Genomic DNA, 72,089 nt, shown 5'->3' on the forward strand with positions numbered 1-72,089 from the left:
TGAAGAGCCAGGTCAGGAGAAAATCCAGAACAGTCCTGAAATTATCTAGATATTTTCAGGAGTGCATTTGTGAAAACGGCTTATGTTAGCAAGGTGTAAAGCTCAAAGTGGAACTCTTCTCATAAAAAATGAAATAAACAAGTAAAGACTGCCCTTTTTGTGAATGATTATGTATGCTCTACAACTCTTGCATTTCATTCTTATGAATGGAGGTTCCATTTTAAGATTAGTCGGGTTATTCATCACAGAACAAGGCCTTCCTCTGTAAAGTTGGTCAAGGAATGGGATAAGTCAAACCCCAGATAATCCATGAAATCCGGCGGTCCCCTGGCGTTTTTACAAGTCGTGCAGGTAGAGCAGTCACTTCATGTGTAGTATGTTAGTGTGTTTGAATAAGTGTTTGCCAGCATTAATGCAGAATATCGGCTGCTTTTCATGACTTCAATGAGCCCTTGTCTGTCTCGGTGTGAGTGTGTGTGTGTTTGTCTGCGTGGGGTTAGCCTCAGCACAAGTGCTCCGCTGCCTGTAATGGGAGCAGCGCAGGACTTGAAGGGCTGTGTTGTTTTCAGGTCGACCAGCCGCAGTGCACCCAGAGGAAATCTCGTGTTCCTGCCAGCATACAAAAGTAAACAGATCTGCAACTACCGAGTGCTGGCACCTTGCCCGGGCCACCGGCGCTTAAACCAAAGGAATGAATCAAATCACACACACTACGCTCTAAAATGCAGTTGCATGATAAAGCGTGCATTGACAATTTTGGATGGTGAATCAATATTTTTACATTTTTGAATATAAATTAAAACATACTCTTATGTATACAAATTATTACTTTGCAAAACCACATAGTGCTTATTTTTGCGACATGATACATATGCCCTTTTTAAGCTGTGAAGTGCGTTACTCCATCTTTTTAATACATCCGCCCGGGACCTCCTGCCTCACTCAATATTTTAGATAACATCTTTGAGCTCCAGAGTTTTTGATCCCTCCCTTCTCTTTAATGTTGCATTCTCCCCTTTCTCTCTTGCACTTTTCTGTTTTTCCTCCCTTTTCTTTCTCCTCCATCTTCACATCTGTGGTTATTTATCTGTTATTCTGCAGCGGCAATGTGGTCAACATGTGTCTGGCTTCCCTCCACGCAGCACTCATCTGTAGTCAACGTAGGAATCACTGAGCGACCACAGTAGACCTACCAACGTTGCACACACAAATGGACCAGATAGATTGATTTCTAAGTATGTGCTTGGTTATGCACATATCACGAGAACATCCTCTGCTAATTGTGTTCCACTTTTGCCCTAATGTTCTGTTGTAACTACATAACCAGGCTTTCTCTTGGGTCAATGAGAGCAAGTGAAGGATAGACATTGTGACCTACAGGAATTAGAGTATCTAAGAAGACTGTTTGGATTGCCTAAGCCTATGGATTTGCATTACCCTGACCTTTGGACTTTAAATCTCAGTGTAATGTAATCCTCTGGAAAGAGTATAGCTTCAGACAGCAGGATGGGAGGAATATCTACCAAGATACCACAGTGGAGATGGAAGACAGTGATGGTGGTTGTTAGGCATGTGTGGGTTTCAGATGTTTAACTTGTGTATCAGCAGAGCTGTTTTGTCTGAGTGGTTGAGGGGAACCTTCTGTATAATGTTGATATCCAGTCCGTCCGTCCCCCGTCCCCCCCCCCCCCCCCCTTTACACTGTAATCAAAAGAAATCTATTCAGCACCGCTGCTTTCACTTGTCCCAACCACAACTGAGTGCAATATTCATGAATGGTGTGTCATTCTTGTGAATCACCAGAAAAATGCCAAATCTTATTTGTAAAGCCTGAAGCACGGATGGTGGTTGGAGGATGGAGGTTGGGTGTTTTTTTTAGAAGTGTGACTGATATTGTTCGTATGACTTTTGACTTTTAGAACTGACTCATCTTGTAAAGAAAACCAAAGTTGGATTGAGAACACACAGATGATTAAATGGAGTAAGCTGAATAAATATTTTATGGTGTCGTTTCAAACAGCAACTGCACATATTTCTAGCATGCTGGAGAACTCTTACCTTATTTAATCCTCTTATCAGTGTGTTGAAGATCTGAACATAATGAAGATGAACAATTAGAGTCATACAATGAAACTTCATCAAGCAAGACAATACACAAACTCAGAAATTATATTAAAAAAATGATTTAGCATAACTATTAATTTTTTGTTGTTGTTAGCACTGAAAATCTAAACTCTGCAAGACAGGGAAGTTCTTCAATCCTAGTTTGACGAGGGACTTCCATGAGTTTGGGCCATCAAAAAAAATGCAGTTTCACCCAGTGCAGTAAGAGCTTGAGGGACTTTAAGAACTAGTCAATCAGTAGATTGGGTAGGTGTCAGAATTCCACTCCAGCAGGTATTTTGTGTAAGGTTGAAGGTTTTCTGATGAGGGCCTTGAAAATATATAAAAAACAATGTTTGTTGCGCCTCTCGTCAAGAGAAGGCCAACCGATCTCCCTATACAGGTAACAATGGTGAGTGCTGAATCTATAGTTAAAAATCTGAGGGCAGAGTGATACACAGTGTCCATAAGCTTTAGAGTTGAAGCTGCAGCATGTCTATAAATTACATTACCATAATCCATTACTGACAAGAATAAAGCTTCAGCAATTCTTTTTCTACAGGACAGAGGAAAAAAATGATTTATTTCTGAACAAAAAGCCAATTTTCTGTCGCAACTTGGAGACATGAGGGTTCACATGGAGGTTAAATGTAAATTCCTCACCCAGCCACATGCCAAGATATTTATACTCAATTTCAGAGTAATTTGTGGTAGATATGTGCACACTCTCATAATCAATATTTCTGGCTCTGGAGAGCAGCATCAATTTATCTTTTTATTGCATTAAATTGAAGTTTTTGGTTAAAAATACATTTTTGGAGAGAATTCAAGTTTTTGATGGCTAATTGACCAGAATCAGCAATACAATACAAAATAGGGTCAACCGCATAAAGACCGCAACAACATTCAAAGAAGAAACAATGTCATTGATATAAACACTGAAGAGCATGGGGCCCAAAACTGAATCTTGTGGCACACCTTTGTTAATTAACAAAAGCAAATATCAACTATTTTTTTCACAAGAAGGTCCAGAATAATTACCATACATGGTATTACAAAAAGTGTATTTTTTGGTATTTTAAGGAGAGGCCTGTATCATTTATTTTCTGGCATGGTCTTGAACATGTGTTCCCATTTGCTCTCTCAAGATTAAGCTTGTTGCTTTAAGTAAGGATGTGACATGTTTGCTCGCTACAGGAATGTTTGCTGCACTGTACCTGTCTTGTTGGGAGAGGAAAGCTGTAGAAAAGTTTGGTATGTCGGTCAGTAAATAGTATAACTACTCAGTTGTGCTTGAGGAATTTTGATATACAGTACTATGCTATGTTTGGCTCTGCTGCAAATATCAAAAGTATGGAAGAAGAAATGACACATTAGAAAGTCAGATGATGAATGCAAGGTCTTTATATATTTCTTCAGTATAATTGCAACAACATATTCATAGAGCACTGCAGTACAAAGTAGAACAAATCACACACACTTAATGCTGCTGTATGAAGTAATATGAGGCGAGTGGTTTCCCTTTTGATAACGGATGCCTTCATTTTTTTCAGTCCCATTAGTGCACCATGTTGAGTATAGAGACATTTCAAAGCTTCAGCAAACTTACAAAAAAAGAGAATAGACAAATAAATACTGTACAACACAATATGTAATACTAGATTCAGAAATCACAAGTTCATGCTTTCCTCAACAGAACACTTGACATAAGCACTTTCGTAGAACAATGCAGCATATCTGACGAGTTTCCCTTCATAATAACACCATACTCATTATCAAATGGCAAACAAGAATACATATCGATATATCTTTTGTATATTTTTATATATACCTTAAATAAAGTGCCTTCCATTAAAAGTCGGTGATTCCAACATGTAAATGCTTGTTTGCATAAAAATATCTGGAAGCAGAATTCCTGAAAAAAGATTTGGAGCGAACATTCATAGAACTAGACTGGATAGAAAAAGCATTCCTGGAACCTATGGTATTTCCAATCACATTTAAGAGAAAGGCCACTGCTTTGAATGAAATGCTGAACACAACCACTGCTATAATACCAATGACTGTTCTGATTATGGATAAACAGTAGCATTTACAATGTCTTCCATTGTACATTTGGTTGAAATACTGACACTTTTTTATAGGTGAAAGCTAGCATATCGCCTTTACTTGTATTCTATCATATCCATGTAAGGGCTGCAACTGCACAATCTACAGTATTGGGAATATGGTTTGAGCAGAAAGGTTCTTTCTATCCAATCTAGTTCTGTACATAAACCCAGGGCAACAGCTTAAACAGCAATGATATCTTCCTACAACCACAATCAACAGCAACTATTCAGTTTTAAGGGTCTCAACTGCTTTTAGAAAGCATTATCTTCTTATAACTTCCGATCTGGACAACACGTCCTGTACTCTGTAATCTTACCCCAAAACACTTCTAGTTTTGTATAGGGCTCCACTGTTGAGGTAAATGAATTAATATGTTTAGCAAGGTAATTTAGACCCCCTGAGAACATTATAGAGAAACATCTATATGCACAATCTACTCATCTTGGAGATACATTTTTCCTTTTTTAATCACATTTGAACAGTAGAGACTAAGGAGACTGGATTTACAGAGGCACCAACTGTCCAATTTTAACTCTTTGGCACCCAGATAATACATCTTCCTGACTGTGAAAGTGAGGAAATACATGAAATCAATCTGTGAGACACAAACATTTGACATCAAATGTAATGATCCTTTACTACCACTGCTTTAGGGATTTTGTAATCATTCTAATTCATTAAGCTTAATAACAATAGCAGTTTACCTCTGGTGAAGAGCCCAAATAATTCTAAAATTACTAAATGTAGTGACTGAAATGTTCATTACTGTTACTGCATGAAGCATCTTTTGGGTTTATTTACGTCCTGTTATCTTGGTCCCCATAATACCTTCTTAAAACCTGAAGGATTTTATATTGTAGCAGCATAGTTGGCATAATCATCTGTTGGACTCTTCCCATCCATGTGTTTGTTTCATCAATATAACCAGCCTACATTCATACAAATATAAAATCTACAAGAAGCGCAATCAGGATGTTTACCATATGTTGTTATTGTCAATCACAAGCGCTCCAGGACACCATGAAGAAAGCCAGTAGGTAGACATCCTGCTTACACGCACCCAGAAGAGTGAACCAAATACAAAGAAAGAGAGCTTGATGTCATGCCAGATGTGAAACAGGTTGGCAAGCGATGGGAAAGCCCTGCATTTTTTTCCATTCTTGCAATGCATTTTAGTTCAGTCAAGCCTGATCTCAGCACACTGTGCCAAATCCTAACCTGGGACAACCACACTTCACCATCGTACCCAAAGCCCATGAATCTCCAAATTAAAAAACTGCATTTCCTCAATGCATGGTGCAAGGATTATATTTCATGACTTTTAAGGTTGGCAGTCCCTGCTAAAATTAGGATTGGGCCCTTTGACTCTTGGAGTGAAGTGGTAGTTTTGGCTGTTGTCTCTCAGTACTCTCTGGCCTCTTCCAATTCATTCATGAACACGTCTTCATGCGGATTTTCTGGACAGCTGAGTCCATTATTGGGTGGCCGCACTGCATGGAAGCGACTCCAGTCTCCCTTGCACAGGATCCAAGGGAGCACATCCACCTTGAAGTGCAGCTCAGGTGAGAACTCTGTGCTGATCAGGTTCGGCGTACCTGCGCCTTTCCCCCGAGTGATCAGCCGCCCGCCAACGCCATAACAACAATGCTGTGCTGCAAGAGTAGATGAGTCACTCGAAAGGGTCGATCGTATGCAGCTTCGTGCTGATGGCTTGTAGATGTCCAAGCGCTCCTTGGGGCCACTGGCATCACGCCAGCGGAACTGTCGGCCATGACTCTCATCATAGATGCTGACCACAGTGTACGCTACCTCAGAGGGGAAGGAGCAGGGGCAGCTCGGCAGCTCAGACAAGACTTGGTGGAGGTACCTCTGCAGGAACTCACTCTTACAGTTGAGCCACTTCTCACAGCTGTCCACATCTGTTGGAGATAGAACAGTTACACCACATGAAGTTGTGTTACAGTTTGAGGCACTACTGGTAGCATGAACAGATTTCATTAAATCTGAATCTTATCCCTGGCATGTATAAACATTAACATATAAACAGTGACTAAAAACAGTTTCGACATAAGCTTGTGACAGCATATCAGTTGCTCCTCACAATAATCCATTAGCTGAAGGGGTTCTACCATAAATTTACCACTCAAATATATACCAAGGATTAGGTCTGTCTAATTAAATTGTTAATAGTAATGTAAATGCAGCTTGTAGTAAAGAGAGTAAAATATACTTGTGGTAATTAAAGGAGAACTTCCCATAAGGAAAACTCACCTGTCCCAAATGGCTCTGTACCATTCTCCATCTCAAAGGGAAAAGGCTCAGCCACAGTGTTGACTTCACCTATAAAGAGGAGAGTGGTTCATCATTTATAGGTGAAAAACAACTGGAAAACAAAGTTCAAATACCTCACAGTTATAATCTTACCAGGACAAGGCTCTAAGTCACACTTAGAGGCTTCTGTCAGTGTGCAGGAGTAGCCACATGATTTTGTCCTCTTCCTCTCACCGTGACCACATGTCACTGAACAGGGGGACCAGGGTGTCCACTCATCCGCCTCTTTTTCTGTGGAAAAACAATTACAACTTTGTCACTGTCGCCAAATTAAGTATGCGCTATTTAAAAAACTCATCATATTGTAATAAGATTTTAACAATTAAAATTTGTAATCTTCCATTATTTCACATTCAGAAATAAAACATTGTTAGGCTTTTTGTACTGTGTTAAGCTGAGTGCTTTACTTGCTTTCACATTGAAATAAAGTAAGGATCTTGTGGTAGATCCAAGTTTAAAACGGAAAAAGGATAAAAACAAAATGAAAACAGCTAAAAGTAACGGTAAAAAAGTGAAATGTTTGATGTCATGATGTTCAATAAATATACATGTTTTAAATTAGTAGAAGTCAGCAGTTCCAAATGGTTGATCCTGATCACAAAGCAGAACCCTGCAGAATGGAATTACACCTTACAGTTTGTGCTGAGATCAACTCAACTTGTACTTCAATAGACACATTTGTGGGCAGTCTTGGTCCATATTAATGACAATTTTCTCCTGGTCGAACCTTTCCCATGCAAGCCCATATTCTTTTTAAGATGACTTCAGTTAAATTAGAGAGAGGGAAGCTGTGCTGTGGCTGTCCGCCCCTGCACCATGCTTCCTTTTGGTGTTAATAATACTTAAAAACAAGTCCTTCTTGATTAAAGGCGAGGTGGGTGCAGAAATACCAGCTTGGGTGTAGTGAGCACCCAATTTGACTTTGTGGGCACTGCCAACTCGCCATGTGGCCATAAGGCAATGAGGTGTCAGGAGAGCCCTAATTACAGAAGAAGCTAAGGCATACATCCTTGATTTATGTTGAGCGAGTCTTTAGATGTGACCACTTTATAGGCACTGTTGCCCTTTGCTGGCTAAACACACAACAGACAGCCTTTGTAGTGGAATAACAGACAGAAGAAGGGTTAAAGAGTTCAAATCTGCCAAGTCATTAGACACCTGTTAGCACATTTTATGACACGTAAATGAGTACACACTTCACCGACCCTTAAAACATCAGAAAAACAAACAGATCAATCATGTACAGATTAGTGTCTGTGAGAAATGTCTAAAGAATGAGAGCTTTAGTTTGTGGTAAACCAATGACAGCACTCTGATCTACAGTAGGCCTCACACACACTAGCCTAACCACTGCCAAGCCCATAAAACTTTCTTTTTCTTCTTCTGTCCCTCATTTCCATCTTCACTCTTTCATTCATGATGTACACCTCTCTTTCTTTATTATGTACTATTATTACCACAGAATAAAGGGTTTGCAAAAGCTGAGACACAACATTTTTTTCCCACTGCAGGAAGGCAGATCCAAGAGGGGGAAAAGGGCTGTAAAAGTTATGCAGAGCCCTGAAAGCCCCATGAAATTCTTGAACTGGCTCAAAAAGGCTGAGCCGCAGAGGGCAGTGAGGGCCGCCGGGGTCTGGGGGGACCCACGGGGTCCTGGGGAAGGATGAAAGGGCTGGCCGAATGGCCCCTGTCATTCTGTGTTCCCAATCTGCCCTCTAATTGTCCACAAGCAGAGGGATGTTTTGTCCCAGTATACAGTGCCGGCCTCACGCTGCCATTAGCGAGCGCATCGGACCCATCTTCAAAAGGCAGGCCTCTGCGACCAGCACGACCAGTGTCGACTTCAAAGTGCACACAACCCGCAATGTCCTGATGGTCGAGTGCTCATGCTGCCTCGCATGCTGGCATCGTTTGGCTGTCTCTGACTGGGGAGACAGTTATCATGCAGCCCTCTCTCTCCTACTGTCTCTCATTCCAGATCTTCCTGTCAACTCAATAACTCTTTTAGTGAGATGAATTCTGTGATTGTATGTGAAGCTTGTTTTCCTTTTGATTATTTTGTATAACCCACAAGATCATTTTTGGTAATCATTTGAAAGTCAAATCTTAAGAGCAGTGCGGCTGAAACAGCAGACAGAACTTGTACTACGTGGCAAGTCTTACCATAGTAGCTCTGCACTGGATCCCAGCCTTCGTTCCAGTGCGTATCCCAGTCTGCGCCCACTCCGCTGGGTAAGGGCTCCTCGCTGCCGTAATCCAGGGAGTAATCTTCTTCCTCCTCTTCCTCGCCTGTTTCTTCTGCGCCTGACCGACTGTTGCTGTCTTCGCTTGAATCTGTGTAACTCCAGAAAAGTGGCCAGAAAAGCTTCTTGCCGCCAAGCCAATCTACTGTGGAGGAGGGGGAGGAGGATGAGGAGGGTAGCCACTCTTTTTCATTGGCCAGGTCCATCTCTACTTCCATCTGGGGGTCGTCCACCACCTCGATGGTTACCTATGTAGAAAAAGAAAGCATCCGTGTCAGACTGATGTAACAAATTCTTGAGTGGTACACCAAAAAATATTTACATACAACGATTGATTTAGCTGTGTCTGCCTTGACTTGTCATCAAAAATGGAAAGTAGTCCTGATTCTTCCACACGCAATACTTTCTTATCAGGAAATTAATTCTTTTAAATGTGCTGAAAAGCTCCTTTAGGCAAGCAGAACTTCTCACCGGATGTACTGTAAGTCAGCCATCCAGATGTAAGCATGAGCATTCAGCCGACTAAACGATCTTCTCAGGGAGTGAATGTGAGCATTTATTCTGGATAAGTACCTCTCATTACCTCAAGATGACTCATACACAATACTTCTAAGTGCCCGCTTCAGCTGAGGTGAAAAAAAGAAGAGAACATCTCTTTTTGAGGCTGTTGTTAAATTAATTATAGTTAGGAAAGATGTCCGATTTGAAATACTTATATTTGTCTTCGTTGAATATACTCAGTGTAGAGTCTTTACACTGGATTATTGTACATCTGGTCGACAGGCTACATGAAAACTCATCAGAAATGTCATTGGCTTCTGAACTTCATGTAGACATAGGCAGGCATCATTATGTCCCTCTAACCACATCCTGATTACACTGACCAGAGCTGGAGAGCATAACTGCCATGAGATAAGTTAAACAGAACAACTTTTTGATCTTTTGGGCCAATTTGGAATGAAATGATGAGGACTTAATGGCTAACACATATGATTACAGAGTCTGTTTTTCTTTATTACACTTTAATTAAATAGTAGCATGAAAACACACCGCCATGTCTCTAAGATTAGACAGACAGACTGTTGATTTTGCGAAACATTTAGGAAACAAATCATTTCACCAAATGAAAGAGAAAATGCCTGGGCCCTGGTTACATGGATGGTTTTAATTTAACGCACAATTTACCATCTTTAGTTACTGTTTGGACACAACAGACAAGCTCCATGCACTTATCTCAGGGCTATTTGAGCTGAAATTGATGTTTATTTATCGGTTTAATAGCGTTAAATATTACAAACTTAATTGTATAAATATCTTACAGGCTGTCTTGGAAGCTGAAAGACCACATGGACAAACAATTCAGACAGTTTGGAGATGGTTGCCATCTTCAAAACCCACCTGTATGTTGGGGTTTTGAGAGTTGATATCACCATTGGCGAGGTCTGGAAAGTTTTTGAGATCCAGGACGAAGGGCTTGGTCTCCTCCTCAGGCTCCGGCTGTGGAAGAACACCGACTGAGCGATGTTGAGGATGGGACCATCTCCTCTGGTGGCTATGGGGATCAGGCAGAAGACTTTGGACCTGGTTCTGCTGCTCCAAAGTCTCAGGTACATACTGGGCCCCACCGCCTTGGACATGGTGGCCATGAGCCTGTAATGAAAGTTAAAATGTGAGATGAAAAGTTCATATGGAGCAGAAACAACAATCTAGAGGAATTATGAAGCAACAGATATCTTTATAAAGTTTTTTTCCCCAACACCTAGACGGGACTACTGGCCAAAAACAAGTTGCCATCCAGCAGCATAGTGATAAAGAATACATTATTATAAAACATATAACATTGATGCTGAATTTGTGCTCGCTTTGATGTTGTCATTGACTGGCATACTCATGATGAGACTGAATTTCGTCCATACCAGATACATTACCAATACTGCCATTGGTATCAAAACAACTTTATATATAGTTCATTAAAAAAATGAAGGGAAATGCCTAAAAGCCTGTCTGTGCCAACACAAACGTTATGATATAATGTAAAGAAAACGGGAAGCATTTGGAATATATTCAAAGCCAGTAGCTACTGGCTAATGGTAAAAAAAAAAAAAAAGGGGTATCACTAATGGCTCATTGATGAGTATATAAACAATCAGTACTCTGTTTCCAGGAAGAAACCTTGAAACCATGTAGAACTTTGTAGCTTGGTCAGCAATTCCAAAAAGCCCCTGAGGCATCCGACTAACCAGCCAAGTGACCAACCAGCCTTCATTTCATTCTTTTTTTTCCCACAACAGTCATGGCATCCAGGCCGTGGACAAAGAGGGGCCTGTGCCAGAGAGATCCGCTTTTAGCTTTAATGAGAGGGCCTGGGAGGCGTGGGACCCCTGGGCTGGTGCAAGCATGTCTGAACCTGCTGTGCTGCCGCCACTACGGCCACGACTTAATTTGACCTTTCGGGTTTTACAGTACTGAGAAGAACAGGAGGATAATGTTCTTATCTAAGAATACTGATGACATTATAATGGTAGGGAATTGTAGATGAAAGTACTGTTATAAGAATTTAGACACTGAGGAGTGATTTTAAATTGGCATGATTCATTTTTACATCCAGTAAGACATATCTTTCATGCACACTGGAAAAAAATCGAATGAACCTTTGTCCGCCATTCACTCCTTTCTGTATCATCCTGAATTTGCTTAATTGGCCACATTGTACAATTGGGCAGGACCTTGAGAATTGACCTGAGCTAGTTTGTGGTTTGCTAAATGCAAAGCACTTGCTGTTAGAAGGCTAAAGAGGAGAAGAAATGTCTGGATTAATGACCAGACGGTTGATGATTTATAGTTGTGGCCTCTAGAACGAGGCGTACTTTTCACTGACTGCCTGTGATTGTCCCATAAAGAAGTTATGTGGTCGGTCAAATTCAAGCATGTGAACACATTATTGCTGTTTAGAGGAGAAGCCAGCCAAGCATGATGAATGATAGATGAAGAGAAGTTGGCCCCTTCCCTAGATATCTGTACACTGGTGGTGACAAGTAGATAACCTATTAAGGACATTTTAGCTTTCTCTCTGTAACGACATCCAATGCAAATATTAGACAGATTCCCAAAAGCTGAAATAAAGAAATAGAGAATAATCAGAGCAAAGCTGCTGAATTTAGAGCATGTAATGAAGTACATAATGGCTTAAAAGACTTGTTGATGTTATGTTAAAAAACGATGCCATGTAACATCCCACTATTAAATGTTAAATTGCACAACAGAAAGGCTACTGAGTGCCAACGCTGATAAGGCCTCTACATTTGGATTTGATTTTGCTTCTTTTTTTCTTGGTACTTAATACTTTATACTGAATGTCTTTGAGTTTCCCTGTCCTATTGTGTAACACTACCAAACAGTTATCATAGTATTTAGTCCCTCCTTTTCAGAAAAACAGCGACATTAGCTAAGAAGTGGCTAATGCTAACATCTAACATTAGCTGATATTTAATGGTGAAGGGTTATTACTGTTTTTTTTTAAACTTGTAATATGTCCACTCTTCCCTCTGGATTTCATTGTTTTTTCTCTCTTTTTTGGTTGGATCTGGTGGTGGAGAAAATGATAACAGTTCTTGTATTGTCCACATTTCCATGATTTACTTTACAGGCAGCTATATGGCATTATAAAAGCATTTGAACTCCCTACGTCAGAGTGATGTCAGGCAAAAATGGTCCGTTCGGATATGATCAGAAAAAAGTCAACAAAATAAATAATCAAGAATTGAATAAAGTAATCAGCAGATGAATCTACAATGAGAATAATTATTCAAAGTTAATATCGTGTTGCAATGGATGGTAGCATGCTTTGTTGGTTTGTCGTGATGCTTCATTTTACCCAGCCCTGGCCCTGGACTGTCTCACTGTTAAATCTGTAGGGACAGTATACACTCTATGCCCTAACATACTGACACAGACAAAGAAGGTCCAGAGTCAATGACGCACACAAAGAAGGTCCGGCGTCACAAGAAAGGCCACATACTTTCACACCCTTCTCATCCCGTCCTGTCACACATCTGGATCCTGTATTCTTTCGCCCTGTATATCACTCTCCCCTCCTTTCTTCCTCCCCTCGTCTTCTCTGATCCTGCTCTCCTCCTCTCTGAAGAGGGGCTCTTCTGATCAAAGGCTCCAAGGATGATGGCATGCGGTGTGTTTAACGGTGAGACTATCTGCATGCAGTGGGGGACCTCAGCCTGTTCTGGAAACCGCTTCTCTCTTCTTAGAAAAACATTAAATCAAACCTTTTGGCAACACTGAGTCTTCCTTTCATTAGATGGAAAAAGTGGCTCTATTTGGGATACTGTCATAGTTACTGCTGACGGTGACACACTTTCAGGTTATGGATTGGGGGATTGGGAGTCTGGATGGGGGCATCGGGCTGAGGTGAGGGGCAGGGATGGGATCTGATGGCGTTGTGGGGGGGGGGGGGGGGGGGGGGGGGGGGGGGGGGGGGGGCGCAGGCGGTGTGGCAGCCCTGATTTATGCGCCCGCAGATATCAAAGGCCTTTGCACTTGGCTGTTTCCAAACCATTACAGAAGAACAATAAACTATGGACCCTCTTTGATCACTGTCTTTTGCAAAAGGAAACAGGAACAAATGCATGCCTGGTGGAATCAGGGTGAGGTTATGGAGGTTGAAGGTAGGAGGTACAAAACAGTTAGGGCAAACAGGTCATGATATCGGGAAAGGAGGCCACTTCAACACAACTTCTCCTCCCCCTCTTCTTCTTTGCTGAGAGATGGGGGGTTAAACCAAAAACAGGAAATTCCACATTAACACAAAAAAAGAGCCAATGTAAACAATCAGATGAATGACACTTGACCCCTCTCCGTGTGAGAGATGCCGATGGCTCGCCTTATTCTGGTTACATAAGCATCTCGTTACTGGGCACACACTTTACTGAGTTTCCCCTCCTCCTTCCCTTTTTCCTCTGCTAATCTCTTCTCTTCATCCAGCACTTACACTTCACACAGGTCACAGGCGAAAGTACAGAGTCTACAACTGCATCCTTTCTGATGAATGAAATGAACAATCGCACAACCACAGTGAGATTATTTGATGTCTTCTTCTCACTAATCACTCCCTTCTTCCCTCCTTTCCCTCCCTTTTTTTTCCCTGCCTGTCTCTTTTTTTTTGCCTTGACATCAATCAGGCCGATGATGAGAGAGAGAGAGAGAGAGAGAGAGAGAGAGAGAGAGAGGGAGTCCCAACAGGGCATCCATGGGAGGCCACACAAGGAGAGTTCAAAGGCAAAAACTGAACCCTGACACAAACACACACAAACAGACTTTGATATCCAAATATGTCTGTGTGCAACACAAACACTGGAGAACACACACTGAACAGTCTGTGTGTGTGTGTGTGTGTGTGTGTGTGTGTGTGTGTGTGTGTGTGTGTGTGTGTGTGTGTAAAGAGAGGATCTATTATAGCAGGGAGCATGCCCAGTTATGGCAACCCTTTACTCTACATGGAGAGAGAAGTGCAAAAAAAAGAGAGCAACTATACTTAGGAGGCCTTTAATCATTTGAATCATTATTTATTATTATAAAATGTTAAATCTTTATGAATAAATGGAATCTTTTAACGGAAAATGTGACTTTTTAAGCCACTTTTAAACATTTCCTTTTGACATAGGCTACTAATGGTGTTGTATGTGCAGTGGGGTGAACACCTAAATGTAGAATAGGCTATTTGAACAATAAGGCTTACGTTATTTGTTTACTGCGCACAGAATTTGGAATTGCATATAAAAAGAAAATCTCAAAATAAAGTAGTTTTTGTCAACAGGTGTAATTCAAAGACTTCACCGCAAACGTTTTGCTAAACTAAAAAAAAAAAAACTCGATATGTGAGGAAAACTTACCTTGTGGCCAATGTGTTTGTGTCTGGTTGGAAACCCTGTCCCCAAACTCACGAGAAGCGTTGACCAAATCACCAGCAGCATCTGAATTCTCCACGCGACCTCTAGACGCATCTTCAACACTTCCTCTGTGGGGAATTGTAAAAGTACTTTGGAGACTTTACTCAAAATGTCTTCCTAAATACGCTTCTTGGTCTGGAAGAAGTGTTGTTGTTTTGCTCGTCCCGGGCTTGTCAGACACTTTGATGTGGGACAGATGAAGATGATAATAGGCCTCGACAGTCTCGAAGTTTGGCACTTTATGAAGATGCGCACCAGTGTCCTGAGGTATCCCGCGCGCTATCCATATCTGGCACCAGTGCCTCGCGCAGCAACTGTCAGTCCGTTTAGCGGCTCGAGCTCAACGCCTCTCTTCCCCATAAAACCCACAGTTAGAGGAGCTTTAAATACCAGGAACAAGTCGAGTACCCCACGCAGAATCTCCCCGTCCGCACCGGCGCCCGCTTATTCAACTACTTTAAACTGTGAGTCATTCCGTCGTGGGTGGGTGGGTGTTTTCTTCCAATACATTGACATCTGGAGCTCATAGTATGCGCTGCGTCTTTGCTATCTGTCTGATGCGTTAATCCATTATCCACATGAAGTTCATCCACCGGTTCGTGCATTTGTGTGCGTACAGCCCAGCCAACCGGTTTCGGTAAACTCGTCTTTTACGCACGCATTCAGGAGGTTGGTGCTGCAGGAGTTGGGGGTGGGAGGCTTATTGCTCACAGCTGTGACGAGGGGGGGGGGGGCGCGTGGGGCCACTGGGGTTCCTGATAAGGTACACGGTTTAGTTTACATAGAAACTACAAAGGTCTAAAATCGCAGGTCATGACGTGGACGTTTAACTCGGTCACTGGGAAAGAACATTCAATATACCTGAATACAAAAATGAAATACTCCGCCAGTACCTTGTGTCATTCTTTCTACAATCCTCATTTTCCTCTGGCCCTTTAATAAACTGGTAGGATAAATAAGTATCTGGTGCCAGCGGTGCCACTGGTGAACAGTTTAATACCTTTACAGTAGTGAATGACTGGCCAGTGAGGAATGCTGAGTAATGGCAGGATCTGAGTGACCCTTTTAGTATTTCAAACATGTTAGTAATGAGCTTTTAAATGTGATAACAGTTCATGTGTGAGCCTGCCGTAAATAAAAACAAAACCATCCTATTTGATACAAAGAAAATGATTTAATCAGCACAGTTCCCATCAGCATGGTCAACAAACATCATGGTTTTACAAACTCCTGGTTTATTGCTAAACCAAACACAACTCCACGGGCAAAAAAACAAGTGATAGGCAAGTTTGCCAATGGTCACTGCAGGTCATTCTACAGGTGAGTCGTAGGGTGGCTAGAAAATGTCACGATACATCAAAGAGCTACGTGCGCCTCAGACATTTGAGTGATCTTTTGACTTTAATTCCTCAGGTTTAGCGAGGGAAACCTGGCCGAGAGAAGCAGTCACGTTGCTGTTTGCAATTACATTTCTGCCTCCATAGACAGAAACGTAGAAGCTAAACTTATTGCACCATGCTGCAGACGGCTTGAGAGGAAACTTTGACCAAAAGAAAATGTTTTATGTCAGAGCGTGTTTCTGAGGAGTGCAATTCCAGATCATAGTCATGTGTTCCATTTTTTTTTTTTACATTGTATTTATTAAAAGCAAATGAGTTGTTCAAGCATTTTCTGCACAACAAAAGAAACAATATTGGAATGACTCACTAAAAGACAAAAATATAATGGTCTAACAAATGTACAGTTAAAAGGAGACCCCCCCCTAAAGTTGTGCTGTGCTAAAATGCCATAAACATAAATAAAAAACATCTCGAGACTTGCGCTGAATCACTCTGATGAACATTAATAGGAATGGTCACAATGCCAAAGATGGCCAGCTCTTTGGCCGACTCTGACATTGACACGGTCTCAGATTTACATCAAATAAGTGACAGAACATAAACACAAACGTGACCAGGATGTTTGAACGTGGCATGCCGGCCTTGTTTAGGGTAACATCACATAGAAATGTCAGACAAAAACAGCAAAACAAAACACTTAATGAAAACAGTTTGATATGGAATGTCATTCCAGACCACAGATTATAAATTAAGAAAAAAAACAACAACGACATTTAAGCATACCCAAACAAAAAATTATTTCAGTGACTACGTCATCTGTGCATTTAAGATGCCTGTCAGTAGTTCGGGCACTGAAGATAAGATGTGTTAAAGTAGTCAGATAAAATGCACACCTTTCATTCGGAGCTGCCCAAGACAATAGTTACAAAAAGAAGTTCTGAATCGATAAAGCTGTCTGTATATCAGAGAAGCAAGGGAGCACCATCGTCATACATACAGATGTAAGGTACAGCGTGTCGTCGTGCTCAGAGATCGTGCAGTCACTGATTCACATTAAAGCACTTGAGTGAGAGCGATTTAGCGTGTAGGGGAAATAAAACATTACACATGGAGCTCATTAGCTTATAGAAATGTTAAAGACACTGGACTTAAGTGTTTTTTTTGTTTTTTGAGTTCGGGTGTAAACAGTAAATAAGGCTGAAAAATATTTCTAGAAAATAAGCAGTAAAAAAGATTCCTTAAGTCTTGCTCCCTGGGATTCTTTCCCCATTAAAGGTTTTCAGACTGAACATCTGCTTTGCATTTTAAGAGAACAGGTAGAAAACATATCTATACACATACAGTATATCCTTTGGTTAGGGAAAGAACCCATTATTCTCTACCTTCTATTCAAGTAAAAGTGATTAGGAAAGAAAAGCCATCAGATAAATACTCGTGGAGTGAACATGCTGATGTTACTCTTCTCTTTGAGGTTTGGGATGCCACCCTAAGGCAGTATTACAAACTTCGGGATAAATATTATTTACATAAATAGTTTTCTCCTCTTGTGTTTCTCATAGCTATGACCAGATTTCTTTTTCTTGAAGCTCACGAGGAGAAACTCTGGTAAGAATCTGTCTACTTTGCTCTAGGTTGTTTTCAATAACAAAGAAACTTCACGTTGTTGTTATTATTGCACAAATAAGATACACATTCGATGTGCTCACAGGATTAAGACGTAGACAGATGCAGTCACAATAAGTTAGGACACACTGGAAGGCTCTGAACGCACTTTGTAACATCAGACACATACAGAGAGATGAGGGTGTTTCTGGTCAGGTCCCATAATGCACTGAGGCTAATGAGTGATGCAGATTTCAAAAACAAGGGTAACCTGTGAAGAATTAGGGTCCACTTGGGTCAAACAAGAAGAGATATGGTGGAGAGAGTGGCTCAGAGGAAAATAAGGGATAAAAAAAAAAGTGGATTTAAGACAAAGAAAGAAAAAGGCAGGGATAGTGAGGAAGGGGCTAAATGATCAGGCTCAGTCCTGAAGCAGACTCTCCTCAGACATCCACCCCAGAGAGGGAATAGGCTGCTCCCGTCTGGAGTACTTCAGCTGCAGCAGGTCGCCCACTTCGCTGATGGCTGCCAGTGCCTAGCAAGAGAACAGGAAGAGGGCTATTAATTTGAAGCAAAAAAACTATTTACGTCAATCAAAATAATGAAGACAGCCAGACAACAAATACGCAGATCACACAAAACAGAGCTTGAATAAAGATTGCTTGTGAAGGTGACAAATGAAGTGATAAGCTTTTATCACACATGGATTTTCAAGCTCTAAACATGACAGCGGGCTCCGTGCATGAACCACAACTACACCCACACACTCCCTCCACTTTTTTCACCAGAGACTGTATCAGCATTGCAACACTGCACAACACCTGGAAACAATTTACCTTCCTCCTGACTTTTTTTTTTTTTTTTTTTTTCTAATTCCATGCTTAGAGAAATAGCGAGGGCTGGCTTTTCCAAAGACGGAAAAAGCGGCTCCTCGAAGTGCACTACAAAGGCGGGCCGATGCCCTTTAAATGGACTATTACAAACGGTGTTGACGTGCTCCTCAGTAAGATGAATGAGGTGTCTTTGGAGAGACGGAGCAGCTCAAATAAAAGTCTCTGTCTGAGCCACGCTGTAATACTTCCAGACAGCTTGGCTTTCCAAGTTGTTGAATAATAAAGGACATATTAGGAGTTTGATTATTCAGCAGGCACACTTACATTTCAACTCCGATGACAGACGCAGACAAAAAGGCCTACCAATCACCATTAAAGTAACATCTTATATCAAGTTGAGTGTGAAATTAAGTCTTCAACAGTACACCTCGGTCCTGTAACAATGTCCCTCGAGATGGATCAGCAGACGCTAAATAATGAAGTTTTTAATAGAAAGAAGCAATTTGAGCCGAGACTGCTCTTGTTTAACTCATCACACAAACAGGTGATCATCTTGCTGATGCATGGAACCATTTTAAAATGTTTTTCAGGCAGAGTATTAGAATTTTCCCTCAATGTAACGTAAAACTGAAAGACACTATTTCCAGAGTAAAGAGGGTCCTTTTATTTTATGTGTTAGTAAGTGAACAGGAAATGGTATGCAGGAGCTGACCAATTTGTTGTCTGTCAGCCACAGTTCTCTGTAGCACTACAAATAAAACTTTAAAGTTAAAGGATTGCTCTGATTAAAAAAAAATGATTTCAGAATGGTAAACCTTATTCATTGTTTTAGAATAAACACAGAGGTAAAGTATGTGTGTGTTTCAGACAGTGACTGGTTAAGGGATGACTTACTGTGTCGAGCATCTCTCTAGTATGGGCGGCTGAAACGCAGAAACGTGCCCTCGACTCGATGATGGGTGTTGCTGGGAAGCCGACGACCACTGTTCCAATGTTCCTCTTTAACATCTCCCGACCAAATGCCCTGAAAAGCAACAGCAACATGAGACGCAGGGCAATGCATGGAAAGTCCAACTTCTCCACCAACACCACAGCCACATCTTAGCTGTTTTTTTTCTTTAATGTGTGAACCTAAAATCATAAACAGCTTTCCACAAATTAAGTCAGATTCTATTTGGAGAAGGGACCGGAGAACAGAAAATCACTCAAATTAAGAGTGTAAGCCTTTGTGTCTTTTCCAAATGGGAAATCATTCGGAGATTCTTCCAAATAGTCGTACTAATTATCCTTCATCTCTAAAGCATTTATACTGTATTCAATTAGCTCAAATGGAGGAGTCACGCACCCAATTTTGGCTGGCATGTAGAGCATCATGGGTACTACAGGCGAGTCATCGTTGCCATAGATGATAACGCCCATGTCGAGGAGTTTCCTGCGGAAGTAGTTGGTGTTTTCTGATAGCTGTTTGAGGCGATCAGCACCTGGAGGAGACAGAAAAACACATGCATAGGTCACAACGTGGGCAAAGGTTTTTAAGCTTCCATCTGTTTGTAAACATAGCATGGAAATGAATAAAACTGTGGATGACAAGAGTCCTCCCTTTTTTTTTTTTTTACCCTTTCTTATCAGCTGTGTGCAAGTGCAAACTTTTATTTTTGGCAAAGTGAAAACATGTGCCGGGGTGTGCAGTATCTACTGCCCTTCTTTAGTTATTATTGAAGCTTGTAACCTTCATGAAACAGTATTTACTTTGAAAAAAGCCATGGACTGTTTGAAGTAACAAAAGACCATTAAGGTTACCTGCATCCTTTAATGCAACGTTTGTAAAAATGAGTGTACGTGGAGCCCTAGTGGTACTTAGGAGAATGACGAGGGGGGTACTCAAGATTTATTTCATGTTAATTATCAGTCTTGTATAATTCTTACAACTATAAATGAGAAGTCAGTAAAGCAGACAACTGAAAGAAATAATTCACAGCTGTAAACAGAAAAGGGTTGCAACAACATTAACATGCAGCCGTGTTAATGTTGTGGTCATTTGGTGCTTTCTGTGTTTGTATGAAGACAATTATTAAACAATGTGTTTGTTTTAAAAACATTCAGCAGCACAGCTGAACACACAGAAAGAAGTGCAAATCTGAGACAAAAAACAGAGCCGACAAAGTACTTTAAGAATGAAGTTCAGTATATGAATTGTCATTTTAAATATTCCCCGATTTTTGCACTTGTTCTGCTGGGACAAATGAGCCGAGGGTCAGCGTGAAGCGTTCTTTCATTGGTGTTTTAGAGAATCAGTCACTTGGCTCAGTCTTTCTGTTGTAATCCAAAGGGAGTAAATGAAATAGTTTCACAACTGAGTTCCCAGAATTCCCAGGTCTGGCTCACGTCAATCACCAAAACAACAAATAATATATTTGAATAAGCATAGAACTCATCAGTCAACCCATGTTGTGCATGTAATGTCCTGCACTTTTCTGGAGAAAGAAATGCATCACTTGCCCTTGAAGACAACTGAGATTTTTAAAGTGGAGATAAAGGAGCTGAAATCTAACAGGCATCAATCCTCACATGCCAGCCGCTCTGATACACAGTGCGGATCCACTCCCTGAATCCTGAACCTCCAGAGATAGCATCTTGATCAAACAAAATAGCCATATGGCTAAAAAAGCGGCAACAGGAACACACATCTGCCTGGCTGTGTTGAAAAACAGTCCAGAAAACACCAGGACTTCAAAGCATCCAGAGACACAACACAGTTTGACTTTATATTTATCCAGACGTCTTTTTCCACAGTCGGAGAATCCAAAGTTACTCAGCACTGATGTGAAACATTCAAAAACAGCATATACTATTCAGACTTTTTTTTCAGGCAGGTTGGAGTTCTTTTCATGTTGAAGAAAGCTTTGCCCACCTTCTGCTTCTATTTCCCATCCACAGATTTGATTGATGTGAGTTTCAAACAATAAATGTCACATTTCAATGCAGACCTTTGCCGGGAACAATGAACAGACGTCCTCAGCGACTCGAATGAAGCAACAAACTGTTCGCAGGCAGCTCTGACTGTCACTTCTGAATCTTCAAAGGCCTGAATATCAAAGAGTGACGGGCCTGGAACCAATCAGACTGTCATTGTTAGTCCTCTAAACTGGGATATGTTAAAAGGTCAGACAGTCGGGCCTTCTTTGCTTAGAAATATGGAAAAAGAGCTGATGACATTGTGGGACAGCCATATAATAAAGGTTGCCTTAGGTGTTTACTCCTGTACCTAATGATTCAATGACTGGGGAGCAACGTAACCTGATCTTAAATCAGCATTTTAAATGGAGCCAACATCAATCAAGCCGTTTAAAAGAGTAAGGGGGTGCCGCCCTGTTAGAAAAACAATACCTAGTGATCTGTTTGTGTGTGTAGGGGATGATTCCAACAGAGCTTGATCTGCACTGATCTCTGGCCCTCAGCAACATGCTGCTTTGTACCCAGCATGAAGGCAAAGAAGCACACGTACACAAAGAAACACACATCTGAAAGCCATAAAGGAGAGGGTAGAAGAGTCAGCATACCAATACTTCAAGAAGACCTTCGATCAGCCTGGGCTGAATCGACAAGAGTACAGTCCACCCAACGGCTTTAAAAATGCATATCCCGGAGTAAAGCTGCTGTAGAGGACTTCTTGAAGACCTTCAAATGTCCGGGCTGAAGACACGTTACCATCCACAGATTGATATTTGTTAAGCGATAATGCCAAAAGCAACTCTTCAGCTCACAAAAGTTACTCTCAAAAGCTTAATTAATTCAAAATATAAGATCACAGGAACATTTTCAAGAACAAGTTTTAAATGAAAGGACTTTAATAATCCTGAAATTTAAGATCGTATGACTTAAAATCCGAAATATGACCATTACTTAAAAATCCATCCAATTTTGTCGTTGTATGTGAGCTGATGAACATCAAACATATGAAGGGCATACAAGGACATACACGTCCTCATGTGGCACTAACATACCTAGAAAGAGTTTACACATTCCTGTGAGTTTGTTAGGGCTGTTTAACACACCTTTATTTACTGGTAAATAATTACCAGTTGGCCGTAGATAGTGGCCTTTATCTCTGGCCTGGGAAGGAAAACATTGCAAGACAAACAAGCACAGTCTGCATGGAGCCAAAGTACAAAAGGTGGCTAAACTGATGTTAGACTGAACCATTGCTCAGAGGTTTGCAGGACTAAATCATGTCTGAGAGCAAGGTTATACTCCCACCTTGTGGTCTCTCGAGGTAAAGTCAAGACAACTGGCAAAACTCGAGCCACACTGACAAATCAAAGGTGAAGAAATCTGGGATATAATTGCAGCTGTAATAGCAAGAAACAAGCCAATGTTACATTTGTAGTTGTTCGAGGTAGCTCTGTAATACTTGAGGTGATGCCACCCTTTCTTCTCATTGTTCAATGCTGCTGGAAGTGATGTTGATGTAAATGTTGAAAGTTATTTTCTGCCACCTACCTAGTGAGGTCCCATCCTCTCCCATGATGATCTTCATAGAGGTGATTATCTGCTGCGCCACAGGAGGGGAAATGGAGGTGGCGTACAGTGCGCTGTGAGAGTGGGCCCGAAGGTAGTCGATGAGCTCCTTAAAGAGAAATTCAAATGAAGTTGCTTGTGTTGTCTTTCAGTAAAGGGGATAAAAACATTTAGTTTTGGTATATGTGCCAAAGCACTGATGGACAACAGCAGGACATTTACATTACATGTCTGATTGAATAAGATATTGCAATAGACTATGGTTCTTTTCATCCATATTATTTCATTCAAGAATAGAAAACAAAGAAAGTGGAATTAAATCTACCCGTCCCACAGCAACAACTCATAGCTTTCCAGTGACGGCAATATGTTATTGTGCTTCTTAGTCACTTTTGATGCGAGCCAACAACAACAAAGGCCTATAAGCAGCTGTGTGTTCAGATTTTCTACAAACAATGGAAATAAGTCAGAACTTTGTTTTATATGCGTTTAAATTGAATACATAAGGATATAAGGCAAAAGTGGATACAGGGCATAATATGTGAGGAATGAGCGAGTATGGGATCTGTGGGATCCTGACACTCAGTCATTTGTCCAGACAACCTGGAGAGTTTATAGCTACACTAGGCTAAGTACTATCGTTGTCACATTGAGACAATATTGACTTTTTCACTAAACTTTTCCTTCTCTTGTAGACAAGGGGTCGTAAATAACCACTGTACCTGTTGTTTTTTATTTTTAAGAGGTATTCTGTTGGCATTTCATCTTTATTGTGAAGTTCATTTTAATTAAAAAAGTATACATAAAGGATCTTTAAAATTGAAATGACAATAGCTAATTTTTTAAGTACCACTATTTCAGTTACAGCGCCACCACCTGCACAGGTGGAGTATGATTACTGTGCAACAATTCACTTTGTTAAAAAGTGTGCTTAAGGGTTTGAGGTTTTCTTTCGCTTCTATAATGTTGAAGTACGGTAATACTTGGGTATTACTAAACATGTAACCGTGCATATGTGTATGTTATTCGTAAATCTTTCTTAAGAAGAGGTAGACGTGATTGTAGCTGAAAATGAATGCTTACACTGACTGGAAATCCTTTTTTAGAAATAAAGGGAGTTAACTTCCCCTATGCTGCTACGCATTGTGACCAATACTGAAAGTGAATGACACAACATACTGGGCCTCATTAATCAGGAAATTGCTAGATTCCCTTAAGAGTATGCTAAGTGCTCCAGCTTCTGAAATCAGGATGCTTCTTATTTTCCATCACAGCATAGAAGGTCTCATATTACAATGCCTGAACTCACAGCATTATTTTGTTTTTCACCTACCTTTTTGCCTCCAATGTAACCTCCAGCAGCACCGAAGCTTTTGGTGAATGTTCCCATCATGATGTCTACATCTTTAGGATCCAGGCCAAAGTAGTCGACCACTCCTTTGCCGTTGGGCCCCATGGCTCCGATGCTGTGGGCCTCATCGAGGTACAGATAGGCCTTGTAGCGCTTCTTTAGGGCGATGACCTCTGGCAGGCGCACGACAGACCCCTCCATACTACAGGACATAACATGGACGCAAAATGATTTTAGAGAAGCGTCACAACTCATCCGAACTAAAGACAAGCTTAGACTTCATAAATAAACAGTACTTTCCCAGCTTTCTCTCCCTGTTATGTAAATTCATGTTACCAACAACAACTCTCTAACCCTAAAGCTGCATTATAATACAGAGAGCATGGGAGTAGTTAACCCTTTAAAAACGGTCTAACCTTTGTATGCCTGTGCAGGCACTGTTTTAGCAGCTGAAGCGTTTGCTTTACAAATCCCAGTGGACATGGAGCTCCATTAACTCTGCATTAGTAAAGGGCACTGATTATGTCAGGCGGTTTCTATGACAACAGTATTGATCAACAGGATTGATCGTCTTTACAGTAAGCACACATCAAACACAAAGAACACTATAGGAGGATGGGCACACTCTTTTCTTTATTTGTATCAGGGAGTGTTTCTGTCACGGCTAAGAAACTGAACTAAAACATGTGTGACTGTTATTCACACTGTTCAAGCAGTAAACATCTTTGTTCAAAGTATCTATTACAAAGTCAGCATGTGGCTGTAGCATCAAGGGAAATCAATGCAGAAAATGTCTTTATATTGAACTCTGAATGTTGCACATCAGTATGCTTCTACAGTGAAGATGTGGAGGTTCATATAATAAAAACAGCCTTAAAGCAGGCTTAGTGAATCTATACTTTTGCATTGTGACACCATGTCGTAAACAAGAAGCAGTTCTCCTTGTTAAAAAACACGTAAAAATGTAGCTCTTTACTCTCTCTTACTATCTGAAAGTGTCTACATGTATTTTCCCAGATGTTACAAATAAAAGCACAAATGGTCCCAGAATAGCAGAAGGATGAGCGAGTCCTCACCAAGAACGCTGAAGGTGTCAAGTACTTGGGAATAAACTGTGTGATACAGTAGTGTTATAAAATACTGAAGTGACAAAGCAATAAAACGAGAAGCACAACTTAATTAGCTTTTAGCTTAATTATCAAGCTGAGTGCATTTGAACAATTCTGTGTGTTTGTTTGTGCTAGTTTACTGTAACTGTGTGGGAGAGAAAGACAGAGGTTATGGTGTATATACAGTACCTGTATATTCCCTCCACCACGATGAGGATCTTCTTCCAGGGTCGGTGGGTTCTCGGCTGCCCGTGAACGATAGCGTCTCTCAGCAGCTTCTCCAAGCTTTGCATGTCTACAACGTGGAGAAGATGTTTAAATAGTCTGAGGATACATTTTTATTCCCTCTTAAAAAACACAAGAGGTTTCTTTTACCATCCGATGAGAGCAGTTTATTAACGAGTGCAACCTTTTGAAGATTTGCTTTGAAGTGTTTTCTTAGCAGACAGCCTGCCTGCTAACTGGCTGCTGAGTGTGAACTTTTAAGGGAGGATCTTGAGAATATGTGGTGTCTGTTTGTATATGTGTCTGTAAAAGTCTAATTACACCACACCCACTAATGTGTGATTCAATACAGTAAACAAGAGAAAGACATAGTGGAAGAAAAGTAAATGTAGGGCTGAAGAAATAAAGTAAGTTATCAAGACTACGTATTGAATCAGCCTGCTGTAACTCACACTCGTGATAAATGTCTCCTATTGGAAAAGCAGATTATAACTAATTCCTCCCTCGTGGTGTTGCAAGGTCCATTTAACCCCGTGTGTGCTGTGTTACTGCATTCCTTGGATGTACAGGAAGACACATTTCTACCTAATCGTACCCGAGGAAGGCGCTCTTTATAAAAGGTCACTCACTGTTGTGTTTGAAGACCCGGATTGTGGAGCCGGACAGACGTGCACCTAGCACCAGTGACGCATGATTCAGCTCGTCACTCAGAATTAGACAACCCTAAAGCAGGAAGAAAAAAAGAGAAAAAAATATTCTTGAACAGATGGTATGGTTTTGATTTACTGCGAAACATGACACACCCAGAAATGAGACAATTCAGATTAAACCGTAGTTTGAGCTTTGCTTGCATCATTGTAATACCACAGGTTGTCACATGCTGGAGATTGTTGGTGTTAAGCAACGACATTCTGGCCCAGACTGATTATTTCTGTTTGAGGAACATATTTGTATGTCAGCTCTTCACCTTTAATACCCTGGGACTACCTGTTGCCATGAATACATACTGTATATAAAAACACAATAATGTCCATAAATGCTTTTTTGTCTTCAGAAAAGTAGAACCAGATTGTTCTTTTGTTTGGAAAATCGTTTGTAATCATTTTTACAACTATTTCAATAACAATACAGTATTTCTTGTTACGTCACAGCTATTGCAAACACCTCATCCACCTCTTAAAGTCAACACACTGAACCCTTCACACTGGACCACACCATTTTCTCTGGTCAATGAATAAATGGACGTGTTACTCAACACACATTTAGGCTGTAACATAAAAATGTGAGCTAGCAGAGAAGTTACAGGCATGGTTATGAGTTTGCTAACCCCATGTGACAAGGGCAGTGACTCTGATCTTTACTGTCGGCTGCAGGTTTTTCTCTCTCACTTCACTTATCCGTCTGTCAGGAAATGTGCACTTTGACTCACATGGTACACACGCCTGTCAACTCAGATATCTACTTCCTGTTCCAGACACTTTTGTGAAGGAAGACAAGGGCTAGTAAGAATGGAAGTGCAGAGAAGTGTGTGTGTGTGTGAGATCTGTTGAGGTTAGAACAACAGAGACTGGTACTTTTCAAATATTAATCTCCAGGCCGCTGCCCTCAGAATGTTTGGAAAGCTTTGGGTGGAAAATAGTCTGTTGTGGAACAGTGTGAACTCTCCAAGCTTGGCCATACATCAGAAAAGCAGCTTGTTTTTACTGTACACAGGTTTTTTACCCAACAGCTAATCTAAAAATGAGGCTCAATACAATAACAGGATGGCAACGAGGGCAAACATAACCTCATAATCAAATCAAGAAGATCATGGTGTGCTAGCGAGCTAGAAAAACAACATATAAAGGAAGTAAATTAAATTCCTTACCTTCCCGGTAAGAGCAGGAATGTTCATTGAGTTTGTCGCGAAGCCCATGCCAAAAGCCATCGATGACTCAACACCTAGGAACCTGGCAACGAGCTGCTCCAGCTCCTCGTGGATGTCTAAGTTTCCTGGAAACGACACAATCTCAGTTTTTTCCTTCTAGTAGCACTATGAAGATCCTTTTCTGTAAGTGTGTTCCTGCTTTGTTTGGAAATATATGAGGACACACAAGCATGAAATAAAGTACAGAGTCCTGTCACACTATTCCAATGATAAACAGGCGGAGGTAACATGCAAAGACATACAGCAGTGTGCTAGGGATGCCACAGGTTACATAATGTTTTTTTTGCAGTCATCCAGCTTGAAATTTACAAGCAGATTCTACGTTTATCCCTGACAAAAAGACAAAACGTCAATATGGAAAACAGGAAGCTAAATTATTCACAATCCCGTTAATTCCTGAAGAGAGACAGAAAATGTTGGGAGGAGACACTGGGGGGGAGACGTGTACTAAGGGGCGAAGATCAGACCCGAACCCATGACCACTGCAATGAGGATTATAGCAAACTGTGCCAACCAGAAAGTGTTATCACTCTGCTCTCTGTCTGAATCCATGTGAAATCAGTGATCTTCAATCTTAAAAGTAGATTTTTTTTTGGTCAAATGCCTGTTAACATAAACTCTGCTTCCTCATAACAAGTGAAATCTGACCCTTTCTTCTCTGTGCAGTGATTTTTCTTATGCTATATGGAACAAACACTTAAAGTTTACAATTGTAGCAGCTGCTGTCAAACTAATTGAATTCATCACACACTTAAAAAATAAAAATCTGAAATAACAACAAAGCTGCATTGATCCAACAAAGGCAGGTTAAAAGCTCAAAGCTCAAACATATTGATGGAGACAATGCTGGATTTAAAATAATATTAGAAAAATCGGCTTTGTAAATGTTTTATGAGAAAGGAGACGCACTCTAGCGTCCCAGGTTAGAAACAGGCTTTAGCAAACTATGGACTGAAAGGAAACAAACTTCTAAGCTTTCTCAATATTTGATCGTCCAAAACCCCCTCGTGCCTTTCTCCTCTGCTGTCAGCTGAAAGAGCAACAGACACAAGAGGGAGCAGTCGCTCGTTTACCAACTGAGGTTTTAAGTCCATTTCATCATAACATGACTCGAAAGCACTCTTAGAGGATTACCAATCGTCGACGCTTTTATAAAACCAGCTCTTCAGTTTGACCCTTACCCATCTCACAGCGAGTGCTGCCCACTCCAACTCCATACTTCTGTGTGGATTCAATAGCAGCATCGGCACAAGCCCCGACGTTCTCAGCGAAACCGAGGTAATTGTAAGAGCCCATGTTGATGACGCCCTTGGCCACTTTCCCTGTGTGCCTGAGAGAGACAGGGGATTGATAACATGATTTCCATCAACCTTCAACATCATTGCCTTTATAAAGATTATAGTTGCATGCACTTGGACTGCCACTTGTATCATTGTTATGATACCAGACTGTTCTTAGAGGACCTCTGACCGAGTATTTGTCGGTGACATGTGACAGATACGGATGCTTTTAACATTTTCTGAATCACTGTTGATGTCATTCTTACTATCAGACACACAAGGTCAGTGACTGAACGTGCAAATCAATGAATGTGCTGTGAGGGCATGATGACCGCCAAAGACAACACCTCGATACTGAAAGCTATCCTGCTCACGTACAGAATCTGATCAACAAACAATCGTAGCAAAAACACATTACAGCATCTTACTCAAAGGTCCAGTTGTAGTCGTTGGAAACTCTCTCCACCAGGTCCATCTTAGCACCAGGGACGCTGCAGATGGGCCGGTTCCAGTTGTCTCGAATCCTCATGTACAAGTTCCTGGTGTAAAAGTTCTCAAAGTCCTGATAGAGGGGGACAAAGTCCTGCAAGGAGGGGGGGGGGGGGGAGAGAGAGTGAACAAAATCTCTTAATTTCATGACTTCTAAAGGCCATCTTTGTTCTGTTGAAGACAAGGAACACAGTCAACAGATGAGTTCTGAACCACATTTGAAAAGTGTGGAAGACATGCAGCACTGTGACATGTGACAATGTGGCAGGTGCTGACCTCTACTAGGATATCTTAACATTAAAATCTGAAACCCTCAGTGCTGTGTGCTGTAATCAAAGTTCATTTCATCTTGAAACTTCTGCCTGCAACTGAAATACGTTTTGAGGAAAGATTTAGATAACATAAGACGCCTTTTAAAGAAAGTCTTGTTGTGATTGGTCTGATCAATAATTCTAATTTGAAAGTGAATTAGTTTTAAGTGGCTTCACATTCACTTTGTCTTAAGTCAGCCTTTGCATTCTACAATAACTCATTATACTACTTTACCTTCTGCTCCGGCCTCTCCCGAGCCACATTGCATTTCTCGATGTTCCAGTGGCGAAGGAAGTCTCGGAGATAGCCAAAGACGGTGAGGATGCCGTAGCCCATGTAAGTGAGCACAGCCACCAGAAGAGGCGTCTCCTCATATGATTCCAAGAAGGGCTTCTGGTACAGGCTGGAGTTGTGTGTGACATTTTGGTTCTGAGGGCAAAATGAAGTAAAATAGTGTGTCATTTCAAGTCTATAAAAGTTGAAATGAAAATATTTATATTACAGCTATAATCAGGCTCAAACCAAAGACTCTTTTTCTAAATATATAAATCTCAGTCTGACACACAGATTTAGGAGTAAAAGTAATGTTGAAAACACCCATCCCTGCAGTTGGTTTCTCCTTACAGGGTTATAGCTTATCTATGCATCAACTCTGTTTACACACTGAGTCTGCCTCACTAAGTAGTCCAATAAAGTGTTATAGAAGCCAGAAAAACTACTCCAGAATAAACAGGGCACACATGTGACGACAGCAGGGCAAATCTGTTAAAATTGTGTTTTTCTAGGAAAAGAAAACCAATAAATGCCACAATAAGCACATTAACTCAGAGAGACCTGACCGTGTCCGCCAATGAGCAGTAAAATGGTCATCAGATCAGGGTTCTAATTCACTGAGTTTTATGAATAGCAATATTGATCCTGGATTAAAGGGGCCACACCGGAGCGCCACAAAAAAATAATAGCATCATTATGAGCCGGACTTTGAACTCACTCCTGTCTAAAAAACAAACATTAGACAAATGAGGGCGGTCACTCATTATAGACTCCGGCCTGCAGCCTAGCAACCATGGCTCATGTGACTAGTCATGCTTCTCCAAGAAATACCTCTTATCCAAGGAACAAGAGGGCACTGCAGTGTGTGTGTGTGTGTGTGTGTAAAGCCAGTCAAACAGGTCCCTCTCTCTGACTCTGAATATGACGCCATATTTGTTCAATCTTTTATACCTGTGGACAAACAGGGACTGCAAACACGTAGACCTGGAAACACGTAGACCTGTGCAACTCATGTCTCGCTACACAGCAACTCTCCTTAGTAAAGCCTCCTACCAACGTACTGTGTGGAAATCACATGCTGGCTCTGCAGCTCCTAAACATTGTGTAAAGAAAAAGAAAAGGCATGTGGTGCAGTTATCACTTTAAATCTTAAAGTGAGAAAATGGGCGAGTCCTCTCCTTGTTAATTGCCCGTTCACATCTTATTTCTACTCAGCGATAACCGACACTACGCTCTCTGCTGAAAACTGTTAGTGAGTTCATTATTCCTGCTTGCTCATCAACATCCCGGCCCTGAGCCTTTCCCTTTACGTTCCATAAGGGATTAAAGTTAACGTAATATGAAAGATGCATGTTTAGCAGCAGATCTATCCCAGGTGGACACGAGTCACTTGACTGTGATGGAGATGCAGACTCACTAGAAAATGTTGGACATTTTGTACTTGTGCTGTAAGAGTCAACAGGTGGACAAGCAACAAGACAGACAGAGATTGTCTGGAAAAAAGGGTCTGTGTGCATCTAGCTCCAACTTCAGGCTACTTATCAACAACCACCAGCGCTTACATCAGACAGGAGGATCCCCCTTTTCAGTGCTGATAGCGATCCTGTACTAACGTGTATGTAAATACTGGCCATTGTGTCATTGGTGTCTACAGTTCACACTGTTTACATGAAAAGGATTCAAAACATTGGCCTGGTTGAATGGTAAATGTTTCAAAACATTACATGCTCTATCAAACGCGGCTCAAAATAACTAACTTTGTTGACGAATGCACTTTCTTCATTTCAATCTGAATAACATTTCAGTATTTATATACAACACGCAGTTGTGCACTTCCATGTTGATGGAGACTCTTTGTGCATGCAGATGTAATTGGTATGACAGCAATAACATCTGGGCCTCATTGTGTAAACCCACTGTATGTTGAAATAAGCAGTCTGCGGCTTTAAGCTATCGCAAGTCTGGAATGTGCCGTTTCCAGAAATGAGAGGTGGTGCATTTCGTTCAGTTTAGACAGACTTTTAGATCGGTCTTCAGTGTTAAATCTTAACTAACCAAAACAAAAACAACGCCATGTGTGTGTGTGTCTGTATACCCCACCTCCACCAATACAAATACACTGTTTTCTGTGTCTCTACCCTCGGAGGGACCACACCCTTCACAGCCAGGAGACATTCCTCCCCCTGAAGTGTCATGTGGACGCAGACCTGCCCTCCTCTCCTCAGTGAAACACTGGCAGAGGACTACTCTGGTAACAACACAACAGGGCACTGCTCTTCATCATCATGCTAGAGTGTCAATGTAAACTGAGACTGGCCTAACTTCACCAGCTATTCACAACACACACACACACAACCACACAGACACAGACACAGACACACACACACACACACACACACACACACACACACACACACACACACACACACACACACACAACAGGGTGTAGAGTTACAAACAAGTCACCACTACAATCCTCCCTGATCAGGTAGCAGGTAACCACCAAACAAGGGGTGTAAAATTCGTGTAAGTGTAATTAACATAGCACAATAATACTGTTTACAAGCTAAAAAATTAGTTTAGAAAATCTTGATTCCAAATTAAATCCAATTATTTTGAAAGCCTTGTGGTTGAGAATGAAGTAGTGTTGACATTAAATTGTAAGCATCGGCAGCAGCTGGTTTAAAAATGTTCCACAGTTTATACTTTTCATGGACATTAATTAACAAACTGTACAACAAACTAAGTATTTGTAGCTGCAATAAGAGTGCTAACATTGTTTTCTTAATTCAAGCCACGGTACAAAACACACAGTTGTCGGTCGGGCCTTCCTTACCTTGTCTCTGGGTCGACGGTACTTCTGCTGAAACACACAGTGGTTCTTCACGAAGCCATTTTTACTCGATTTTTTACCATTTGAGGTCCGGTGACGGGCGTCTCCGTTTAGCAGCTTGTTCGCGGAGCTTTCCGTCATCTTCGTCTGTCGTCTGTGTGTGGATATTTGACGGTTTGAAGTTGCCCAACTTGTGTAAGGTTTGTCGTGAAGTCATGTATGAGCTGGGGGGGAGAAGACGGATTAAACGCCCACTCTGCACTGTGGTCGCACAAGCCTACCGGAAATACACGCCCACGAGTAATTTCATTGGTCGATGCTGAGACTCCACTACAAAGATCGTCTATGCACATACAATTCATAACACTGACCAGGGTCATAGATGAGAGATCATGTCCCTTGTATTTAGCCTCCCAAAGTAGATAGATAGATAGATAGATAGATAGATAGATAGATAGATAGATAGATAGATAGATAGATAGATAGATAGATAGATAGATAGATAGATAGATAGATAGATAGATAGATAGATAGATAGATAGATAGATAGATAGAATCTTTATTATCATTGTATACAAGGACACAACAAAACTTTGTTAGCAGCAACCCTAAACAGCAGCGTTTACAAAAACAACAACAACAATATATAATAATAAATAAATAGACAGTTGTGGTGACTGAAATAATATATAGTTATTGCTTTGCAGTGACTGATTAGGTAAACAAAAAAATATATATATATATGGAGAGAGATATAGTGCAAATAAGTGAAGTTATAGTGCAGTGAAAGAGTATATACAGTTATTATTGTGCAGTGACTGGATGAGTAAATAAACAGTTTTAGTGCAATGAATGAATAAATACATTTTAGTATGTTTATCCGTGCTCGAGTACCAGACAGTACAGCCGTATGTCAGGATGCTCTCGATTGTGCAGCAGTAAAAGTTCTTCAGCAGATCACGAGGGAGTCTGTTGAGCCTCAGGGTCCTCAGGAAAAAGAGCAGGGGACTTTAGGAGCAATTTGGGGCAATTTATTTTTAACAAGAAAAAAATGAAGCACGGTAAATGCTTTACTCTGAGAACTACTGCTGGTTTTATTAGTTGATAACAGATTCACTGAATATCTGTTGATTAATTTCTTTGATTAGACCAAATTCTGAGTTTTTAGCTTAGGCAGCAGGTTACAATTATTTTAGTCTAATGGAGAATTCGAGGTACTTGTACCTTTTTTAAACTTTATTTCCCTGGATAATGTTTATTGTGAATTATTGTGTTTATTTAAAGGCACATTAAAGCCTACCTACAAATCAATATAGGCTTTCTTTTTTTGTTTTTAAATGTATAAACGTTTAACCTTTAATTTGTTTTAGTCATCTTCAGTGTCAAATCGGAGTTGGCAAGTTAAGATAAAAAAAAGTAGTACTCAATGGTAAAATGATCATTTCAACATTTTCCCCTACTTCTATTATGTTTCAGGTATGTTAATGTTAAAACGTGTGAGACATCTTCTTTCAATTCTTACTCTTTGTTAGGCGTCAACCTCTCTCCAGCGTGGGACGTCCTAACGCCTAGCCCATGGAAATAACCCATAATAACCTTTGCTCAGGAGTCAGCTGAATCCTCCCCTCCACTCCCTCCAGTGACGCTATTTCTTACCTGGGCTGGGAAGATGCTGAACACGGGTCAAGGCCAACTCCTACCGGAAAGAAGTAAAGGACTAAGCTACATAAGCCACCTCGCTATTTCAGTGTGGGACGATTTATTTTGCAGCCTAGAAACGTCACCCACCTCTTTCCGCAAGCCTTGTGTTTTTCCATAAAATAATAATTGAGTGGATTGCGTGACTTCAAATAAACAAACACAAAATTTACATGATGAGCTTTTTATTGCCTGGGTGAAACTGTAACGTGTGACCTTTTATCTGAACCACACCAGGCTATGTCAACATAATCTTCAGTCTCACCACACCTCAAAGTGGGGCTTCCTCTCTGACAAAACAACTGCATTGCTTTATAAAATAAATACTGCTTTGTGACCATGGTGTTCTACAGGGCAGAGGACTGCCAGCATAAATATTTCAGGTACATTGAGAAGAGGAGAAGACCTCTGGTGTAAGAGACTACAACAACAATTGGCGGGTTTCCTGGAGTCACAGTGGACCTCTAGGTTGTACTTTTCTCTTCCTGTTTGGGGCACATGGACCAGTGGAACGTGCCTGTCAGCATGGCCCCCGCTATCTTTGTGTATGTATGAGATTTGATTGTTTGTATAACACTCCACCGTGAGGCAGAATGACCATGTCTCCCCCTTCTTCCTCTATTTCCATGTGATTTGTTTGTGTGTTAGGGGATTTGTATTCATGTACAGTTTCAACTGTAACATCAGCTCTTCAGTTTCATAAACCTTCTCCTACTTCCACTCACCTAGATGGCACTGTTGGACCACGCAAAGGTTGAGCACTGCCTATAAACAGACCTTGAATCAGAGTATAGGGCTGATGTTGTGGGTTGTAGTTCAGTGTTTGGTTACATGGGTTTGCTGCTCCGAGTACCTAAAAGGTGTGACATCCATGAGTAAGACATAAGAGATAACATCTGATGACTTGATTCTGGAATCAATTTTCAAACCTTGCCCTCTTGTTGTGGCTCAAGGTTGTAACCTTGAGTGTGGAATAATAAAAGATTAGTCCGGCCAGCTCTTGCCAATGTGCCCAAAGGCAGTAAAGCTCCCATCCATTCCAAACCCGATACAGGTGATAAGGATCCAGCTTTAATAGGATCAAAGGCAGGGTTAAAAGGAAAGAGGATCTGCCCTCATTGATACAGACACAGCAAGGAGCTTAGAATGATTTGGAATTTGTTACAATAAAAAACTGGATGTCAAACAGACCTTTAAGAGATACGCATTTTGTATGTCGCTGTTATGATCCATAAAACTTGCTGGCAAATGTTATGTTATTGTTTGCAGCAGACCCTTATGTAATATCAGTCCCAAATCTAACAGGGATAATTGGGATGCTGGACCATGAACTGTTAAAAAGAAGTTGATGTTAATTCTGTTGTAAAAAGTGAAGCCAATGCGGACGTTGCTCAAACCTGCATGCACTCATTTTTATGGTCAGCAGGAGGAGACCCCATGGGGATGGAAAATATATCAGATTGTATAAAGACAGATGGGAAATGTTTCATGAAACTCTCCATCTCTAGTCTTAAGCATTTGTCAATGCAGAGTAAGTCTTTTAATGTAAATTATGGCCCTATTTAAAGAAAGAAAAAAACAATAAAGCATGATAAGATTGAGGGCTTGGTGACAGCAAACACGCCAAACCTGAGGCCTTTAAATACCAATTGTGGCCACATCCTCTTCTTTTATGGAAAAAGTCAAATAACACACGCACATCAATTGATTAGGTGCTGAGTCGAATGAATATTAGTTATGATGCAAACAAATACGTGTAACACTATGGCTCCCAAATCTATACTAATTTATTAGCTGCATTAAAGGAACACAACGTTTCGAGCCTGACCGGGCTCTTCCTCAGGTGCTGTACAGAAAAACAGGTTCAGGTGTAATTTAATACAGTCATGGAGTCCCACCCATGGGCGTGGACATCAAAATAGGGCAAATTAGATGGAGCTTCTAAACCACCTTGAACCTGTTTTTTTCTGTACAGCACCTGAGGAAGAGCCCAGTCGGGCCCGAAAACGTTGTATTCCTTTAATGCAGCCAATAAATAAGTATAGATTTGGGAGCACTAGTGTTGTGAGTCTTTGTTTGCATCAAGTCTATATAATGTACTCAACAAGTACCGTGAAAAGACATTTCACCAATTTCCTCACATCTTTGAGATTGTATTGATCTGTTGCAACAAATAGCTTACAGCTATGTTAGTACAGGGGCCAGCTCGCATCCTAACTGGGCCCTGCACACCAGGGTTAGTGATCTATAGCATTTGCAGAGATATACCATGACTCCAAAAACGACTTATATTTATGTATTACTAATTTCTACTGGATCTATAACTGTTTTCCTTCCTCTCTATTGCATCATAAACACAATCTTGGCTATTTTGAGTATGTGGCTATAAAGACTTTTTTAATGGACCAACATAAAACCACCATTGAGAAAAAAAAACATTATAATGGCTGTGTCTCCACTGAGAAGGTCACATGTCGATCCTGATGTTCTTACAGTCGCCTTCACTGAAGATGTATTCCCCTCTCTGTTGCAATTTCCCTGCTTTGATGTCATCTAATGAAATCATCAGGAGAATCAATCTCTCCTCCTATTCCCCCGACAACCTATTAAGACCCCGATACTGCCAGTGAGGAAATCTAGGCAAGCAGCCATTTATCATACTCCAGTGGCATCCAAATGTGGCCGATAACAAATGATGAAATCACAGTAGGGCACAAGTAACCATGTAAATGAATATGAACGAGTGTCTTCACTGGTAGGATTTACACTCCTGCACGAACAAAGCAAGTCTAAGCCACGTGCAAATCTGTGATGCATTCAAGAACTGACTGATAATTGCTGCAGTCAGTGTGTCTAATATCCTCAAATACAGTGTCATTGACTATTTGAATAGCGATTTAAAGGTGCACACAAGAGACAGATTTTATGACTCTAGAAGCAACACTCATCCATCATCAACACATGTGCACTAGATTTGACTTTTCTACCACAAGTTTCCATTCAGACCACTCTCTCTTTCTGAAGCTCTTCCGTCCGATAAAGACATTGGCTTAGGCGTTGAGCACCTCCTGTCCCCGCAAATCACAGAGCAGACGGTGTGCACTCCCACCACGGTTGGTCGGGCCCCGCTGCCAAAGTATGTGTGGTAGGCTGCTTTCTGACTGACACAACCATTAGAGATTGTTACGCCTGTCTTAGTCTTCCCAACATAATAGATGATCCACAGAGGGAGCCACTGAGGAGACTGGTGGAGTCTGCTCTCTCGGATCCAGGTGAGTTAGACAGGACAGACAGATTGACATCATGGCAGACCATTTTCCAGTGAGCAGTAGACTCTGTCCGACTCTAGGCTGCTGCTATAATGATGAGTAAAATCCGGCCCAAATATTCGCAGATGAGGAACTAATGATTAGAAAGTGAGGGAGTGACAGCGGACAGACAGGTAACTCAGGTGTGTGATGCTAGAAGTGAACATTAGTTTGACAGATTAGGTTTACACACTCTGTGGCTTTGCCCATTGCATTCAAACTACATATCACCAACATGAATTAAAGGGACAGTCCATTTATAATAAACAATATGTAGTTATGACAAGGCCCAAAGGGAACCTTTAGATTCAAATATGGACGCAATGTTTGAAGTAACATTGTAAGGGAGGAACATAATTTGAGTTAGGACTGTATAGAGATTGACAACATGGCCGCTCCCCAAAAAAGTGAAGCCAAAACTTTATAAACCCCCTTACAAGGTATGCAATGCTTTAAATTAGTCTATTTTGAGTGAAGATTCATAGTCTTTGTTGTAAGCACTTTAAAGTCAGTAGGTCAGAGACTTGAGTTGGGATCTGGAGGGAGGCCGGTTCAAGTCCTGGTATGGACTAAGTATGGAAATTGTGACTGGTTGCTGGAGAGGTGCCAGTTTAGGCCAATGTGGAGGGCACTTAATCTCCACCTGTTCAGTGTGACCATCCATCCCTTTGGGCTGCCTCATCAGCCTGACATCTCTGTGTGTGTGTGTGTGTGTGTGTGTGTGTGTGTGTGTGTGTGTGTGTGTGTGTGTGTATGTGTGCACATGAAGCATGTCTTTCTTTAAAAGAGTGAAATGTTGAATATGTATTTAAATTTAAAAAAGTTACATTCAATTGAAACTAAAGTTAAAGGCTAACAAGAAGCAGCATTAGAAGTATTTTGGGAGTCATATTTCTGGCTACTTAACAAACCTTAGTCTGAAATCGTCTCGTCTTTAGTTCTTTGTGTGTTCATCGCAAGACTAAAGTTTCCTGCTCTGTATCTGACAGATTACCAGCCAGATGTTACATCTGCCATGTAGTGATGGAGAGATAGATAGAGACTATACACGTTAAGAAAAGGGTTTATAAGAAAAGTGATCCTAAATCCAAACATAAGGGTTGATCATTAAAAAGACAAGTGAGTCAAAAGAAGACAACAAAAAAGCCTGTAGAGTTACAGGGCAGCTACATTTAGATCATTGCCTTCAAAGCTACCTCACATTGAAAGAAAGTCCACAAAGAAGTCCAACTAAAAGTTGTTGTCCTCTACCAAGGAATCCATAAATAAAGCTGCTAGAAAAAGTTCACATTGATTGACGATATGAAATTATAACCACATATGATATCAGAAAAAGTAAACCTTAAGCACAGCGGACCTAAGAGTCTATTTCCTCATGCGTGGTACAAACAATTTTAAACGGAGAGTAGGAAATAAAACGTTGTTCTTTTTAATCCATGCAGGTTTTGGGTATCTAACAAGGCATGATTACTCTGTTAGATAACTCCATAATAGTATGCATCAACTTATCTGAACATTTGTTAATACATCAGCCAGAGAACAATTAGTGTCATCTGATTATTCAGGATGGAAGTTGGGCAACGTGATTTCACTTTGAGAAGCATTTTTTTCCCACTTCTCTTCTGCTCCTTAAAATGACTCATCTGTCCACGCGGATGAAGAACAGTGATGCTGTCAGAGAGGGAATAGGAGCATTGTCTTCCATGGATGTGGGTGTGCTTCTTGAACAGAACAAAAAGGCTTCTTCTGTCACAGCTGCTGCCTTCAATACTGCGAGAGAGGAGCAAATCTCATGGAGTGAGATACGATCGCCGTCTGGCCAGCGTCTTCGACAGGTCAGCGTTGGCAGTGGGGACATTTATCACCCAACGTATTGCTTTGCTGCCACTGAGGGGAGGAAGGTGGGAGAAATATCAGTAAAAGGCATCACAAAACAAACTTAAGTGCTCCTCTTGCAAGTCCATGGAGCGGTAAGATCAGTGCAACAACTCAATATTGTTTATTATTTCTGGGTTTGTTTCCTGGTGGAGAAGAGATAAGGAGTTATCCATCACGGCCTCTCTGTCTGCAACCTGAGGATTCCATTATGGTCGAACACAATATGTGCACCGTTTACATCAAGCAGCGCACAAAAGCAATGCCAAGGAACCAATTTCCTCTTACCTTCATGAATAAGAATCTCATTCATCTTCCTCTGTGTGCATTCATAAAGGGAGACAAGAGCTGAGTGGAGACCTTTTATCAAGCTGTCCCTTACATTTCCACAATGGTCTGAGGACAAATGCGGGCGGAGAGGGAGCAAATCTTTCCTGTTGTTTCGAGAAAAGAGCCCGGCAGCATTAAAAAGCTTGACTCGAGGGTTTACTCTCAAATTCCGTTTGTTTTTCAATTTCTCTGTCGCAAGGACTTTAATAACGCTCATAAATGTTGCTGCAAAACCACAAACAACAATCACTATTCCCACCATGAGTCCGTCATGCTAAGATGGTACATGTCAGATCGATTTCCTCACTGACATTCACACCAGGCCCTCACAATAACCCCCTGCTGTCCTTAAATCACCCCACACTGGTATCAGAGCGACTTCCCATCCATCCATCCATTTAAACATTTATACACACACACACACACACACACGTCAGACGCACACCCCCTGATCATGTGCCTCTGTTGTTAAACAGCAGGTAACATTACATCAAGGATTTATTCTTAATTACTGTTAGGATACTGATAAACACAGGAAGAATCCAAAGAGAGTGGGGAAATATATAAATAAAGGGAAATAAAGGTCAGGGTCGTGGTTTTCTTGATGTTTTCTCAGGTGGACAGGGGAGACGGGGACAAACCGCCGCCTTTCCCCCTCAAGCTTGTGAGTGTGTCTGCTCCTCTCCACAGTAGTAAAGGTCAATGATAAATCACATCAGAGCCACTTTGCTGTAATTGAGTGAGGGTTTAATGTGCCTCGTTCCTCAGTTGTCCTCAAGACGAGAGGCAGGGGGATGCTGGAGAGCCTCACTGTGACCTAACAGGTGGTGAGATTTCAAACGGTGAGGAGAACCACTTGTGTTATAACAGGTAGCATTTTTAGCCTTCCAGTTTTTGACACTATTTCTGTTCTGCCATAGCCATGAAATCTCTTTAAGACCCTGAGTTTGCATTGTAAAGTCTGCCATGTCTTTAATGGATTTGAATGGTTTTAAAAAGGCAATCTCCATGATCATGAGGAGGACACATATTTGCACAAGTTTAAGTACAATCCTAGCTTGTCTTTTTCTCTTGCATGATATTTCTTAGTGGAAGCTCTTAGTAAATTTAAAAAATAATAATAATTTGGGATTATATCATAAAGATGCTCTTGGCTTGAACCTAGTAAGTGTGACAGGCTGGAAGCTGTAAAGTGCCTTTCAGTGGTAGGTACATTACAAAAGAGACATTCAGGTGCAGTGCATTTACCGTTCACAGCCATAATGCTGAGCGTGGGCCGGCAATACAGGTCAAAAAAGAACGGGGGAAGTCACGGTTGCTACATCCACTCCATTTATGAAGTCAATGGTTTATACCTTTCTAAACATTTTATCTTAGCAGAGCCTCTGAATACATAAAGATCTTTGTGAGTCACATCCATTGCTCACCTTTTTTGTGAGGGCATGAGGCGACCACGTTTGGACAGCAAGTTGGATTTGCATGGGTACATTTTAATCATTGATCCATCAGTGGTATAGATATCAATAAAGGCAGCTACACCCTTAAGCTTACCATGGTTATGATTTCACTCGTAATGGGACCATCATTTACAAAATTAACATCATACTTCATTGAAGAAAACTTGATACTGGCAATTGGGACAATACATTTTGTCCCTGCTTCCATACTATCAATTTTCCTTTTTACAACTATTGTTATTTGCGCTGTAAATCATGCAAATCTGCTCCATTGCATTGTGGTCTTCATATTTTCTTATCTGATTCTATATAGGTTCCCAGCCAGCAGCAGCACTGCTAATTTGTATAGCTTTTTACTATTTTGGCCTGTAATTCTTTGTACTAATGGTTTACCACAACAACACCAAGTCAAATTCCTTGTGTGTAAATGAACTTGGCCATAAGAAGCGATTCTAATTATATTCACCCCCTGCTGGTCATTTGAGATATTGCAGGTTTAAGGCTGCTTTTACTTTACTGTGAAAATCAAGAAACAACATCCACTTCTTATATGAAGTCTATGATTTGAACCCATTGAGTCAATCTCCACATTTATACACTCTCCATTAAAACCACATTGATATTCTGGCAACAAAAGTGGCTTTAAGTTTGTCGACTGTAAACAGCAGACGCAACTGAAGCTTATGCAGAAGATGTGCCTGGCCCTGTTCATTTTGCATACCGCAAAGTAATTCAATTATCACTTGGCTTGGGTCCTCTCTAGTTTGGGGCTTCTCATTGAGTTTATCCACAGTTCAACGACAACATTTTTTCTGATGCTGCTAAAAGGCAAGCCATAAAACACAGCATAAAGTCTTGAGCTCTAAACAAATACAGGAAGTCATAACTACAAACACTCCCCATTGAAAGAACATAAATTATGTGCACATAAAAACTGTCTGAGTCCTATTCAGGCATGAGTGAAATATGGCACTGTGCAGAGACTTGCGAGTCTGCTGGGCGGCGTAATGCTGGGATGATTATTTTTTGACGGCAGGGAAAATAAAACTGTCAGCCTGCATAAGTCATAATTAATTGAAATTAATGGAACCAGTTTGGGTCTAATCATCGCATAAATTGCAGCACCCATTTCTGGATAAAAAATGTCAGTACTCACACTTTGAAATAGATGGCTTCTGTAAATACATTTAGGGCATTTAATCATCTTTGTAAATGGGATGCATTACTCGGAAGTGATTAAAATGAGGGAAATCTAATACTAGAAAACTACAATAATTAGACAACTAATGGACTTTCTACTCTGCCAATATGTTGTAAAAGTTTACATTTCTTCTAAACTTGTCTGAAATAAGTTGAACGGAGGCATAGTTTCAGTTACAATAAAAACGTAACAAATGACACACTATATGAAATTTATTCCATTGGAAGTAATGTACAAGAATGATAAAGCTGGTTTGCTTTACATCTTACACTCAAGTTTATACTGCTGTACATATCTGCCATCACATACAGGATTCAACTGTGCTCACTAATACACCAGGGGCTTAAATAAAACACAGCTGAAAAGGGGAGGGACAAATGAGAAAAAGTTAAGTGAACAGCTCCTGCTGGGTTTACACTGTATACATGTATAAAAAAAAAAAAAAACAGGAATAAAGTAGAATAACTAAAACTAGAAGAGTATCGATGGTCAGAATATCATGACATGTAACGTTCAACAGCTAAAATGGCCTTCGCTTTACTGTGCAGTGACACTTTATCAGAGGCAGAGGCTGACATCACACATACGGTAGTTATCAGTTTAGCTTCACTTGCTTTATATTTCCATTGTTTCACTCGAGTCAAAGTTAACATGACACTGAATGATGGTAACATAAAGCAGAGCAGAAAACAAATGTGAAAAAAAAGAGAAATCATGAGCCTCTTGCAATCTTCCACCTTCTCTGACACTAAAACAAAAAATCGGACAGAGAATTCCTGATAGAGACTCGGGTATATTAAAATACTTCTCAGTCACTGGGTGGGTGCAGACTACCTCTTCATCCTCTAATATGATAGCAGCAGCCAAACGTTGCCTCGGTGCCCAGTCGCTCTCACTCCTTCCTGCGTTTCTTGTCGTGGTAGTCGTCTTTTGAGCGGCCGCTGGTGGAAGGCCTCTTGGAGCCGCCGTGCTGCTTGGCCTCCTCCAAGAACTTGTCGAGACCGAAGGGATCCTCCTCGAACTGCACCGGACCTTCTCGCCTCTGTGCATGGTCGGCACCGGAGAACTCTTTGTCTGGTACAAATCTGATGGTGGAAGAGGAATAAAAGTGTTACACAAGTCCATATATTTTTCTCTTATTTACTCATGTTTCAATAAGGGAGAAGAGGACAACTGTTTGGAGGTTGTTTCTTTTTTGTTTACTACAGGTCTAGATCCAAAGTATCCAACTGTTCCATGTAACATCTGTTTTTACGTCTCAGAAAATCTACTTAAGTCAAACATTTTCTTCCATTGCTTCGCAGAGCGATGTAATACCCTGCAGCCAGACAACATTCCTGGAGGACAATGACAAGCTGGTGACTAAACATATGGGACAGGCCATGCTCGACTAGTAGAGTGTGGCACCGCTGCCCCAAGGACAAGGGCTCCTGCTGGGGCGTCATGTGCACTCTTACCTTTCAAATGGAGCAGAGATGACCTCAAAAATTATTCAGGATATTGTTAGATTTTTGGTAATTATAATTAAGAAGGTTAACACTTTAGCTGCCCTGTAAGTAGTCTGATTAATATTGCCCCTTGATTTGATTAAAAGATTAAATAATTCATGAAAAATAATTTGAAAGGGGGGGATTAAAGCACACACTTTTTTTTATTCATGAGTTGCTATGACTTTAAAAAATTACATATATAAACACAAACTTGACCAAAACTAATCAAATGAATTAATTAAATGAAAAATCTATTTAATCCTACCCTTGTTTTTACATCATATGAGCAAACTATTCAGATTTCCTGACACTAATGAATTTCTCCACTCTGGTGTTTTGTTCGTGTTAGTTCACGAGAAATTTACAGGTCCAGTAAAACAATAACTGTTTGTATTTTTTTCAAATCCAGGCACAATGGTACATTGTCAACATACGAATAGCCATATTAGAACAATAAGTGTATGTTATTGAGAATGAAAAAACGACAACAGATTCCATAGTACCTGTTGTTTTGCATGAGTGTCTCAAAGTCATCTGTGTAGGTGTCCTTATCGATATTCTTGCTGGGTCTGTAGATGTTTGAAGCCATGTCTCTGCCGCCGCGAAACGGCTGGTCATACACGTTGTATGTGTCGTCCTCACCACCTGCAAAACCACTATCCATACCCTAGAAAGGGACAGACAGACAGAGGAAGACTTGTATAAGTCCAAAAGATAAATACACAAATGTACGTCAGGGGGATTGTGAAAATAAGTTTAGGAAATGAATGTTGCTCATTCCCTTTTTCAACAAATTAAAAAAAAAAAGTGTGTTGTGATTCCAACAAGAACAGATGTTTGAAGGAACCTGAATTCTTCATGCTTTTCACACCATACTTGTACTGATGGAGGAGCATGGTTGCTATGATTGATTCTAACCTTGCTCTGGTTGAAGAGTCTCTGGTCGTATTGGGCCTCACTGGCAGAACGAGGGTTGGGCATGCCCAGAGCGATGAGCTCACTGATGTCCCTGTCCTGATCTCTCTGCAGCTTCGACCTGAGAAAAAGAACGACTGAAATTTAACAGGGACTCATTCTAATAACAGCAATGTGAAAACATAAAAAACTGCTTCAAAGTCTTTCTCTTAATATTATATTTCCTTGAAAATACATCTTAGTGGAGCTGCATTATAGAAGTCATAAGAGAATTGGAATTTGACGGTGTTGTATTACATAATAAACAACATCATTTAGCATTTGAAATTGTATGCATGCCTATGGGTAAATCAAAAGGTACCAACGAGTTTGCATTCAAAGCTTTTGTTTAAATTAAATGTGTGTACCAAAAACACTTTCTGGAATAAGTTCTCAGTGACTTTCACATCTTGACTGTCCTTGAGCTAACAGTGTGTCAAAGTTAAAAGAAAGGTAATTTGAAAATAACAAGGTTTGTGCTTTCTGACAGCTGGAATGGTGATTGTAATGAGCTCTCCTCTGAATTTCAATTCCTCCGCTCCTCCAGGGACCCACATTTCTATCAAAAGACAACCTGACAGTGCACATACAGATCACACACACACATACATACACTGATCAGTCATCTCTCATGCACAGACTGGGATCACTGTGGATTAGTGCCAGAGTACTCTTCTGGATCCTGCTGTGTTTGTTCATATAACTGCTGGTCCCATGAATGATTCAGCAGTGTGGCTGTGTGTGTGTGTGTATATATGAAGAGGTGATGGGTGTGTGAGTTCACATGCGGTGTGTTTAAAGTGCGTGTCCAGCACCTCTTATCAGGAGCAGCCCTGGAAATGTTCCTGTCGTGCTGTCTCTCTTTCCTTCTGTCATGGCGGATCTCGTCACGCTCTCTGGCCTCACCGTCCTCACCACCTGCTGCTTGAGATGGAGAAATGGACGGACAGGAAGAGGGAAAAGGTGGTGATGAGACACAAAAATAAAAATGTAAAATACATAAAACAAAATGAGGAGGTAGTGGGTGTTGGATGATGGGATATGTTGTTGTTGACATGCAGAGGTGAAAACAAACATGGCGATAAAGAGCAGGACAGATGGAGAGCGAAATGAGGAGACAGAGGTGAGAGAAGTGGATGTTAAGTGATGTTAGGGATAATGAAAAAAACAGATGGTGTAGGCATGGAAGAAATGTGAGGCAGGTGGTTGAGACACAGTAGAGGAGGGAAGATTAAGCCAATAGAAACCATTAGAGCTCAGTAAAGTTAAAGGACAAACACACAAGTGACAGATGTTGAAATATATAATAAATATTATATTTTTTCATGTCATGTTTCTAAATGGTCATTCAAAAGTATGCACTAAAACAGGACATGCAACACTAATTTTTCTTTATCAAAATCTCTGAATTATCAGCAGGGTAGGAGAAATATTTCACAGCTTGCTGCTCCTGTCATCTCTGGCAGGGTGAAAAATGCTGTCATCACTTATGCCACACATGTTCCAGATTAAGAAGTGGCAACAGCGACAAAGTCTACTCCACTTACTCAGAAAAACACAAATGAGAAACATCCCTTTTGCCCGTTATCTACAGGACTCACCTTTGTCCCCATGGCTTTTGATCCCTGCCCTGCGATCTCGAGCCATCTGGGCCAGTTCCCTCAGTTTTTCCTCCTTCTTTTCCTTCTCCTTTTGGGCCATCTTCTTCTCAACCTGAGCTCTCATCTCCACTGCCTCTCTGGCCTATTGAAACATACCAATATGATGTAAATACATGTAAATAGGCAAAAATGCAGTAATCCAAAACAATTAGGATTGATGGTGTACCTTTCTATCAGCGATGTAGAGCGCCTCAGCCAGCTTGGCAAAGTTTTCATTGATGTGAACTGTTTGCAGCCCCCTGCCATCAGCAGCCAGACGTTTGTCAAGAGGAATAGTGTAACCCTGAAACATATCAAGCACACCAGGAGAATTAAATAAGTTTAGAAGAAAAAAAAAAAGGTGAGGGTAATGAAACTAGATTTACCATAAGAAGAACTGGTGTCCTTCAAATCCATTATTTATCAAATATAACCTAACCCTCATGATCCACTCAACGTGTTAGACATCCACTGACTCTGGTGTCACATTACCTTTGCATTCTTCCAGTTGGAGATGCATGGAGGAATCTTCCACTCCTGCTGCTCCTTGACTGTCATCTATGACAAAAAGAGCAACTCTGTCACACAATTTATTTTGAAACAATGCAAATATGATATTTTTCAACACAGCATAAAAGTAACAAAATAAGAAAACATTTCAGCTGTACCTTTCTGCTTGGGGAATGCATAACAGGGGCAGGGGGAGAAGGAGGTCCCCGAGGAATCTTTTTATTGATCCTGAAACGCACAATTATATCAATTTAACATCATTTTCTTCTAGCCAGGGGAATAGAAAATACACACATTTGCTCTGTGGAGCAAGCTGACAGCCTGTCCTAACAGCACGCGACGCGAGCGAGCCTCAGAATCAGCCTAATTCTATTGTTTCCTATTGTGTCCTAACTGCCCGAGAGTGACGCAGCGCGATGCGGAGCACCGGTTTTTCTCCTACGCCACGTTTCTATTTTCCTCTCTGTCGCTTGCGTCAACAGACAGGGAACGAGGAAGAAGTGGGCCCTACAAGGCACTGACACTCGCCTTTCTCACTCAGCAGGTTTGGTAGCTCATCTTACAAAGGGGAGATAATGGTTCATTGATAATATCCACATCCATGACTGAAATATTGTGCTCTAACTTGTATCAACTCCGGAAAATAAACTTTTTTTCGGCCCACCGCGAGCGGTTTACTAACGAGCCTCTGTGTTGTGATTTGAGTCAGCTGCTCGCTAATACAAAACACCACACATCTGTTTGTCCGCCTTCAGTACAAAAGCACTAGATGTTATTCTCTTTGCAAGGGGGGATACTGAAATTTACAGAGCACAGAATTCAATATTTAACGCATTCAGTGGGGACAGCGAGCGTCCATTGTTGCGCGACATAACGCTCGTGTGCTGTTAGGACACGGCGTGAGAAGGACAGACAATGTCGGAAAGAATGTTTCAACTCCAAACTGATACGGGTGAAAGGGATTTTGAAAGTCTTACGCTTGAATCGGATGTTCATGGCTATCTCTACGAGCCGAAATATAGCGACGAGCAGTTAGGCTGCTGGAGGAACAGGAGTTGTTGTCTTTCATCCACGTGCCCCAAAAGACACCTTCTGCCTTTTCTCAGTCAAGAAGGCACCAACTTCAACATTTATTTCACATTTCTACTATATATATATATATATATATATATATATATATATATATATATGACCTAATTTCAATACAGATTTCAACCGGTGAAGTATCCCTTTCAAGTGTCAAGCTTAATTTGACAAAAACTATTTCATTTTCAGAGCAAAACCTTCATAAAATGGATCAAACTTCATATTTAAGCGGAAATGTGCAATCATTAATGAAATTACATATAAAGACTGAAGGGAGACTCCAGAGGAACTTTATGTGAACAAGAAATGAAGCATAACCTTCCAAATGGGTCTTAATTTTAATATCTATTTTAAATCATTCTGTTTCTCAGTACTTAATTCTCAATCAGCGGCCCCTCAGCCATTTCCTGCTTTTCAATTCAGATGGAAAAGTTAATAAAAGTAAACTACGAGAGGGCGCTCTTCAGGCTTTATATATATAAAAAATTAAAATAAAAGGGCTTATCAGCTATGTAAAAAGGCTTGAAAGTATTCAGCTAACTAGAACCCTTCTCCTGTATTATTATCATCTATCTAAACACTCAATACAAGCAGGCTACATGTTAATGTATTCAACATATTTTACTTACTTGAAACGTGGAGGTTCCATGGGATCTTTCTGCATTTCTACCATACGAATTACCCTCTGTTTGGCCCCCGAGTTAAATGCCACTCCCTGTTGGGACGGTGTGTATCTAAAGAGACAAAAAGGAATAAATGTGTCAAGATGCATAAAGGGTTTGACTAACCACACAATGACAATACAGGTAAATAGATGACAAATTGTAATAAGTAATCACTACCTTCATTCCCAAACGATGTCAACATGAACAGAACAATAATACTGTACCTTTTTACACCATGTGCTGAAAAATGGTAATAAAATGGATTTATTATTGATTAATACCTGATGTACTGTGCTGGAGCTTGTTTGTCGGCTGCTCTTACTGGCATAGCAGCAGCAATCTTCTGAGACACTTGCTTATCCAGAGCAGCCCGAGTCTTTTCTGTGAGCTACAAAGAAGACACAACAAAAAAATATATTAACTGATTATATTTATATGATTCTAAATAATAATGTTACAATGTTACAATTCACTTAGCCGACGCTTTTATAAATAATAATAATAATAATAATAATAATAAATGTTAAAATAAAAAGGAAACAAATAGATTATCACTTTTTGATTGTGATATAGTGAAAAAATACTTCACACATACACTTCCAGTTTACAACATGAAATTGGTTCTACAGAATACAAAAATATTTTTCATCACACATGAACATTTTGCATTGACCACCACTGAATGTTTTCTTTGAGTTCAAATTATAAAAATAAATATATGATCTTTATGAAATCAAAGCTATAGTCTTGTAAACAATTAAACCAGCAGAGAATGGCTTACCTCTTTGACAGCCTCCTCATCAGGCTTCTGAAGTTCTGGAATGTCTTCATTCAAAACTTCCTTTGGAAGAAGGTCTGTGTACTTACTGAAGACCACCTGCAACAATAAAACGTATGATTGAAGTCATGACTTGTAACAGTGAAGTTTTCAGAACATGTATCATGGTCGACTGTGCTTGTGTAGACTGTAAATTAACATAACATATTGCCTTTATTTTGTGATAACACATTGTCGGTGTAGCTACGGTTAATATTACCACAGCAACTGATTGAGCATTTAAAACTAGCTGGGTTTTGACTTGCCTAGCCTCAAAGGCAAGTATTGTAGGAAGTCAACTAAAACCTGTAGGAGGCTTTCCAATTATTTACAAGAAAAATAAAAGAAGGGTTCAATGTTCTTAAGGTTGTGCTTTTTAACTATTTTACCATCTTTGGGTTATCAGTCTCAGAGTTTGACTTACAGTTCATTATCTCAAGTAATGAATTTAAACATTGCAAAGTGTTGTTGCATCCTTTTTGACTGCCTAGCCAGTCGTGTTTGTTTACCTTATCCTTGCCTTGTCCTTGTCTGGCAATCGAGTCATATTTGATCTTTCCTTCTGCATCCACCTGAACCGCAAGGGCATTTGATGTCTTCTTCTTCCTGCCCATCTCCAGAGGAAACTGGGCCACATGGATCTCTGGGAAAGCACCTCCATCTCCAAAGTCCTGCAAACATAGACATTTAAATATATAAAAACAGATCTGTTTGTGTTGATTAGTTCTTTATTGCTCACTGGCAGTGATACATTTAATAAGCCATCTTTGACAAGGGACAATAATCACCTTCAACCATGTTTCATATAAATATCCAAATCACCTCACCTCAAATGTGCGAGGCACCCAGCCTTTCCTGTGTCCGTAAGGAGGGGGCTCTCTCCGGGACGACACCAGGGCGGTGGAGTAGGACTTCTGAGCTCGGAGCCTCTCCTCTGCCTCCAGCTGGTCCTGGGACAGCTGGGTCGGCGCCGGTAAAAAGCTGGAGATTAAATAAAACAAGTCAAAATATCGTCGATGTGTTCAAGACCCCAGCTGCTGTAAGCTAGCGTTAGCGAGCTCGACCGACTTTACTTCAACAAACCAGCTTTGTTTTTAAAGAGTTTGACCTGCCAGACAACAAGTGAAGAACTGTGTGCAAACATTTATACAACAAAAATGAAGAATGTAGACAGTGCTGCACTTAAAAGTACTTATTAAACTCTTGTTCTGTCACCATGGCAGCATGTTGCTACGCTAGCTAGCTAACAGCTACTGTTTAGCTCACCACACGCAAATGTAGCTAGCTAGCATTAGCTGATGCCGTTAGCTCAGATTAAAAACAAGGTAACGGTGACGGACGGAGCTAAAACATCATGTTGATTCATTTAAAGTGGTCTTTAAGCCGCATAACATAATGTGGAGCGAAACATTTGACAATATCGAGTATTAAAAGCACAAAAGGCCTCGTCGTAGTACTCACGTCGTCAGAGACATTTTCCTCTTTCTTCCTTAGCAAGCTACTGAGCATGCGCACTGCGTGAAGGGGCAAGACTAGATTTTGCCACATCCCTTTTGTGTATTTTGTGTTTGATCCTTAACATTATCTCAGGATAAACTGTTTCATCATCGAATTGGGTTCGTTGTTTTAACATGAATGATTTTTATTTAGAAAAAAAATCCATAATATAGAGACACTGCTTTTTGCTACCACAGACTCTGTCCTGTTATTATTTTAGAATCCATAATTGATTTGTAGCCTGAATTGTAATATAGATAGTTGAGAAGTCCAATTGTTTCTTTAGTTATCCAGACATAAAATCTCTTTTACATAATGAATATACACATTTATATAACATACAGGCCTAACATTAGAGGTGAGGATTGTCTTTAAGAAAAAGGCGTTTTTCAGAGTTGTGATGTGACAAGAACTGGAAGATCAACATAATATGTTGCTTTCGAGCTGTAAACTGAAAGAGTAAAAATTATTATTAATATAAAAATATAATATAATAAATATTATATAAAATAAAAAAAATGACTGCACTTTCAAGCAGAGCTATTGCACTTTATATTTATTTATTTATACCATTTGAGTGAAACTTCTTAACAAACAGTGAGTTTTTATATTTTATATTTCTTGGCTGTATTTCATCAGGTTGTGTTGCACTGTCCTTTGTCTGTTTATCTGTTGTGTTTTTGTGTCCACTGCTGCAAATCAAATTTCCCTTCCAGGGACAATAAAGATCTGAACTGAACTGAACTGATATGGATCATTTTAAGTATGAGAAACATTATATCAGTTCTGAGAGTGTAAGTTGTTGGCCTAGATGTCTGGTCAGAGCCCTGGACTTTAATGGGTGGGTGCATTGCAGTAGATAGTACACTTATTGAATTGCACTAACAGTTGCTTTTATATTTTTTTGTACACACTTATCACATCCAGCATAGTGTTATATTTAAATGCTACAGTGTCAAGAATTCACTAGTGACATTATGATATTACATTTTTAAGGGATTTTATTTTCTCTGCTTAAGGGTCCTCCTCTGTTTCTTTAACCATAATGGTGTAAGACACACACACAGGTAATTTCAAGATACAATAATATAAATTATATGAATTTAACAAAACAAATACCACCAGATAAAATATTTAAAGGCAATATACATGTGAAACATACACTTTATCCTGGTTAGCCTGGTTTCATTTACTGAAGTTTCTATTTCATGTAAGCTAGCCAAAGCCAAAGTGTTAGTATAAATGTACAGTGTTTTTAAAGTGTTGCAATGTAAGAATACTTCAGAAAGTTTGCCACTGAGCTATTATGAGAATCCAACAATATATGCCGTTAGGTACTATACGCAGACCTTTGAAATATAGTGGTTTTCTACACCTGGTATCTTAGCTGCTTTGAATTCCCTTTCTTTGTAGATTTAAATTTGAACGACATAAGAGAATGTCCATGCCTATTTTTGGGGTTACTGAAAAGGTTACTTCTGTAGTGAGAAAACACCTGCTCAGAGCAATAAAGAAGCATAAGCACCAAAGCCAGACAACATTATCTTGTGTAAAATGGAAAGAAGAAAACCCTCAAGCTGTTGCAGGGACAGCAGCGATGCCATAAAGCACTTGTTTATAACCAAGAGAACTTAGCAGAAGGAGAATAAAAGAGCATGATTTGTTTTTTCTATCACATTGGAGGATTATGTAATGTCACCTTTATAGACCTTGCAGTAATGATGAAAGTGATGAATATGGTGACTCAGACTCTCATGTCTTTATGATCAGCAATAAAAGTGACCTCCCTGCTGTGAATGATAGGTAACTTGTTGGTCTTCTTTCTTTGTTTCTTTGTTTCTTTGTTTCTTTCTTTGTTTCTTTCAACACTAATCCTTTTATCTCTGTGTCTGCATAATTTCCATCTCCCCATCACCTCTGTCTCTGGTCTTCCTCTGTCTTTTTTCCTTCCTCTCCCTCTCTGTTTCTCAGAGGAGGAGGCAGTCTGTCAGTCGTTCAGCAGAGACGCAGTGTATTAATGTGACACAGGGTAAAAGGACACGTCAAAGGAGATCAATCACCAGGCGGTGGCACGGGACACGAAAGCTTTTAATATACCCAATCATCAGGGTGCATCTCTTTGTGACCGTGCCTGGCATTTGGCATTGAGGAGCTTTATACTGTTCTGTCTGCCTGTCCCTGGACTTGCTGCATGCAGTTTGACTGATAAAGTGGTCATCCTTTCACCACTCAGCTAAAATCACTCTACAGGGAGCTTGTAAGCAGTGCTTTAGAATTTGTATTGATATCTTAAGGAAGGGAGGATAGATTGTTTTTTAAATGTCAGTTATTCTATATCTTCAAAAAATTAGCTTTATTAATGAATGGATTTGATTTCTGAATGGGATCCGCTAAATGAAAAATGCAAAAAAATCCCTTGAGTGGGACTTGTATACCAACGACCAGGGCTTAATGCAAGTCTCCCTTTTGAGTAAGACACATTTGGGTAATATACTCATCATCTAGTCAATATGATAATAGGTGAAACATTTTTCTGATAATGAGGCCATGCTATATAGGTGGGGGCTTCCACGGGCCAAGAGTCTTTTTGATAGGAGCTGAGGTGGCAGGGCTGCTATGTTAACGCTCCCAGCACAAGAAGTTTGTGCGGTCCAAACCAAAACATGCTCACTAGTACCTCATCGTCATTACATGTCCATAGTGTTGTCCATAGTGTTCGATTTTTGTATGATAACAGAGGATTCAGGGCAAGGAGAGAGAACACAAGAAACAGATACATAAACACTCATCATTCACACTTTAAAGAAATTGTAAAATGGCCAACATCACATAAGGGGAGCTGTAAAATGAGGCTATCTTCTTAAAAGTTTGGCCGGGTTGAATGTAGAGCTAGTCATACAGCTACAACTAATCTTTAGGATACAATCCTTCCTGAGGTGCTAATTAGAGCAACACATTTACACAATGTATAATACATCTGTTTGTGCTATTAAAATGTAATCAGTGTCTTATAGAAAATTCATACTAAATCATAATTAAATCTGTAGCACTGTTCTTTAAATCACAATAAGATAAGCTATAGTAAGGCACTGTGGCATCAGTCCATAGCCAAACTACAGTTTATAGACAGTTAAAAAAAAATTATATTTAATAAAATATTTAATTTATTGATGTGTAAATCTCTACCTAGTGAACTGAACATGTTGTTATATTACTTCTGTACTTATGTACAATGACATATAAGAGAAACCACTGAGGCCACTTCCTGTAAAGGTATTTAGTTCACTCTCTTTAGGGTTGTTTTCCCATGACTCTGATTGGATTGGATTGAAGGGCTTAGCTGCCCAACATGAGCCACTGCATGTCATGTAGAGTAGATCCTCAGCCCCAGCCTTCCTCCATCATTACAGGTTTGCCTTTCTCTTGTAAATCCCATGTGCCATGAAGTAACAAGTGGACTTTAATTCTATCACTTTTCTTAATCTGACAGTATATAAAAGCTAGTGCTGTGTTTGCACCTTCTCTAAGAGCTATGGGGAATAGCAGGCTGAATTATTTACAACTGCATTCATGGCATCCTCTAAATGCAAAATGAGAAGCCTACTTCAGTAGAAAGGGGAACTAACCTTTAAGTCTTGAGCATGGCTGGGGGATGACTTTAACAGTTTCTTATAGTGTGGCATTGTGTGAAATTACCCTTAGAATGAAATTAAACATAGTGAAGTGAACACAAAAAACCTACTCATGCCGGTTGTTTATTCACTTTATTCTGCCATGCAGAAGCAGCTAAACACCAGGTCACACCTTTTAGGATTTTGCATCCAGCTGCAGTGTGGAAGAAAGAGCTCAAATTTCTTGTTCATCCTTGCAGACATTGAGAAAGCTCCTCCAGCCTCTCTTGATCCCCTCGGACGTTTGAACGATGAATGTTGAACTGAAGATTGTGTCTTGTACTCCCTCTACTTCTTAAAAAAACCACCCTCACTTTGGCCATGGTGGGTATTCCCTTCCACTAGAGCGGGCTGATATTATCACGAGAATTGTGCTTCTTTCAGCCAATAAAATCACAGCATTCTATCAGAGATAGAAGTGCCAAAGAACATGTCCAGGGAGAACAAAACCATGAGGATCCCTGTATCGCATCAGTGCATGTAAAGCCCACTGGCATTGTATGCTAGGCGTGATGAATGGAGGGGTAAATGGGTAAAACTTATAGTTAGCCCTGTATGGTTGAATATGTTCCACTTATTCAATGCAAAACAAGTTCTTTTAAGTTGGGTGAAATCAAGAACTTGGAATAAAAGTTTAGAGCCATTACTTAGAAAATGAATTAGATATTGAATTTTTGTTGACTTCCACACTACTGAGATTTAATCTGATCACTGAATCAATTGAAAACTTTATGTACAAACCAATAGAGCGCCACAGGAATGAGTCCTAAACCCCGGAAGTAAGTTAGCATGTTAGCATTAGCGCCATCGGGTCTAACGTCTAAAAGTCACTGGGGATTTTGAATGGGTTTGTGGTTAGACACCTGAAATAAGGTCTGTGATTAACATAAGCCTAAGAGATGTTGGCGTTTTGTTAGACCACATGAACTACATTAGTTAATACCCCTACTTGTGAATTTTGAAGTTTTTACGGCTCTTTAAAAAGGCCTGGTGGCTAAATGAGACTACAGTGGTTGTCGGGGACGTTAAACGTCATCACGCCGGACACAGAGGCCGGGAACTCTCTCACTAGTCAGAGATGTCTCATGTAGATTTAATCTTTAGGTTAAGGCAAATATTAGGTTAGGAAACAATTTATGAAGCTACGCGGATTAGTTTATCAGAGATCGTCTGACGCATAACGCTAGTGACGTCACAATCATCCGACCGTGGTGTAGTTTCTTTTTTCTGCAGTGATCCAAAATCCAATGCAAAAATCCCATAGGGCGAAATCTCGTTAGACCCCATGGCGATGCTACTTCCGAGTTGGCCTACAAAAATACATCATATGGTTTGTTCTCTATATCGGGGGCATTTATCAGATACCTCCAGACCATGTCGAACACACTGGCTGGATAAAAAAATATTTTGATCGTGTGACTGTGTGCTGTTTGTATCAAATTTTACTCCATCTCATACGAAAGAATGCCTTCTTTTCCTTCATAAAGCATTTTGTGTTCTGACCACCTCACACAGAGATTCCTAGAAAAATCTGTCAGAAAGTAAACACACAAACACACACACACGCACGCACTCACGCAGACGCACACGCACGCACACGCACACATACACACAGCTCTAGTTAACTCATCAGTTGCTTGAGCTCTGGGAATCAAAAGAAAGTTTATTTTCCTCTCCCCGGCTTTTGTAGTGGGAGTTTGTTCTGAAAACTGAGCTCCTCCCTGTCGGAAACGATTCATGTCACAATTATAACCAGGTAAATACTGGGAGGAGAACAGGAAGATGCAGGAAACAAAAAGAAAAGAAAAGAGGGAAAGCAAAAGCCTTGTGGCTGCACAGGAGGATTGAATGAAAAATGAGAAGAACTCCAAGTGGGTCGGCAGTCTCCCAGTTTTACTGATATGTGAACATGCACATGCATATTCCCAATGTATGTGTAAAATCCATGCATACACACACACACACACACACACACACACACACACACACACACACACACACACACACTGAGATACTTGAGAGGATGTTTACTGCATAGGGCACAGCATGTTTGCCAAATTAAAGCAATGCTATGGTGGCACTCTGCTTATTCATTGTTGGACTGCAGCCTTACACCTGATCCAACAATCTCACAAAGCTGCCTAACTGTGTGTCACCTTAGATTACAGATGGCAGGATGATGGTCTTACATTAGTTTAGGTCCATTCACTCCTCACCTGTCAGTTATGGTTACACAGTGAATGTCATTGCTGCTCCCCTCTGCAGCTGTTTTGATGTGGGAAATCAGTTTGAATTACATGGATGTGTGTTCCTGTATATTGGGCAAAACATCATTTGTAAATCCAGGAGACAGGTATGGAGAGTGTGCAACTGGATCCTTCCCATTCACAGCCATTCATCTCTACTACCTTTGCTTTTCATGTTTATACTCAGAATGTAAAGAGGTGTGACATTTTGGTTGTGTAAAGCCTGGCTCACACTGCAGGATAATCGGGCCGATTTAAGCTCCGATTCTTCCTTCCCGACAATCGCAGGGTCGCTCCCGACTCAAGGCTGCTCGGACCCGATTCTCTGCTCAGATTATCTTGTAGTGTGAGTGGTACAAAGATCCAATCTTAACGTCTCCGATCTGCCCGGCGATCGTCGGAGACGCCCCGATTTATTTCAAACATGTTTAATATTTAGAATTTAAAATCTTGACGTTTACGTCATGAAAGGGTCCAGCAGAAGTTGTGTGTGACTACAATATAATCATGAGAGACAAGGGAGGACTGTAGTCATGGCGACCAGCGGCAGGATGCAACCCGGCGTTATTATTATTATTTTTTACTTTTCTGTACAGATCGTCAGTACAGCACTTTTCTTAAACTTGTATCCATATACAATTGTATCAACTTTTCTATATCCTACAACAACTTCCACTTCCTTCTCTTTCACCAACCGTCATTAACAATTGTCAACGCTCCATCCCGATTTCACTCGTACGGTGTGAGCTCTCCGGTCGTCCCCGACAATCGGGTCGTACAGTGTGAGCACGTCAATCTAAAGGTCTGATCGAGCGTCGTAAATGATTCAGTTGTACAGTGTGAGCTGACATGCCACCCCGACTTCTATACAATCTCAAAATCGCAAAGTGTGAGCAAGGCTTAAGTGAATGGAATACAGAAGTACTTTAAAACCTGCATTCCTGGGGCGCTGGATGCCTTGTGGTTAGTTAGGCGCCCCATGAGAGACCACAGTTCTCGAAGTGGGCAGCCCGGGTTCGAGTCCGACCTCGGGCTCCTTTGCCCATGTCATTGCGCCTCTCTGGATCTCCATAGAAAATGAATAGACCGCGTTGGGACGCTATCCGTCCCCGGAACCAGTGGAGCCGTACCATGAGGCCTAGTCCACACGTAGGCGGGTCATATGAAACTGAGGTTTTACTCCTCCGTTTCAAAAAATCTTGTCCACACAAGTTTCTCAAAAACATCTTTGTCAACATGAAAACGCAAAACGCACTGTTACAGCTGTCATAAGCATGCCAAGTCAAAAACGATGTCCTTGACATGCTAAAATAACTGTGTATGTATGTGTGTGCATGTAAAAAGTCCAGTTAGAGCACTAGTTTGTTTACGTCTGCCATTGCACTAATCTCATGTAAACAAAAGAGACACTGTCCCACAATCATGACAAACGATTGAGTTTCTGAAAATCTTCATCCAGGAAGGAGTTTTCCAAAAGGTGCGTTTTCAGTAACCTAAAACACCGTTTGCATGTGTACGAAAAGACCAAAACGCACAGAAAAAACATCTGTGTTCAAAAATACCCACCCCCATGTGGACTAGGCCTTAATACAGAGGGCAATCCAACACAGGTGAGACTAACAGGACACAGGTGCAACAATCAGGGGAATCAAAAATGGAGGGAAACCAGACAAAGGGAGGAAGTAAGACAAGACAAGAGAAACACTGGGAACAGGAACTACAAAATAAAAGAGGAAACACTAAAGACAACATAGGGAAATGCACACACATGTGACAGAGAAACACAAGGATACAAATTACAAAAAATAAAACAGGAAACACTAAAAGCTTAAAGTAGGAATATGAACAGTAAGAGAGTGATTAAAGCAACACAAGGGAACTCGCCAAAATATACAAGAACACAAGGATGGATGTCAAAATAAAACAGGAAAATAAATGTAAACACTGAAAGAAACATCCAGACAAAACTAAACCAGAAACTCATCACAGTCAGCCCAAGAGGTTAACCAGCTGCTGTTTGTGGCACAAGTACACATTGGTAACTGAAGAGGGCTTCGCTTTAGAGAATGATGATAAAGAAGGATATACTTGTTTTATAAAGTCGCTACCATAGTGGACTGTCAACTATCAATGTGTCCCCCCTGTCATCCAAATATGGTCACTTCTGCGTCCAACAAAACGAGATGGTGACGGCTAAAATGCTGAACTCGAGACTTCAATGAGTTCACAGACAAAAAAATGACATCCTCTTGTTTCATCCAGTGTTCAGTTACAGTACTGCTCTGATTGCGTCCATGTTGTATAACAATCCTTGGTCAGTGAAAAAGAGGGAGGACATAAAAAAGACACAAACACAACAAACAGAGATCATAAAAGACGAAGCAGAGATTGTAAGTTGTTTAAATTGCTGCTAAAGTCTCCATAACCTTTACCGCTGACCTTAACCCCATGGCTGTTGAAGCTGGTGGCTGTGCTATCTGGCTTTCCCAGAAATGGAGTCACTTGTGCATAGTGCTCCTATGTGCCAGGAAAGGGATGGAGTCCAGCGAAAGAAGGGACCAAGCAAGGTCACCAGAACGAATGAGCTGAAGGCACTGCCTTTGGAGCATTGAATCTTAAAAGGAGGCAGCTATGGGAGGAGGAGGAGGAAGGGAGGGGGGGGGGGGGGGGATGATTTTACATGACACACCGTTAGGTAAAAAAAATGTCACGCTCTCTATGTGTACACTTATTTTGAACGTCTGATTTGGTTTCTATGAGCTACTTTGTAAGGGGAAATGGGTCTGCATTTGTCTTATGGACATAATTAGGTCAGTGGAATGGATGATTAAGTCTGCAGCAGAACGGATGATTCAGTGTTTATGACCATGTAGTTTATGCAGTGATGCAAACAGCAGAAACACATTTATGCACTACATACTCTTTGCTGCCTGCTTGAGGTTGTGAATCATGTATTAAACACTCTCTTTCATCAAAATGTAATGACTACACTGAACAATCTATTACGCAGATTGTATATAATGCAGAGATACGCACAACAGAATGTAATGCAGACATATGACCTCAATTGCAGAGCTGTTTAATTGTATGTTGCCCTTTTACATTAATCAAAGGACGAGTAAGTAATATAGCAATGTGTTTATTTACCCATCAGCTTATTCGGTGATGAATGAACCATGTCCTACACATTGGATGCAATCCAATCCCCAGTTCCTATATCCACCACTAGATGGCAGCCCCACTCAAAGGTGCATTGTCATTCTTCTACACACACATTCACACACAAATCCAAGCGACCACACTGTCAGAAGTAACAACAGAGATGCCTGCAGGTGTTTCCACGACTCTGAGCTCCTCTGAAAACTGCATGAAAAAGAGACAGACATTCAAATGGCAGGATGATGCTGCAGCTTTGTCGGTGACTGTATGTGTTTTTATTTGAGTGTGCTCGTGTGCAGGTCTGTGTGAATGCAAGAGAAAGCAGAGGGTGTGAGAGAGAGGAGGGAGAGAGCTGCAGTGAGTCAGGGTCTCTTTAAACCAGCAGGAAGTCTGTGTGAGATAATCCCTGCACCCCCCCTCCTATGTGTTTGGACTTTATCCAACTTGTGTAGTTTGCATCCCATTCAGAGGCAGTTGGATTCCCATCACCAGTCCCATCATTGGCCTCCCAATTTGGAGAGGAAGTCATTAATTTTCAAAAAGTTGCAAAATTGCTTCGTCACTCAGACAGAGCTTGTCGTTGAGTAGACAAACCAGCGAATTAAAATGCTCTCAGCACACTTCAACAGCCTTTTTACTCAACCTTCTGTGTATTCTGATAAACAAGTATGCAGACCTGCTCTTTGATAGACTACATTACATGCTGCGTTCATGCCTTGGCGTGAACAGTGGCGCTGGTGCTCTGAGCCTCGACGTGGATGTGACCTTGAGAAGGGGAAGAAGAGATACAGGCAGTGCTAGTAGCAGCAGCGCAAGGCGGCTAATCTCCTGAGCATGTTGCTCGATGTAGGGAGCTGATAGTGAGCAGCAGCAGAAGCCTCTCCAGCAGTGGAGATATGTATCGCTCCAGATTTGAGACAGAGCCCCTCAAAGTGAAGCAAAGGATTTGGAAGGCGAGTTTAAGCAGCTGCAGTTCAGCCTCATTTTCTGCTCCATTTTATGTCAGTAAAGGTAATCCAGTTTGAGAAAAGGGCATTGAAATCAGGTTATACAGCAGCTGGGGTATTTGAAGAAAACATTCAAAAAAGTTAAAGTTAAGTTTCTGCATGTGTTATACTTTGCAGAATCTAGTATTCAGTGCATGTTTTGATGGTTAGTGGGATTCTTCTATCTATGTCAGAGGAAATAGTCGCACACATGAATGTTCCCAAATTCACCGTCACACACACACATCTGTATTTGGGACATATTCCTGTCACAGCTGGGAACTTCGAGGACAGCTGCGCCCTTAAACCACTGTCTGATTGATTTGTTGGAGCAAAGAGGGCCCCTGTGCTTTCATCTTTATGCATCAAGGTTCCCCAAGGTGACCCACCCCCCAATTTTCCACACTTCTCTTCTCATCTTCATTTCTCCCGTTCGCCCCCACTTTACCCCCGACCCTTAACTACCCCACCACAGGCAGCCTGTTTTCCGAAATGGACCTCATTACAAGAAAAGGTGCCAGCAAGGTTCACCTAGGGACGGTTGCATCCTCCACAGCAACCAAGGCGATATGTTTTGGTAGCGGGTGGTGCGATGGGGCTACTCTGCCTTAACAGCTTTCGACAGGTGAAGGAGATGGGAGGTAACATGTGCAGCTGTGCCCCACACGTACCTGGTAGCAGATCAGCTGGCGTCATCTCCCGAGGAAGAAGGGACACAGCTGCGATATTCAAGATTTGTTCCAACGTGTTGAGCTGTGTTTAATGATGGCAGATGTAACTCCAGCCAATTATCATATTATTAGTCTAAAACCTTTATGTTGACTGATTTTTTGTTTGTTTGACATATTTGGAAAAATGCTGCTTCATCTTTTTGTTGAGAGACAGATGAGAGGATCAATAACACCTTCCAGTCTGTATGATTATTAATAAGGTGCTGCCACGAGCAGATTAGTTTATTTGCTTACATAATCTCTGGATCAAACTAAAGTAAACAAAATTTCCCTACCGGCACCTTTACAGCTCAATAAATAGCCCAACAGGGTATTAATTTGTTACACTTGACACTAATAGGACTCTTTTTAACCCAAGGTGTAGGAGCCGATTAGTGATCAAATAATTACAATACATTAATCCCAGTTACAATTACGTCTACATTTTAGAGGTTGGAGTGCCTTAAAGGGATAGTTATGTATTTTTTAAATGGGGTTGTATGAGGTACTAACAATATTAAGTATATTAGCCACCAGAGTTGTTGGTCAGCTCAGCCCCTCTAATGGAGCTAATGGTAAGTTCAGACAGGAAGACTGGTTATATTCTTCCACTCATTCATTCATCCTTTCACTTCAACCTAAACCACTCCCCCTGCTACTTCCTCTGTCTCCCTTCTCTGGTGACCAGCTGATAATGGGCGTTTATTCTTTAAGTAATTAACCAACCAGATTCGGGCACAACCTCTCTCAACCAATCATCCTGCTGCGGCAAAATGCCAAAACAGTTCTCTCTCTTCCACAGTCATTCTGTCATTTCAGGGCAACTGCTGCAACCCACCACCGCCCCAGTCACCTCCATTCCAGCTAAGCAGAGTCCAGATTCAGGCTCATCGTAGCCTCCATTCCTCTTCACCACCACCAGTGTCTAGACTCCATAGGGGGGTCTCCTAACCTGCTGTCGGCTTCATTACCTTCCGAGTGGGAAGTCGTCACGATGGAGTCTAATCCCCCAAAGACTTTGCACATTCAAAATTAAATTGTTGCACATTTATTGTAAATAAATAATTGTTAATTCTCAATTAAGTCTCTCCTTATTGAATTGAAAACAGGCAAAGAAGCTAGGCTATACATTGAAGCTGAAAAGTATGTTTAGGTAATTTAGGTAATTTGAAAAAAAAGAAACATCTTAAATACACTACTTTGGCACACAAACATGTGTTCTTCCGACAGCAGCGCACTGATCAGCTGTTCTGGTCTATAGTTTACGACTCAACTTTAACTTGAATTTTGGCTCATGATTCAATGATGGGTAACCGCCAATTTCCACATACTCTGGGTGCGCCACTATGCCACTGTTGGCTGCCACTCTACTATAGTCAATGATTGTGTTTCCACATCTGGCACCGTGGTCCATCTCTACAGCGTCTCTAACCTCTAATAGACGATGCACGTCTATTTTCGACGGTGTTCACTGCAGGCACGCGTCAAGCTGGACAGAATAGAACAACCCGGACAGGAACTCAGACAAGGACACACACGGAGCATCCAGTCAATTTCAAAATAAAACTCAATATAAGGACTCACGATTTAATTTTCCATCACTTTATCAACATTACCTCAAAACAGGCACTGAAAGACAAAGCAACAAGTTGTTTGAACATTTTTCTCTGTATTCCCGCGGGTATCTAGTAATCCTCCTGTGATGTGCGTATAACCGTTCATGGCAGCGCTCACGTTCCAGAAACAGATCCAGTGGGGCAAGGGCGCTAAGGGGCCGTGGCGTGCACAGACTTTGTGGAAATGTGCCATAGATGTTCCCTGCTTCAAGTTGAGCTAGCTGTGGATTGACATCTATAAATTGTAGACTTGCTTTTTCTTTCAACAAAATTATGCCTTTTGGAAAAAAAATTGACTACCTATTTACAATGATTCCGACACACCCATCTCTCGATGACCCCGTTCTCTCACAGAGCTCCTTGAGACCGGGGGGAGGGAGAATCTCTCGCGAGACCTCCCGAAGACCCCGTTCTCTCAAAGACCAGGGGGGAGTCCCTCTTTCCCTCTTTATACTGTCAAAAGCCATTAAAAAAGAGCAGAAAAGAGAAGCAGCAAAATACAAAAGCAAATATTGATGATTTTATTGCAGTTTTGTGTGTACGTTTGGGCCACGAAGGTGTCCAGAGGATACATAAAAAAGACTAATGCAATCAACTAACCGTTGTTGCTAGTCTTTGACATATCCAAGTCTCTAATCACCATTCAACTAATAACCTGGCATTTAAAGGGTTACAATCCTGAAAATAATTGAATGTTTGGTAGTTTTGAGCAAGTCAGAAGTTGTTTAACTTCACAGCAGAAAAATCTAAATACATTTGAGGAGGGCACACGAGTTAATGTTCCAGCAGTGGTGTTGTCTTATGTTGATATACTGTAGAAGAAGCTCATCATGAGGCAGGATACTGCTCTCCACTGTGGCGGCGATCTTTGTCCAGCATGAAGAACTCCACACTCCGTACACTTCCCTGTCAAAGTCAGTTCAATTAGAATGATTACAGCCACAACCAGCTTAAAATGCAGTCGGAAAAACATCAGTGCTAAACGTATAAGACGGACGAGGCAGCAAAGATATATTCTCTGTCTTAAAATAAAACTTGTTAACTAAAAGTGGTACTAAATATGGATAGAGAATACATCACCGTCCTAATTCGCATGACATTAGTGAAATTGGGGGTTTAATTGGGGACAAATGTCACTATGTCACCTGAACTCAACTTTTTACAGTTTCTTTTGGTTAGACACATCTTCACAAAGACTGAAAGTGAAAGTCTGCGGTCGTATTTCTTGTGCAGGTCCAGAAGCTGACGGAGGTGGGACACCAGGGACTTGAGATTCTCCAACTCCTTAAAAAGAACAAAATTAAAACAAAATTAAAACATAGGTCAGGGTTACATCAGTTACAGTTACATCATTATCCCAATGAAAGGATTTGTAACAATCACATCGCTATAGTCACAATTTATCACAAGAAAATGTTATTAATGCAGACAAGCAATGCTTTCTCACTCAGCATGTGTACATTTCACTGTTATTGGTTCGGATCAGCCTGTAGACTATGTGGTTATAGGTCAGTTGTATGCAAAGGCTGCACATTTAATTGCACCATCCAGAGCTCGACCGATAAATAAGCCAGCCGATAATATCTGCGGATATTAGCATATCCAGTGATATGATCAGGCTGTTTCTGTGTCTGTAGCTTTAAATGTAAATGAGCTGTGTCTGACCCCGCCCCTCTCTGAAAGAGGATGAGGCTCTTTGTGTGGACCTTCTCGCTCCATGCCCGATTTTTTTACTGTGAGAGTTTTAGTTTTCTAATAACTGGGGGTTTGTAGACAGACTAGGGACACACATTAGAGTAAGAAAATCATGGTAAAGTGTATTTTGCATAATATTTGACCTTTAAGTTAAAGACATAGAGCCGTAACCATTGGTGCCCTAGGCAAGTTTTCAGCAGTTGATCGTTATGATGCAGACAGTTTGACCACCAAAGACAATGTTCATAGACTTAAAGAAAACTGGCATACATCTTTATATTTAACAGAATTTCTTTATTTTCATAAAACATACTTCTAAACAAACATGAATACAATGGTAATAACTCTAATATTTCTTATATATAAAAATAAATACAAATTACGAGTGTAACAAAACAAACAAGATCAAACAGGGAGCAGAAGTGGTCAAAGACGGCCCAGGGCAGGCAGATGGCAGGGGATGGTTTTAAATGTTTTATGATTGCATCTGGAGAGAGAAGATGAGCATTTTATGATATAGTGTGAACACAAAATATTAATACAAATATTTTACAAAATGGAAGAAACATAGAAATGCATCCAAATAAAGTGAAGTACCTGTTCTCAGGCAAAGCCTCTGTGAAGCATCTGACGACGACAGAAGAAATAGGCTCTCTTCGACTATTGTTGAGAAACAAAAAAACAAATGAAAAAAACAAAGACAGCTTAGTATGCTACAACTTTAATCACATTCTTGAGTAGTTATTGAGCAGGCAAGGAAAGTAAAAACAATATCTGCACAACAAGAAGCTCCCGTTTGAAGGATTTATTAAGTGACCTTTCGAGTCAACTGAGGAGGAGCATGTTGGCACTATGGCGTCTTGGTGTGCGAAATCAGAAGGACTAAAATATGTTACTTAAATGTGCAGAAATCTTTACATTTAATGCATGCAAGATCCATTTACCACTGTAATAAGTGTTAATTGTTTACCATGTTTATTTTTGACAGGACGAGACATGAGACTGAAGATACATCCAGAGAGTAACAAACTGTCATCGAGGGCAGAAATCGTATTTGCAGTGAGTTGACCTGAAAAATCATGAAGCTTTATGTTGAGTTCAGAACAGCCTCGTGAAAATCACATATCACAGTTCTTTAAAAGCGTTTGTAAAAATATCTGACAGTCGTCTTGTCTGGTCAGTGTAATCATCCTCATGTGGCTTTTGTCTGGGCTGTGAAACAGATATTTCATCATTATTTGAGTCCCATTTCTCCGTATAAATCACAGCTGTAGTATGTTTTAAAACACTGATACATACGCCACCCTGGAGGCAGAGTCGCACTCTGTGGTGAGTTCAAAGTCATGAACAGCCAGATCAGGCCACCAGTGAATCATGACCAGGAAGTGAAGGTCCCAAAGACTCAGAGTATCCTTACGAATCCTAAAAATAGAATAAAATATCACCATAAAAATAACAAGAAGGCCTTTTGGTTAAAAAAGATTTAAAAGAAGATACTGATGCTGCAAGTCTGAGATCCTCAGGAAGGTCGTTCCATAGCCGTGGAGCCTGAACAGCAAATGCTAAGCCTCCTTTGCTTTTAAGGTTTGATAACACAATATTGTGAGTTACTGTCCAAAAACGTGATCCCATTAATGTGTCACTCTGTTTCTAAATGTTAATAAGATGATAATAAATGTTCAGGAGTTGAAAGGGTATTTAAAGTGTTTAGCTTTATATATATATATATATAGAGAGAGAGATATATATATATACATACTTGTAAACAAGAGCGTACCTGGAATTAAGCCATCGCTGACAGAATGCGCGAGCAGATCTTGTCCTGATGAGGGTCCATCATCCAGTGAGTCAGAACATTTTCTTTATCACCCTGTGAAGAGATTAGTGTTATAAAAATCTACACCAAGACATACAGGATGGTTTTCAATCTCTCCATTATTTCCAAGAAAGATTTTACTGAAAGCATACATTTAAATTAATTCATCATAATTTAATGTGTGACTTTGTGATCCAGTAGATGTCACCCCCTTGAGCACCAGCATTAAACCAAAACAAACTGCTGTTTGTCCACACCTCCGCTAATCTGAACCCTCCGCTCTCCTCCAGCGGCACACCTCCAACGCCTCTCCACTCGCGTTCACACGAAGGAGTTATCAATTAGAACACCATAATTAAGCACCATTTAGAGCAAGTGGTGGACAAAATTGTCCTTGGTTGGAGCTGCAATAACCTGTGGCCTGCATTGTTTTTAGCAGGCTAATGTTAGCACACTCGGTTAACTCATAGCTTCACATTGAACATAAATTGACACAGAATGACCGTGATCTAAACACACTTACATGACATCCAAATAAGCATTGAGTATGTTATTCTTCTTTTCTCTAGTTCATATAAACACGACTCTGACAACAGAACAGCTGGGGCCTCTCACTCATTGTAGACAGTCATGACTCAGAGAGACATTTACATATATACTGGTATTTCTGTTGTATTTATGTGTAAAATGTTTTACATTACGTATACAGTATATAATATGTTTATCAGAAACAAACATTGTAAGAAGAGGATATCCTTTATTAATCCCACAGGGAGAAATTACTTTTTCACTCCATTATTGAGACATGCTACACACACAGGCTGAAATACACACACAACATGCACTTATGAAGAGATGTTAAAGTGAGGGCCTGCACATGAAAGAGTGGCCGAGCAGTTGGGGTTTCGGTGCCTTGCTCAAGCGCACCTCAGCAAGACTCAGGAAGTGAAATGGCACTTGGCCTGCTAGCTGGCTGGTCATTTCACTTACTTCTTGGATGTTTTTACCTTTTGGCTGGATCCATTTCCCAAAGAGCTCCTTGAGCCTCACATACATCTGTTTAGGGCTCTCATCAGGGTTGACGTCCAGGGAGCGGAATCTTTGCCTGTAAGTCTGGATTAATGTCATTTTTAGGAAGAATAGCAGCCTTTACCCTTTCATAATGAAGATAGTCATCAATCTCCATATGCATATAAACACCTCTAGCCTTGCCAGTAAGGAGTGGTAACAAGTGAAAAACCAAATCAGCTATCTGCCACCGGCATGCTACAGCAATACGTTCAAATGTGACTAGGTAGTGTTCAATGTCGTCATTATCAGATAATTTATCCAACCTGGGCTCATAGTGTGAGTGAAAAGGACCTGCAGAGGCCTCAGCTTGGGCGGAAGGATAGTGCATGGTAGTCAATGGAGCCTCCACATTTGATGGATCTGATTCTGGAAACTGAGGATCAGGTACTGGAGTTGTTCTGGCCGGAAATTCTAACTGCAGAAGCTGAAGCGGATGTTGAAGTGCTTTAAAGTGGTGTTCTTGCCTTGCAGTTAGCTCATTATGCTTAGCCTTGCTGACCCATGTGGGCCTGGAGAATGGACATCATGTCTGACAGAGTTGGCTCCTTACCTTTGCCCTCAGTGCTTCCTACCAACCCAGAAGCGCCATTGTCTTTCTCTTCATCGCTGGCTTGTCACTGGGCCGGCAGGCCCTCCTTTGTTCCTTCCACTTTTCCCACCACGAGGCATTTGTCCTCTTTTCAGGGGGAACAGGGTAGAAAAAAAAAAAATCCTGTGTCTTTCACTGAATGATCCCACCAATTGTTAGGGACCAAGCAGTAGGACACAAGAGACACTAGTAAGTTTGAAGAAAAGGTGGGGTTTTATTTTATCAAAAAATAGAAAAGCGAGTTTACAAACCAAATTATAAGAACTAGGCCCATAAAAGAGGTCAATTTAATATTACTTTAAAGCCCAAATATGTAACTTTTCCACCATAAAATAATCTCCGCTGTCTAACAGCGTAGACGAAGTTTAACAGGGACAATGTTGTCTCTGCAACGTCCGCATAGCGGCTCGCTGCCTCAACATTCCACTATGTAAGCTTTACGGCACTAGTTCACAAGTTCTCGGAGTTAGCCAAGACTGTAAATATTAGGAGTAAGCCTGTCTCTGTACTGCTTGATGCAGGCCTAAAGGAAAAGCACGTTGACGGATAAAGCTAGGAATAAAGTAAAGAATAAAGAGAGAGTGACCGAACAAGAGACCGGACTAGAGTAAATATTGGAGAGGCTTTTACACGTTGGAGAGAGCTTCAGGGAACGGTGGGCTGTAAGTCCGATACCGAGCTGGCACTGCTGCTGTTGGTGAGTAATATGCTCGTTATAAACTTTGTGTCTTATTTCTTCGCATCATAGTTGTCAGTTTTAACACAACCCATTCAGTCTATCTCTACAGGTAGATGACGTTATCATATAACAACCAGAATGTCAGAATAACGTTACTGTCCCCTGATGATGAGTTAGCGACGCAGGCTAACCTTATATGTCAGAGTTATTTGGGCAGACTTTGAATGATGCACAGCGAGAAAAGTTGGCGACACATTAGCGGGTGGTTGAAAGCCAAGTCAGCTCATGTCTGCAGAAGTTTAGCCCGTAGCATGATAATACAGACAGCATATTGTCCCGGGTTCAGGTTACGATAGCTCCGGCTGCTAATTATCTGAGCAGCGCGTATGCAAAGTTTCTCATGTGTTGAAACTTTTTTGAAACGTTCCTATACATACTCTGCACAGTTGTATCAAGCAGCATAATGACTTTGAACTTTATTCCAGATTTCTAAAAAGCCGATCAGTATCATCTCCAGCAACAAATGCAACCTACAACCCTGCCAGAGTCTTACAGTCAGACCGCAACAGGTATGTTTTCATGGAGTAACGTTATGTAAAAAAATACTGTCATTGAATGGTAAGATGTAATAATCTACTTGTCTTTTGATTCGGGAATGATGTTTGCTGTCAAAGGTGTTCAGCTACTGAATAAGGAAGAGGAGGAGGCTGATGTCTTGTAATCAAGGTAAATTTGACTTACATCTCAAACACACAAATATATATTTCACAGATCACCTTCCAGTCATGCAAATGCTTGTATTTGTAATTATTTCCACAAATCCACAATGGCTGCATGATGCATCATTGTTATTTAGGGCCATTACAAAATGTATTTGAAATGGCACACTCTGCATTTATATGTTGACTCTTTCTATCTCTCCAGCTGATTTTCAAGATGAGGACTCTGCTCACCTTTCTGTTACTTGGTGCAGTATGAAGTGGAAGTGAGAAGTATGTCACTAACAGAGCAGGTTTTTTTCTGTCTGCCTTTTCTACCCAACAGGACAACTTCAGATTTGGAGAACTTCCAAAAGCACTCCCTTATGTATGCAGAGAATCAGTTTGATCACACCTGTATACAGAACACTGACCTTGCTTGCAGCTACTGATTATAACCACCAGAACCGACGACTTCCTGCTCAAAACCGCGAAGGACACAAGATGTAAGTATTTAGTATAACAGTTGTCTAACATACAAATGTATTGTTGCTGTAACCTAAACAGTTTTGAAAATATGAAAACCACTCTAATACAAAATCATATTATTGTCCAAGGTCCTGAAGTTGCTGCAATAAACATCAAAGAGCTGGAGTGTGAACGCCTTGAAAGAGACGAGACTACGGCCATTGATGCAAAAGAGAATTCAAAGATGAACGGGCCTTCATACAAAACACAGTCTAGTGCTGATGATCAGCAGGCACCACCCACAGCTGAACTTTATTCACATTACACAGGGAGAAGCTGCTCCGAAACTTTCTGCCTGCCTGTATCTACAGCCGTCCATCATCAGAGCTCAGGTCCATCATAACAAAGCTCCAGGATAGTGTAGACCCCCCCCCCCTCAAGCAGCTGAATGTGTAAATAAGTGCCTAAATGTACTTTAGATTGTATTTGTGTAGAAAGTCAATGTTTGTCTAATATATAACTATTTCATCTTGATCTCTTTAGCTTTTCCTTCTCATTCTATTTTATTATTACCTTTGTTGTTGTTGTTCTGCCCAATGGTGATGACGCTTGAATCTTGAAACCTTGATAATGTTTTTGTTATTTGGTAAATATAAAGCAGAAGATAGAACTAAACATTAGTGGGCAATGCACACATTTACTAATTGTTATAAGCATTACCAGTACAGGTCAATTACAGGTACTAAATGCAGTCACAACAATTGAGTAGAAGAAAAGGATATTTATTTTATTATGTAAACTGGTCAAAACAAAAGACTTCAGTGAACTCAACATACAAACTCAAATTGAAATGGCACAAAAATACCGAACAAAGCCACAACAGGTATGTATGTACATGTCTGTAAGACACATTTTTTTACACGAGGCAACACACCCTGTAGCCAGGATACTGTACTCGGGAAAGCACCTTTGATTTTCCAGACGCAGCAGCTTTGATTCATAACTCTGTTCCACTCTCCCAAGCAGCCAAATGCTATCATAACACACATTGTCTATATGCTGCAGGCCTGTGATGCTGCTCCACTCAGGGCTCCTGCTCATCACTGATGGCGAGTTGAAGTTGAATCCTGGAATAAAAGGAGAACTGATGTTGAAAAACAAAAACCTCATACACTCATAACAAATAGATAAATATATCCATCTTATGTTGTCTCCAAAAAGTTTATAAGCTTACAAACCGATAACTAGCATGTATACATATAGCTATTTAGCTACGGCCTATAGATATTGTGGTAACAGTTGAATACACACGTATA

General features: G+C 40.7%; 3 protein-coding genes across 4 annotated transcripts; all 3 read right to left on the reverse strand.

Moving 5' to 3' along the window:
* Positions 1-3,491: 3,491 nt before the first annotated feature.
* Positions 3,492-15,427, reverse strand: ism2b (isthmin 2b). Its single transcript, XM_061052515.1, has 6 exons — positions 14,693-15,427; positions 10,188-10,439; positions 8,710-9,037; positions 6,640-6,777; positions 6,487-6,555; positions 3,492-6,134 (listed from the first exon to the last, which is right to left on the reverse strand). Exons 1-6 carry the CDS (start codon positions 14,801-14,803, stop codon positions 5,617-5,619), a joined length of 1,416 nt encoding a protein of 471 aa, XP_060908498.1. The 5' UTR covers positions 14,804-15,427; the 3' UTR covers positions 3,492-5,616.
* A 476-nt stretch (positions 15,428-15,903) lies between these two features.
* On the reverse strand, positions 15,904-33,091 carry sptlc2b (serine palmitoyltransferase, long chain base subunit 2b). The gene is made up of 12 exons (XM_061052516.1): positions 32,845-33,091; positions 29,970-30,164; positions 29,363-29,517; positions 28,836-28,984; positions 27,595-27,719; positions 26,357-26,450; positions 25,692-25,797; positions 24,376-24,595; positions 23,025-23,151; positions 19,870-20,005; positions 19,419-19,548; positions 15,904-18,226 (listed from the first exon to the last, which is right to left on the reverse strand). The coding sequence occupies exons 1-12, from the start codon at positions 32,980-32,982 to the stop codon at positions 18,113-18,115; spliced, it is 1,689 nt and encodes a 562-aa protein (XP_060908499.1). The 5' UTR covers positions 32,983-33,091; the 3' UTR covers positions 15,904-18,112.
* Positions 33,092-42,904: 9,813 nt separating this feature from the next.
* Positions 42,905-51,434, reverse strand: snw1 (SNW domain containing 1). Of its 2 annotated transcripts, none has more exons than XM_061052518.1 (14): positions 51,334-51,434; positions 50,700-50,853; positions 50,382-50,543; positions 49,837-49,932; positions 49,337-49,443; positions 49,020-49,124; positions 47,463-47,532; positions 47,287-47,352; positions 46,982-47,098; positions 46,756-46,897; positions 45,970-46,075; positions 45,119-45,236; positions 44,704-44,867; positions 42,905-43,795 (listed from the first exon to the last, which is right to left on the reverse strand). In XM_061052518.1, exons 1-14 carry the CDS (start codon positions 51,345-51,347, stop codon positions 43,603-43,605), a joined length of 1,614 nt encoding a protein of 537 aa, XP_060908501.1. In that variant the 5' UTR covers positions 51,348-51,434; the 3' UTR covers positions 42,905-43,602. The 2 variants fall into 2 exon arrangements, with proteins under 2 accessions (XP_060908501.1, XP_060908500.1); XM_061052517.1 differs by having other exon boundaries at positions 45,970-46,078.
* Positions 51,435-72,089: the final 20,655 nt, after the last annotated feature.

Source organism: Labrus mixtus, chromosome 12 (assembly GCF_963584025.1).
Source record: "Labrus mixtus chromosome 12, fLabMix1.1, whole genome shotgun sequence".
NCBI lineage: Eukaryota > Metazoa > Chordata > Actinopteri > Labriformes > Labridae > Labrus > Labrus mixtus.

Excerpts from the sequence above, each read along its gene's own strand:
- ism2b (XM_061052515.1), bottom strand. The coding sequence starts at position 14,803 with ATGCGTCTAGAGGTCGCGTGGAGAATTCAGATGCTGCTGGTGATTTGG. Across the intron at positions 10,440-14,692 it reads ACAAACACATTGGCCACAAG|GCTCATGGCCACCATGTCCA; the intron begins GTAAGTTTTCCT and ends CTTTCATTACAG. Across the intron at positions 9,038-10,187 it reads CTCAAAACCCCAACATACAG|GTAACCATCGAGGTGGTGGA; the intron begins GTGGGTTTTGAA and ends TTTTCTACATAG.
- sptlc2b (XM_061052516.1), bottom strand. The coding sequence starts at position 32,982 with ATGACGGAAAGCTCCGCGAACAAGCTGCTAAACGGAGACGCCCGTCAC. Across the intron at positions 30,165-32,844 it reads ACCGTCGACCCAGAGACAAG|AACCAAAATGTCACACACAA; the intron begins GTAAGGAAGGCC and ends TTTTGCCCTCAG. Across the intron at positions 24,596-25,691 it reads GTGGTGGAGGGAATATACAG|TATGGAGGGGTCTGTCGTGC; the intron begins GTACTGTATATA and ends TATGTCCTGTAG.
- snw1 (XM_061052517.1), bottom strand. Across the intron at positions 47,353-47,462 it reads TGCATTCCCCAAGCAGAAAG|ATGACAGTCAAGGAGCAGCA; the intron begins GTACAGCTGAAA and ends TTTTTGTCATAG. Across the intron at positions 43,796-44,703 it reads ACACTCATGCAAAACAACAG|ATTTGTACCAGACAAAGAGT; the intron begins GTACTATGGAAT and ends TTCCACCATCAG.